A 72,089-nucleotide genomic window follows, 5' to 3' on the forward strand; every position below is an offset into this window, starting at 1 on the left:
AAATGTGACCATGGACCTCAGCTCAGAAGAGCCTTGTGTAAATGAGAAATTCGCTGATTTAAGTATGCAATTAACTTTGTTCATTTTCTGGCCAAAACTCATTGACTGCATTATTATTTTGCTCTACATAAGCCTTTTGCCTGATGAATATAAAGCTCTGTAAATATTTTGTCAGTGGAATACTGCATCTTACTGATTGAGGTATCAATGCTGACCTGTTAAATGGGGAAAAGAACCCAGTATTTGTAAAGCAAAGTGCTTTCTTCATAAAAGTACATTTTTAAAAGCCCAAATTTCTCAACATGCTTGCCTGATGTATATGCAACCTGCCACATGGAACTGCACGTGAGTGGCATCATTAATCAGAAGCAATATCTCAATAGTTACTGAATCTTGCTTGGCTTTTTAAAGTTTGTTTTCTCTAGCTGAGGGGGAGGAGGAGATCATTGAATTCAGTATTGAGCAGGATACATTTTACTAGGACATGTCTCAGATATGCTTCAAGCCACAAAGCCAAGAAACAGATTAATGCCTCTGTAAGACGTGTCTGGGGTGTCTTAATATGTTACAGTATTGAGCTGTTATTTCTCTTTTTTCCCCTTAAAGGGGTAAATTTTCAAAATCTTGGGTGGGTGCAGAAACCAACCTTTCTCCCCGGGGTGCAAGCAGGATCTGCTTTAATACAAGTCACTAACAGTTTTGTGGATGCTCCCAGAGTCTGGGGCTGGCACCGAAGGAGGGGCATGTGAAAACGGGAGAGGCAGAGAGCATGTCGAAGACAGGCAAGCACCACTGCACAGAGCCGGCTTAGACCATCTAAGCCCCCAAAGACTTAAACTGGGAGTCAGCTTGAACTAAACAGGATTACTCACATCCTTAAAATTAAATAAGTGCACAGCCCACTGCGAGAGAGACAAGTTTGGCAGGGACAAGCCAGGAGGCACAAGCAAAGATGATAGCTTCAGTGGTTAATGGGCTTGCCGTGCAGTTCTGGAGGGGCAGCAACAGTGTCAGGAGAGCAGACATACCCATCTTTGCATCAGATGGGTGGCTGGTGCTGTCCTTGCATTAAAATGCCAGTGCCTCAGCCTTCCATCAGGATCGCTAACACATCACCCGGTGCTAAGCCGCGCCCCTTTTCAGGAGCAAAGGCAAAGCCTGAGGGACCATTAGGAGTAAGTAGGAGTTGCATTGATAAGGAGTTGTCCCATTGATAAGAAAATAGCGAATTTCTGTTTCTTTGCAGGGACAGGGCAGATCTGAAGTAGAAGGTACCTCTGGGAAAACCTAGAAGTCATGGCACGTGGGATGCAAACAGGAACATGGGTATAGGACTGAGAAAGCAGGTTCTCCCCACCCCCCACGTACATGTATTAGATTTCCCAAGCCTTCCTCAGGTCCTTAATTCAATTAATTTTTGTTTTTTTGGAAAATAAAAGGAAAATGTACATGCTTCATTTAAATTATTGCTCTGGGCTAGGGCTGGGGAGGAGGGATTCAGTATGTAAGCATCCCGGGGGGGGGGGGGGGGGAGAGAGGACCATTCCTGCTCTTACCGCTGCCACTTGGGGTCAGGGGATAAGTTCCTCTCCGTGGCTGTTGCAACTGCCATGGGCACAGCTGGGGAAGAAATGTACGTCCCCCAGCTGAGGCAGGTCCAGGTTCATCTGCCCCCTGTGCTCCCCAGCCAGTGAGAAATGCAGCAAATTGCACTTACCCCTGGCTTCCTAAGGAAGGGGGACAGCCAGCAACATCCCTGTATGAATCAAGGGTAGGGGTGGGGGAAACTTCATCCCCCCCTTCAATCCCCTCCTTTCCCACCCACCCTAAAAGGCACCTGGGAGGTGGGAGGCTCAGGGCTTGGACAGTTCCAGAGAAGGGTGAGAGCCGCCCCAGCGAGCCCCTTCCACCTGCGAGGTGATTGTCTCTTTTCTATATGGTTTTATGAGAAGTAATCCCATTCCTGGCACACCCAAACTCTGACCTGGCTCTAAGTTAGGGTATGTCTAGACTACACGCTTCTTTCGAAAGAAGCTTTTCGAAATAGAAGCTTTTTCGAAAGAGTATTTCGAAAAGCTTCTTTCGAAAGAGATCTAGACAGCCACCACTTTTTTCGAAAAAACGATCCGCTTTTTTGAAAGAGCACCCAGGCAAACTGGATGCTCTTTCAAAAAAGCTCTGCTTGCGTTCAAGAACGTCTTTTTTCGAAAGCTCTTTCAAAAAAAGGCGTTCTTCCTCATAAAATGAGGTTTACTGCTGTCCAAAAAACCACCACGTTCTTTCGATTTAATTTTGAAAAAATGCAGCTGCAGTCTAGATGCAAGTGAATTTTTTTCGAAAAAGGGGCCTTTTTTTTTTTTTTCGAAAAAACCCTGTAGTCTAGACATAGCCTTAGGCTAAGAGGAACCTGCATATTGAATTTGGTGGGCCTCTTTTACTGTTTAGGAGAATAAACTTACAAAAACCAACAAATAGTCTGGTAGCACTTTAAAGACTAACAAAAAATGTAGATGTGATCATGAGCTTTCGTGGGCATAGCCCACTTCTTCAGATGACAGGAGTGTTGGATGTCCAGGACCAAAATAGATGGGGTGTGTGTGGAAGAAGGAGGAGTTCTTGAACAGACAAACTCTCTCAAATATATAGTAGATTAGTGTTCAGAACTTGTTATCTTAGCACATTAAAAGGGAACATTCAGACAGGCAGTGCCTCCTAATGCTTCAGAGAAGGCAGTCAATTTAAGGGGAACATAAGAGAAGTGGCATCTGGAGTACTACAGAACAATAGGGGTCAGAGACCGAAATGTTTTCAAAGGTCCTCCCATGCATTCTCTCATACCCAGAATTCTATTCTCAATTAATTGCTAACTCTTTTCCGCACTTTAGTAGCAAAAGTGTTCACGGCTTCCTATTTGTGAGATTATTTCTCGAGGGCTGTGTACAATAGGGCTACTGAGAGAAATGAGACAGCTTTGTACCAGTTTCACTTTCTGAAAAGTTCTTTTCTATTAGTATTTGAGGTTGCTATTCTCCTTGACAATGTGCACAGCATGATGGAAATTTCCAATGCAGAGTAGGAAATTTGAATATTCAACAATGCAAACAAAAATTACTATCTAGTAATAGTCTAAAAAGCTTTGATTGAATAGATTTAACTTTTCTAAAATGTGTATTAGAAAATTAAACCCCTTTTAGCAAAGGCTGCTAGCAAGAAAGGTAGAACTGAATTTGAGAATGCAATTGAGTGTGTGTTTTTTGTTTTCAAAGCCTCACGCAGTTAACTAGAGAATAGGTTAAAGAATTCTATTTATACTAAATAGAAAATTGTAAGCTGCACAGTTCATGAAATGCTACAGGCATAAGTGACAGTTTTAACTAAATTTTAAGAGAACCTGTATGTGTGTATTTAGTATGTGAGTGTGGAAGTTACATAGATTAGCCAAAACAAGCAAGATTTCAGACACGTTTCAGAGCTTAGTTTCACAAATGCTCCATTTTAGTTTTATGTGCCAATTGGAAATTTAGCTGTCATGGTGACCAAGCGTATGAACTGTGTCACTTAATGCAGAAAATGCAGTATTTCTGTTTAAAACTCTGTCTTCAGAGTGAAGCTGTTAATACGTGAGCAATGTTAAGTTTGGATAGTTATTAATGAGCAGGCATGAAATGTATCCATTGTTACAATTCTTCTAAATTCCCTCACAGGAATAAACAGACAGGACTAATAAAGCTTAGAACAATGTATGTTTCAACTAAGTGTACTATCAGCTGTAGAAAACTGTTAATACAATAATTGAATTTCCAGACAAAAGCTTGCTCAGCTGCAATTTGAGAAAAACATTACAAATCAAGGGTAAAAATTAGAATCCCTGAAGCTATAAAGTTGGGTTAAATTGAAAAGTAACCCAAAGTTTGGAAGTTATTGTGATGGTAGCAACTTTCTTGAATAATCGATGGAGGAAATGAGTTTTGATCTTTAAAAATAAAGATCCCTAACAAATTACTTAGCAAAGGTTTCTAATTTCTGTCTCCACAAGGAAGAAGGCTAGAGGCTCTTTTATTTTTAAACAAAAGGTTTTTGCTCATTTGACACTATTTAAGTACACTAGAGTCCAAGAGGCCATTATGACATTGAATAGCTAGCTTTCTAATATAGTACTTTCATGTCCTCTAGCTCAGAATTGGTTCTGTGAGGTAGGATCTACTAAAATTTTATTTGAACTTTTTGAACTTTCTAGGGCTTTTGAGGGAAGGTAGGGGTAAGAGGAGAAGGTAACAGACATGTATCAGAAGAAAGTCCAAAACAAACCAGCAGCTACTTCCTCTCACCATTGACAAGAAAGCACTGGCCAAAGAAAACTACTCAGCCACTACACATGCAAAATGTGAAGTTGGAAACTACATTTGTGGATTTTTTTGGGGGGGAAGAGAGGGAGCGGGGAAGTAGCACAAAGCAAGTCTCAACTATAGCTAAGCTAGACCTCTCTATTACAGGTGGACATTATTTAAAATACTCACACAAACAACTTTTAAAAGAGTGGCAGGTAAAATATTTAAAAAAAATAAAATGCTTGATATTTCTGTGTTTTCCCAAACTGACATTGTCCTGTTTTACAATAGCTTTTTCAATAGGGATTGCTAGAAAATAATAATTGTGTTTTGTGAAAAAATTGACATTTTATTTTGTTCCACAGCAGGAGAAAAGACCAACACCTTCCAAAGTTTTGCAAGATAGTAACAGAACGTAGCCCAGATGTTAGGGCATTCACCTGAAATGTAGGCAAGGAAGGATGCATCCAAAGTCAGTGCCTTAATTACTGGCTCTTCTGGGATGAGGGCTTCTCATTTTGACTCAAACTATATTCTGCACCTGAGAAAACTTCCAGGAAAGTTTTGTTGAAACAGTACATTTCGGTGAAAAGCTGCATTTGCCAATACAAATATTTGGTTGAAAAATGCTCATCCAGAAAAACTGCACTGTTACTGACATATATAGTATCATTAGATACCAACCTCTGATAGGTGAGAGAAACATCATTTTATTGTATCATCCAGTTTGAAAGCTGAGTGAAGGTAGAAAAGGGATCAGGCATTTTTACTACACTAGTGGTTAAACTTTAGCAGCTGCCAACTTTATTGGAAAACAAATACAAAACTTTTTTTTGATTGAGGAAGCCTATGAAAATCCACAGGCAACATTGATACAAGATCGAGCAATGCTATTTGCCTGTTGCAACTTTGTACGAACTAATCAACACATCAGTCCCCCTGTTGCTTGCGAGTGGATGGGCAAAGCACATAATGGTGTAATTACTTAGATGGCACAGAATGTATTCTTTCCTGTAAAATATTGAGCATCCTTGATTATGAACAGAACTGCCTAAATTCAGACCGGATCTTGTCCTGTGAAAGACTCAGGTTGGTGTGTCTGTTGGACTAAAAAAAGATAGTTACCTGTTCTGTAACTGGTGTTCTTCGAGATGTGTTGTTCATGTCCATTCAAACATAGGTGTGTGTGCCTGCCACATGCACCGGTGCCAGAAGTTTTTCCCTAAGCAACAAGGGCTGGCGTCCCCAGTGCCCCCTGGAGTGGAACAAGCACACTGCACTACATAGGAAGCCCCGATTCCCCGCTTCCTCCCTACTTCCCTCCATTCCATCACTAACACCACCAGTTACAGAACAGATAACTCTTTTCTTAGAGTGCATGCTAATGTCCATTCAACATAGGGGACTGTGAGCAGAATCAGCAGAGATGGGTGGGAGTTCTGAGAATGCAGACTGCAATACAGCCACATCTTCCTTGGTCTGCTGCGTAATGAGATGTGAACGTGGAACTGCAATGCAAAGGGAGTACTTACCAGAGGCGAAGCTGGAGCATGCTGTTCCAAGCACTAGCACTGGTGGTAAGAAGAAGGAAATGAGGAGGTAAAGGCCAGGAAGCATCCTATATAGTCCAGCATGCGTGTACCACTCCAATGAACACCAGTGCATGTGGCAGGGGCACAAACACCGCAGGGGCACAAACACCTATGTTGAATGAACAACAATGGAGTCCAAATCACAGGTTGAAAACCACTGTGCACATGTCTCAGATAGATTCTAGAGAATTGCCAAGTACTGGCATTTATTTCTAGGTAAAATTTGGTTCAAATCAATTCGAAACTGGCATGTTTTCAAAAATCAAAACACTTTGAAAATATGTTTCTGATTTTATTCAAGTTCTCCCCTCAGGCCCCAGCTCTTTCTAATTGCTTAATAGAGCTCATAGCAAAAATTCCTGATCTTTCAGTCCAATTATCCCTTCCATAAAATAAAAAATTAAATTAAAATTAAAAATTAAAGAAAGAGTTGTATCTAGTACATTTGGTGTATATTCTACCAAAGCTTCAACTTTTCCTTTAACTTGCCCTTCTCTCACCACTTCAGGAATTACCCTAAAACCATAAACCAGTCGCTCTAGTAACCAAGATATGTACAAGTTTGACAAGAACACGAACTCCTCCCCCGCTTTAAAAATTCTGTAAACAGAGATCAAACCATAATGAAGGCAGTTGCTCTTTTCATAAAAACACTAATATTAAATGTTATTGAAATATTTAAGGAAACCTTTTCAAAAGGAATATTCCTAGTTTTCTTCTTCATAAGAGAAAGCTGTTGGTTACTATTTTCAAGTTCTGCTGATGCTTGGTTGTCTAAGACTTAAGCTAGCCAGAGGTGTATCTCAAAAAATTATTAGCTAGAATCTCATTAAATAAGTAGGGCTTATTTCACAGTTCATTTTTGTCAATTTCATGGACACAGGATTTTTTTTTAATGTAAATTTTATTTCAGCTGTTTAAATCTGAAATTTGCAGGTATTGTAATTGTAGGGATCCTGTCCCTAAAAGGAGTTGTGGGTGCAGAGCAAGGGAAGTTGTAAGTTTGTAGGGAAGGGGCAGTTGCAGTACTGCTATCCTTACTTCTGCACTGCTGCTGGTAGTGGTGCCACCTTCAGAGCTGGGCAACTGCAGAGCAGCAGCTGCTGTCTAAGAGGCCAGCCCTCAAACCAAAAGTTGTCACCAGCAGCAGTACAGAAGGGTGGTATAATATATTATTGCCACCCTTACTTTTGTGCTATTGCTGAAAGGAGGTTGCCTTCGGAGTCGGGAACCTGGGTAACAGCAGCATTTCTCCAGCTATCCAGCTCTGAGGGCAGCACAGAAGTGAACGTGGAAATACTGCAACCCCCTCCTTATTACCTTGTGACCATCCTACAACTACCTTTTGGGTCAGGACCTCCATTTTGAGAAATGCTGGTCTCCCCTGTGTAATCTGTACACTATAGGGGGAAAGCACACCAAAAAGACCAGATTTCATAAGCCATATGAATCTGAATTTGGTAGAGTCCTACAGATAAGATTTTATGCATGGCAAACAATTGCTGTAAAATTGCTGGTATTTTATCCATAGTATATTCAGTGATTTATAAAAATACATTATAAAAGACATTGTACATAAGCCAATTTCATTAGTGACGTTCCTTAATATGTGTTAGTCAGCTTACCTCAGAAACCAGATGACAAAAGAATACTCTCTCAAATAAACAATTGTATTTAATTACATTCAGTTTTAAAATCCTACAATGTGGGGAGATTCCTAGAGGGACCTGTATAGTAATGATGAGAAGTTCCTCAAGGAAAACCATTTCTGGAAACTATGCAAGAGTTCTAAAAACATGGGCATTCATTATGTTTGAAAAATGGGACTATATCTAATCCTCACCCTAGGGCCTGATCTTGCATGTGCGCTGGTATGCTCAAATCCTATTGTTCTAGGAAGCATGTAACCAGTTTCTTTAGACGTGCAGAATAGTCTCAAGTAGGGCTGTCAAGCGATTAAAAAAATTAATCGCAACTAATCGCACTGTTAAAGAATAATAAAACTCCAGCTGGCCCCGGGCTCCACGTTGTGCTGCCCCTTTGAAACACCTCTGCTGCATTTTAAAGGGGCACAGGAGCCTGGGATCAGCTGTGCAGGTGCTGCCCCTTTGAAACGCGGAATTTCAAAGGTCAGCACAATGCGGAGCCTGCGGTCAGCTGGAATTCCTAGATGACCCCCAGGCATTGTGCATCGCTGCCACCAAGGCATTTCAAAGGGACAGCACCGTGAGAGCCCAGGATCAGATTAGCTGGAGTCCCCAATTGTCCCCGGGCTCAATGACAGCATTTCAAAGGGACAGCACTGCACTGAGTCTGGGGTCAGCTGGGGACTCCAGCTGATCCCAGCCTCCACTGTGCTGCCCCTTTGAAATGCCCTGGTGGTGTTTTAAAGGGGCAGTGCTGCAGAAATGCCTGCGATTAATGTGCATTAAAAAAATTAACATGTTAATTGTGCTTTGCGTTAATCGCAGGCATTAACATGCGTTAATTGACAGCCCTAATCTCAAATGTTCCAATCAAACTGTCAATGGAATTAAATTTCTAATTCTCACTTCTATAAGGAGCAATACCTATAACACGTCAGTGGCCACAATTACAATAATGAAGATTTTATGGGTCATTATACCTTGTAGGAAATTCAGATTATACTTTTTCAAACATACCTATATAGACATAGACATGTATAAGTACTGGACGCAGCTGATAAATTATGTTTAGAGCAAAACAGGAAAAAAAGCCATTCTGAAAGGGGAATTTTCATGTTTATTCAAATATGGGCAGCAGTATGCAAAATATATCTTTAAAAACGAAAACTAAAGTTAGAGTTAACAAAATGAAGACAGTTAAATGAAAAAACCTTGTTGCTAAAACCATGTTTACTACTATGTAAACAGAAGCATAAAGGTTATGTTATCAATAAACATAAAAGCAGATTTCTGGAGAAGCATAATAAAGCACAGTTACATTGTAACACAATGATTTAGTCTATCAATTTGAATTCAGAATGGGTTTCCTCCATAAGGAAAGAGACTTCATGATTACCAAAAAAAGAAAGTAAAAACTAACTTTCCTTTCAGGAAAACCATTTAAAATGGGTTTTATTTATTGAAGACTGCTAGCTATAAAACACTAGTTTCCAGAGTATTTCAAGCTAGGCAAATCTTGACATGTTATTTTTTCCAGCCATAGACTACAAAACACTATTTTTTTTTGGTAGGAAAACAAGTTTTACACTAACTATGGAAAGAGATCAATAGTTTCAGGCAACAGACCAAGCATTAAGATGGGGTTTGTTTGTTTTTTTAAGAAATCCTAAAGCAATCACTATATGTAAGCAGCTCAATTATTTTGACTAACTAGTCATTCTGAAAAAAAAAAAGTTCTGTTCAACCATACCAAAAAAGGTACAGATTGTGTAGAACCAATCTCTTAACCCAATGTTGCCCCTTATCTTCAATTAAGTGAATGTAATACTCATAAAAATTCTGGATTGATAACTCGTAAGGCTGAAGTCTTCCCTCCAAACTTTCACTCAGAGGGGTAGCCATGTTAGTCTATCTGGAAAAACAATGAGTCCTGTGGTACCTTAAAGACTAACAGACTTATTTGGGCATAAACTTTCATGGGTAAAAACCATTGAAATACATGGAGTGGAAGTCACAGCAGCTTTGAGTAGGCCAAAATGGTAGTTATGTATTTGCCTGTTCCATCTTTTGAGCTCTCTGATGGTATTACCAATAAGACTAATAATTGCCGATGGTAAGAAATAGAAACATGCCCACCAAAGATTGAAGTCAGTTATCCTGTATAAATAAGGTAAAATAATTTTTTAAAAGAGTAACATTGAGTCTGACCAGTGTTGGGTTTTAATTCCCAAGATCCTGACCCATTTAGTTTCTACCTACAACATTATACCTGCTAGCAGGGGCGGCCCTAGACTAGCTGCCAGCAACTGGAACCTTAGGTGAACCATGGAATCAGCGCCCCCACCTCCAAACCCCTCAATGATATTACACTACCATTTGGCACCCTATTTAACTTGGCGCCCGCCTAGTTCACCTATACGGACAGGCCACCCCTTCCTGCTAGCAATGAACTCACAAGCATAGCATGATAGGTTTAAATTTTATGACGGCAAAGCTGGTAGCACCTATTTAGTGTCAAGCAGTTCTCTGTCCGCTTATCCTCCGAGATGTGTGCACTGTGGTACACCCCTCCAGATATAACTAAACATATCGTGGCGCTGCACCATAAAAGTTAGAAAACTAGAAATCTTTTACAGAGGCCTCATATTTATGATAAGCACCAATTTTAAAGCTCAACAGCAGCCCTTAGCTGGCATATTTCTGCAAAAGAGTATGTATGAGCAAGAAGGCAGCGGGTATGAACACCTCAGGAATGGAGATTGTTCTGAAAGATTCATTAACCCTACACTAAACATTATGGCTATTCTTTCAAAAGTTTACAACTGAACAATGACTTTACAGCCTTGAAACTTTACTATGATGAAAAATGCTGCTTTCCCCTTTTTCTAGTAGTTTAACTGCATTTGATTTGGGGGGGACGGGACAGGGGAGGAGAAGGTGGGGGGGGGGGGGGGAAATCTCTGCTGTCTGATTGCAAACTTCCAGTTCCAAATGAGGTATCTGGTTGACTGGACACTGCATTACTCTGATGTTCATAACGGTGAGGTTCTACTGTATTGCTAAGGTTATAATAGCCTGGCTATTTGTGCATTAGTTTCTCATTAGGCACTGGCTCAGGCTCATGTACTCATTCCTGAATCATTTTTTAAAATTTAAGCATATACAGGAGCATAGAGGAAGCCAATATAAAAGTCAACCTTGGATGACTTACTATAGGTCCTTCAACTGAGATTTGACTCTAAGCTGATGTGTCATGACATTCAGAAAATTTATTTAAGAAAACATATAGTAGATATAGAATTATATGTAGATTCACAAAACTTAAATATGGATGTAGGAAAATGTTTTGACTATGGAAGCCCTGATCTTACGGGCAACATCTGAATTTGTAACTTTTAAAAACCAAAACAAAAAACCCATACACATCATTGGTTGAAGTTCAAAGGAATAAATAATGGTCTAGAACAGTGTTTCTCAACCAGCTGTATGAGTACCCTCAGGTGTACATGAGAGAAGTCTGGGGAGTACATCAACAACTGAAATTTGGAGAAAACTGAATTTTTGTTTTAAGTTTTACAGTGCTTTCTTATTTTTTTTACTTTTTACACCCAAAAATTTCATGCTTGGCTACAATTAAGTTGTTTAAACAAATGTGTTGCGATGGAAAAAAATTGTGTGTTTGAAAACTAAGTATTCAGGGTACAAATGTTTTGTTTTTTTTAAAGGGGGTACTTATGATTTTTTTGGGGAAAAGGGGGTACTTTATAAAAAAAAAAGGTTGAGAAACACTGGTCTACAAGATAAATGACAAAGTAATATCACTCCCTTTTTTCCTGAAAACATTTTATTTAAAGTGTTTAAGATCAAGTACAAATACTTATTCCTGTACAAGACAGCATTATAGATGTGTGAAAGTTATCTATTTAGCTTTATTCCTTTAAGGCATTTCATAAGAAACGATCATGATCTGTAAACAATTTTGTTCCTTGAAAAAGATTTACTTATGTACTATGTGATACAGTGATTTACCACATTTAAGCACAAACTTTATCATTCAATAAAAGGACACAAGAACAACTTAAGTAATCAATACCCTGGGACTGCAGTAATTAGCTACATAAAGCATCCTTTAGTAAGTACGTGAGTTTGGGTTTTCAGGCTACCTCCCAAATCTTTTATCTTTTAGTGGATAAGAAACAGGTTTTGGATAGAGAAAGGGGAAGGTGAAGAAGATACATAACAGGCCTGACACTCTGTACATAAAAACATTAGACTTAAAGAATTGAGCCATAATTCATTTCACTTAGTATTCTCCACAACATATTTATTTCTCTCATTAGGAAAAGGAGTTACTCTCAGATTTCTCCCTTTTTTATTTAGTGTTTGTGTTGAAAGGCTGGGCATTGTAATTCACTCGGTGAAGCAACACATACAGCAGGCAGCTGTAATACAAGTCTTCTCACAGTCATACACCAGTGTGGGAGAAAGGGCAATTGAATCCCTATCTACATTCAATCATTAGTGTCTCTGCTAAGAATGCCAACTTTAGGCCTAGATTACAGGAGGGGAAAAATTCATCAGGAATGGGATGAAGTTCACCATTTCACACAGGACAAGTCTTGACAGTAATGATTTTTGGTAATTGCCTACTCCACTTGCATTTGATCTATAAATAAAAGGCTCTGCACTCAATCACCAATTTGCTAAGCCATTCAGTCTTCAAACAGTACGAAAATGAGAGATTAATCAAATATGTATTGGATATGAAGTACAGGGTCATCACTAATACTGCATAATAACTGCTAAATGATTCAAGAGGCTTAAATATGCCAATTCTGGATAGGTAAAACAGATACGTAGAGAACTTAGCTCCTTTGCAATGCAAGTTCTGCCATTTATAAAAAATAGAGTTTATGCTAAAATACAAAAGGGTACCTAAAAAAGCTAGGTCTTGGCAATTACATCCAAAAGAGCATAGGTGTATATAGTCCACAGCAGTGCGAAAAGTTTACCTTTATCAATTACTCTTTAACTGGTGGTTAAAAGTAGTATTAAAAAATTGGAATGGGACAAGGCTAATAATTGATATTCTATAATGTATATGGTGTTTATGGCTGCATGTTCCAAAAGTTAAAGCAAATGTTTTACATCATCCATCTGTAAAAAAAGTATTTCAAGATGTGTACACTTAAATCACATTGTTCAAATTGAGGCAAACTTAGCTGTAATAAAGGCTAATTTTTTACTACAGACATCTTCCATAAGATGTTACACAGCTACATATTTAATACTGATTGAAATCTGGAGCCACGTGTGTTAAAAGAGAATGTAGAGCTCAAGTAACACTAAAATCTATTATATGTATTTACTCCTAAAGTCTGCCTTCAAAACTCTTGTCCCAATGTGACAATGAGGAAGATGTTCCCGTTAGACCTATGCCTGTAAGTTTCATATAGAGTGGGTGGGGGGAAGGAGAAGTGTTGCAAGTTTCTCATAAGACTCCAACCCACCGCAGGGCTCAACTATCATTTTAGGATCACAAGAACAAACTGAAATTTAAAAGTGAATCAATATGCAATGGAATTGGTCACAAAGGGGGTAAAAGTTAAACCCATATCTGTTCTCCATCTAGCTCACAGTATCCACACTGGAAGTTTCCCTAGAATTAAAAATAAGTCCACCAAAGATACAATTGAAGGTAATACTGCAGCTCTATGAAACTGAAGAGATGGGATTAAGAGGTGAGCCCATTTGTGTAAGTACTTTATCCAGCCACTGAAGGGGCCCATGAAGATGAATTTCTATCCAGCATGGCGTGCTTGTGACATCTTGCCGGTGATATTCCGCTCCCCAACCCTATAAAAATGAAGAAATGTTATACCTTTAACATGAGTGTATACTCTCAATCCAATTTTGCCAATAGGAAATACAAAGTTAGACTATTAGACATTTACAGGTATTAAGAGACAACCCTTCCCCCCCCCCCCAATACAAGCAAAAAAGGTTGTAATTTGAGGAAAAAAGGAAAACAAAGAGGAAGGAGGGTGTTGAGGGTAAAGGCACTGAACTATGACTCAGGAACTCTGGGTTCTGATTCTGACTCAAGACTTAAGTAACCGTTGCCAAGGTTAATCCCGGTGTCTAATTTCTCCATTTATAAAATGGGTATAAGAACATAAGAATGGCCATACTGGGTCAGACCAAAGGTCCATCCAGCCCAGTACCCTGTCTGCCAACAGTGGCCAATGCCAGGTGTCCCAGAGGGAGTGAATCAAACAGGTAATGATCAAGTGATCTCTCTTCTGCCATCCATCTCCACCCTCTGACAAACAGAGGCTAGGGACACCATTCCTTACCCATATTGGCTAATAGCCATTAATGGACTTAACTAGATAAATTCATGGAGGTTCTCTTTTAAACCCTGTTATAGTCCTAGCCTTCACAACCTCCTCAGGCAAGGAGTTCCACAGATTGACTATGCTCTGTGTGAAGAACTTCCTTTTAATTGTTTTAAACCTGCTGCCCGTTAGTTTCATTTGATGGCCCCTAGTTCTTATATTATGGGCAAAAGTAAATAGCTTTTCCTTATTTACTCTCTCCACACTACTCATGATTTTATAGACCTCTATCATATCTCCCCCCCCCCCTTGTCTCCTCTTTTCCAAGCTGAAAAGTCCCAGCCTCTTTAATCTCTCATATGGGACCCGTTCCAAACCCCTAATCATTTTAGTTGCCCTTCTCTGAACCTTTTCTAATGCCAGTATATCTTTTTTGAAATAAGGAGACCACGTGTGTACGCAGTATTCAAGATGTGGGCGTACCATGGACTTATATAAGGGCAACAAGATATTCTCCATCTTATTCTCTATCCCGCTTTTTAAGAGATTCCTAACATCCTGTTTGCTTTTTTTGACTGCTGCTGCTCACTGTGTGGATATCTTCAGAGAACTATCCACGATGACTCCAAGATCTCTTTCCTGATTAGTTGTAGCTAAATTAGCCCCCATCATATTATATGTATAGTTGGGGTTATTTTTTCCAATGTGCATTACTTTACATTTATCCACATTAAATTTCATTTGCCATTTTGTTGCCCAATCACTTAGTTTTGTGAGATCTTTTTGAAGTTCTTCACAGTCTGTTCTGGTCTTAACTCCCTTGAGCAGTTTAGTATCCTCCACAAACTTTGCCACTTCACTGTTTACCCCTTTCTCCAGATCATTTATGAATAAATTGAATAGGCTTGGTCCTAGGACTGACCTTGAGGAACACCACTAGTTACACCTCTCCATTCTGAACATTTACTATTTATTTCTACCCTTTGTCTCCTGTCTTAACCAATTGTCAATCCATGAAAGGATCTTCCCTCTTATCCCACGACAACTTAATTTACATATGAGCCTTTGGTGAGGGACCTTGTCAAAGGCTTTCTGGAAATCTAAGTATACTATATCTACTGGATCCCCCTTGTCCACGTTTGTTGACCTCTTCAAAGAACTCTAATAGATTAGCAAGACATAATTTCCCTTTACAGAAACCATGTTGACTTTTGCCCAACAAATTACATTCTTTTACGTGTCTGACAATTTTATTCTTTACTATTGTTTCAACTAATTTGCCCAGTACTGATGTTAGACTTACTGGTCTGTAATTGCCAGGATCGCCTCTAGAGCCCTTTTTAAATATTGGCATTACATTAGCTATCCTCCAGTCATTGGGTACAGAAGCTGATTTCAAGGATAGGTTACAAACTATAGTTAATAGTTCCGCAATTGCACATTTGAGTTTTCAGAACTCTTGGGTGAATGCCATCTGGTCCTGGTGACTTGTTACTGTTAAGTTTATCAATTAATTCCAAAATCTCCTCTAATGACACTTCAATCTGTGACAAGTCCTCAGATTTGTCACCTACAAAGGATGGGTCAGGTTTGGGAATCTCCCTAACATCCTCATCCGTGAAGACTGAAGCAAAGAATTCATTTAGTTTCTCTACAATTACTTTCTCATCTTTAAGTGCTCCTTTTGTATCTCGATCATCCAGGGGCCCCACTGGTTGTTTAGCAAGCTTCCTGCTACTGATGTACTTAAACAATTTGTTATTACCTTTTGAGTTTTTGGCTAGCTGTTCTTTAAACTCCTTTTTGGAGTTGAATACTTCCTCTCTCCTAACTTCTGTTGTTTAAGCTCTTTGGGGAAAAGACTGTCAGCATGAAGTTTGTAAAGTATACAACAGGATATGGTTCCAATCTAATTTTGGGCTCCTAGGGATTACCATGAAACAGGTACATAACAGGATAAAGTACTAACATAACATTGTACAAGATAATTAATAGACTCCAAGTGAGAGAGGCTGTAATTCCACAAGTTATTGGACTTGACGCAGGTATTAACTCAGGGAAGTACTATTGCTTGTGCTATACAGCTTGTCAGACTAGGTGATTAATGGTCCTTTCTGGCCTTTAATCTATGAATTATCTTTAGAAGCCCAGAAGAATTCTTTACTTCTGAGACTTTCTTTATAAATTAGAGCCATGTTTTTCCCCCCTTCAGACCATCAGGACAGATGCTTTTTTACTATGATTAACACCAAGTGAATTATCAAAGTTCTTTGTGAGAACAAGGATATTCCCACACATTCCACAGGATACTGTACAAGAACCACACAGACAGGTTGGAAGAGTGGCCGCCACAAGCAATGAAACTTAAGAGCATCACTGCTCCATGACACTAACACAAATTACTTTACAAATGTGCTAAATCTACTGTGCTGTAGGGATGTTAAAGGTTAATCAGTAAATCTCACCCCTTACAGGTTACAGTTAACTGGTAAGGGCTGTAGCCCCCAACCATAGGTGGTCCAGCCCGTGTGCCCCAGGCAGGGGAGCACCACCACCCCAGCCAGGGCAGCTCTAGCCGATAGGGGTGGGAGAACAAGGGGGGAGGGCAGGTGGGCTGGAGTGCCCCTCACCCAGCTCATTTAATCAGTTAACTGATTTAAATTAATGTTTAACCAGTTAGTTGTGATGTAAAATCCCATTTGTGCGCATTACCCATCAAAACACCCTCTCTTCTTTAAAAAAGAGATCAAGGAGAGGAAGTGGCTACAGGAGAATAAAGAGGCGACATGGGCCAGTCTGCTCAGCTTCTAGGACAAGAAGGAAGATGAGCAGTGGCAGTGTCCCCTGGCTGCTCGTAGCCAGCCCTGGGAGACTGACTCACTTGCGCCACAAGACAGCAAGCTGCGAACCATCCGGTCCACAGGACAGTATGTGCCCCAGATCTGGTTTCCCAGCACCACTGCATGAAAGCGAATCGGGATGAGCGGGGCAGGGAAGATGCCAGTTGGGCTGTTAGGTCAACTTCCCAGCCTTCTTTACGGATACAGGCCCTGGTTCTTCCTTCCCGAGAGGGCCCAGGGGTACTGCGGTGAGGCCGGGGAGGCTCCCTTGCTGTGTTGCACCAGTGGAGTTTTGTTTAGGCTGCAATGGAGGGTGAGAGCGAGGTTGCCTACCCACCACGACAGGAGGTTCGGCAGGCATAGCCTCCTATTCAACTTTAAATACTCAATATTGAGCATATTTTTAAAGACCAGATGCAGAAGAGCTTATTGCAACAAGTCACCTTTTTTACTATATTAAGAGTCAGATCAGTTACTAATACAAAGCCATTTTTTTAAAACTCATGATATTGAAGGATTTCTTTTTTAAGAAAGGCACAATCTGGCTGCATACATTTTAAAAAGTAAGTTTCTCTTCATTCTACTAAAAACGTATATTGAAGGCCCAAGGGATTGATGAAATATATGTGTCTATGATCTGAAGCTTTATTGGGAGAAAGAACCGAGGAAGGCACGAGGAGGAGTTAAACTGTCATTCATATATTTTTTTTTCTTCATTTTTCTCATATCACGGCCAAGTTGGTGGTCCAGCAGGCCACATTATTTTTGCTCCATTAGCGTATGTGCACATTACAAGTTTCCTTAGAAAGTGGAAGTTTACAAGTTATAGCACGTTTCTGATCTGAGAAAGGAACCATTTAATATAACCAGATGGAGCAGGCGGCCTACTGAACTACTATGGCAAAGCATACTCATCTGGCAAGTATAAAGATCAAACAATAATGCTACTCCAACATAAGGAGTCAGACTAAAACGCAGAAGTGTTACATCACAAATAACTTTGTGCAAAATAGTATCAAAGTCAATCTGAATAATTTGCTTGAACCTCTCTCAATCCAGAGAGAATTTAAATGCTTAGATACAAAATCAAAATGTATTTACCTTTACAAAACTCATTCGAATGGTGCACATTTTGGTGAGCTCATACACTGCCTCAAATCCATGGTTGACAGACTGAGCTAAAAGCTGAGCAAATTCCTGATTGTTAAAAATTTTTAGGCTGCAGCCACTGGGAATCTTGCATACAGTTGTAGGGTGAAATCCATGATGGTAGTTGCAGTTCCTGCTCTGTACAAATATGCTGCTATCACTTAAGCACTCAGCATACACTTCCCCACCTACGTAGTAGAGATGAACTCCTTAAAAACAAAAAGGGGAAAGGGGGAAGGAGAAATCAGATAAAAAGTTGTTTTAAGTTAAGCTGTATTAGTGCAAATAACTCTTGAGCTCCAAGACAATTTAGTCAGCCTTCTATTTGAAGAGCTTCCTGAAAAACTAGGTTTCCATATGCAAATAAGCCATATATATGGCTTAATGCACTCATCTCAAACTATTTCATTTTATATCAGTCCACTAGATGGCCTTCTCTCATCAGTTATAAAACAGATTGCACAGTGTCCAACCCAAACCAACACTAGGCATCCCAGAATAGATGCAAAGACTACAGATGTATCTCCGTCACACACAACTTTCAAGATTTCCGTCTCAATACGCAATGTACCTCAGTGCACTAAAATGCCCCAATAGCAATTATGTGAGTGCCACCAGACAATTGTTACACTCTTGAATGAACTCATAAGAAAATGATAAATGACAAAAAACATGGTATCACCTGTAAATGAATATTTTTCACAAAGCAATCACTCTGTATCTGACCCATTACTCCTTTTCCTCAAAGGAAACTTGTATAGTTTCAAAAGATGAACTTGGTAGCTTAAATTAACAGCTTTCTAAACACTAAGGCTGCGTCTAGACCAGCATGATTTTGCACAAAAGCGACTGCTTTTGCGCAAAATCTTGCCGCCTGTCTACACTGGCTGCGAGTATTTGCGCAAGAACACTGACTTTGTAATGTACAAAATCAGTGGTTCTTGCACAAATACTCTGACGCTCCCACTCAGGGATAAGCCTTCTTGCGCAAGAGGGCCAGTGTAAACAGCAACGTTAATTTCTTGCGCAAGAAAGCTCAATGGCTAAAATGGCCATCGGAGCTTTCTTGCGCAAGAGAGCATCTACACAGGCATGGATGCTTTTGTGCAAAAGCAAATCTTTTGCGCAAAGGCACATGCCAGTACAGGCAGTCCCCGGGTTACGTACAAGATAGGGACTGTAGGTTTGTTCTTAAGTTGAATCTGTATGTAAGTCAGAACTGGCGTCCAGATTCAGCCGCTGCTGAAACTGACCAGCGGCTGATTCCAGGAAGCCCGGGGCAGAGCAACTCTGCCTCAGGCTTCCTGTAGTCAGCCGCTGGTCAGTTTCAGCAGCGACTGACTTGGGGACGCCTGGGGCAGAGCAGCTGGGGTGCTGCCGGGTTGGTCCAGTAGCACCAAGAGCGGCGCTGCAGGACCAACCGGCAGCCCCCAGCTGCTCTACCACAGGTGTCCCGAGAAAAGCCTGGTCTGCTGGGGGGGCGCGCACTAGCTGCTCCCCCTCCCCCCCGAGCAGACCAGGGAGATGCGGGCGGCGGGACCGAGACGCGCCGGAGTCCCGCTGCCCCAGTCCTCCACGTCTCCCTGGTCTGCTGGCTCCCCCCCCCCCGCCCAGCAGACCAGGGAGACGTGGAGCAGCTTTTCTCGCCCCGGAGGATGCGGGAGGCGGGACCGTGGCGCGTCTGGGCCGTCCCGCCGCCCGCGTCTCCCTGGTCTGCTGGGGGGGGGGGGCGCGCAGCTAGTCCCCCCCGCCCACCCAGCAGACCAGGCTTTTCTCGCGGACGCCTGTGCTAGAGCAGCTAGGGCGCTGCCAGGTTGGTCCCGCAGCGCCGCTCCTTGGCGCTACTGGACCAACCCGGCAGCACCCCAGCTGCTCTGCCCCAGGCGTCCTGATTCAGCCACTGTTGAAACTGATCAGCGGCTGATTCCAGGAAGCCCGGGGAAGAGAAACTCTGCCTTGGGCTTCCTATAGTCAGCCGCTGGTCAGTTTCAGCAGCGGCTGAATCTGGACGCCAGTTCCAATTTACGTAGAAATTCAACTTAAGAACAAACCTACAGTCCCTAACTTGTACGTAACCTGGGGACTGCCTGTATAACAAAGGAAGACCTGAGCTGCTCTTTCAGGCTGACGGCTATTGGTGAACCTCATCAGGCCCACTGGGAGTCTGGGATAGGATAAAGTTTGGGGCAAGGAACTTGAAAGCACACTCCTCTGTTAGTTAACACGTGGCTTACAGTGGCTTTGAGCACAGGCCTCTCCCCCATGTAAATCTATTCTATTCTGCTTCTTTCCTGCCTCACTACTTAGATGGCCTTCCAGCTAAAAGTAAGGTAGTGGTTGGGTGTCTCAGAGATTTTACTGGAGACTAGAGGTACACAAGCAGGCTACAACAGAAATGTCCGCTTCTCCAGATGAAAATAAAACTCAAAATGAAGAAATCACTTAAAAAAAAAAGAGAGAATTAATTTAAGTCTTATAGCTGAAACAGTAAAAGCAGTAAGATAAGTAGAAAATGTAATTCTATTCCTTTATAAAGTTAACAGAAGTCATCGTACAAAATTCACCTGCATCAAGAAAAAAGTCTGAGGTATAGCTGTATTAGTCTGCATCTGCAAAAACAATAAGGAATCCTGTGACACTTTGAAGACTAACAGATTTGAGCATAAGCTTTTGTGGGTAAAACCCATTTTGTCCAATGCATGGAGTGGAAATCAGTCTGGTTTTGGGACAGTGACAATACTTAAGAGTTAAAATTAAGATTAGAGATTTTAACTTTAAGGTTTTCACTTATGACTAGGTAGAAAGACTTACATTAGCAGAGTGTGTATTAACAAGTATTACACAGCCGATCTTTTGATGGTTCCAGTAGTCCACCTCAGAAGTACCCCAAAAGAAAAATGCTGTATTCCTTGCTATAGTACCTTTGGCTTTCCAAGGCCAAATGTTTCATATTGACCAATGATAATGAGAATAATCTAAACAATTGTAAGTACTAAAATGCTCTTTCTAAAGCATAGCAGTAAGAAAAGAGTTTTCTTTTTAGAGGCATGAAAAAGGCAAGGCACATAAAGGGGCATTTTAAAAATTCACTAACATACTTTAAGAGATTAAGCAGGCTTCATCGGTCTGAAAACTGCATGTCTATATAGTACTTTCAGGTGAAAAGTATGGCAGATCCAGAGAAACTGCAAGATGCTATCAGACCTATCAAATCCGGGAACACCCTATGCCTCCACCATCTTAGATTCACTCTCATAAAACAAATCCTTACAACCTTATTTTACTTTGCTTTCAACTTATCCTGGATATTTAAATATACCATACAACACCTGTGTGAATGGAGAACAAAACTCTAAAATATTAAACAGCAGCAAGAACTTTTTCCTAAGGAACAAATCTAAAATGGTAGCTGTATATATGAAACTTGACAGATACTCAGGACCTACAATTGTGCTGAAGTGCTGGCACTAAACACTGAATACTTACAACAAGCTTGTTCGCTAAAAGTATTCTCCCTACTCTAAAATATGGGTTTTTTTAATATATTGTACATAGTTTAGGTTAGTTACTGGGATTCTGAGAGCAGCATTCTCCAATGTTTATCACATATATACACAATGTGTATGTCACAACTTGTTTTAAATAATATACCTGGAGAAAGGGTTTGTGTGTCTCTGAAATCACCATATATAATTTCATTGTTGCACATTTCAATATGCCTTTTTTCAAATGAAATTTTTGTCAATCTATTGCTATCTTAAAGGAGGCATAAAGAACATTTATGAATTACCTTTTCCAATATGTCGTCTAGTGTTCTCAATAGTTGAGTTGCGATTGACATTGGACAACAAACCTAAGCAGAATCTGTTTTTATTATTAGAAGGATCTGTAAAGCCATCCACTAGGACACTGGTGGAAGATGCATGAAAAGCCTCTCCAACGCGATTGTTTAATTCATAGTACACTATTGAACACCAGTGCTTGGGCTCTTCATAAGCAACAGGCTGAACATCTATAATACAATTAAATGAAATATGTCAATATGTATTTCAATTTAGAAGTATTTAACAATCCTTTTCACATAGCAGTAAAAAATTGATTCCACAATCTCACATTTGTATCTTATGTTCAGACTTGAAAGGCAGTATGATGCAGTTAAAAATGACACTACCAATTTTTAAAAATGGTAATACCACCTTCAGGTCCTAAAGTTTTATTTCACAATCGATCACTTTGTTTTGGTGTCTCTCTCCCTCTTCCTGAGACTTTGGTGAAACTCATGCAAACAAAGTGGGTCAAGAAAAACATTTTCTTTATAAAACCTATTTATAAATTGACTTTTTGAGGCCTGATTTCTAGGGATGTGGAGCAAACAACTCCATGTCCAATCAAAGGTAAGAGACAGGATCTGAACAACTGGGGGCGGAGGGTGGGGAAAAAAAAATAAATCACACCCCTACTTATTGAAAGTGCAATTCAAAAAGAGGATTTTTGTTTTTTTGTTGGCTGATTTAAAAGTAGCCAACCAATAAAATGGTGTAAAAGTGAACTGGCTAGGGTTTGTTTCACTTGCATTCTCTTTCTGGTGGCAGGTGCTTCTGGTACAAACCTGAACTTCTTCCATTGTCATATGCAAGTTATTTCTACTTAACCATGCTTAAATTTACTCCAATTAAGTCACCTCTGAATCTGGCTGTCATCATTAAAGAAACCAACCAAAAATGTATTGTCCACCATATTATCTTACCTCTGCTGGATATATTTGGCATAATTTGAGGAATCATGGTGTTGCTTGTGTCCATAGACTGTGAACTATCCTGTCCCATTTGATCCTCAGGGGGCATATATGCAGGAGGTGGAGTATCAGCTTAAAACAAGGAAAAATGCAGAAGTTAAAACTATAAATGAAGACTGACAAATAGATACCATCAAGCGGAGCATAAGGCCTTGCTTTGCTCACCCAGCTAGAACCACTAATTTTGTCAGGTGGTTGGTCATTAGATGAGTATATACACTCACACATGCTTAGCTAGATGTAGGAATTTATTACAAGTCCCAATTCTTTAGCACAACTCATTACTGCAGTTTGAGGTCTTAAAAAATTACCATTCCATATTACTGGATGATGTTTAATATAAGGTATGCCTCCATGATCTCAGAATGTGTTAACATCAAATTCCTTCTAATTTTAAAAAGGACTGTTACATATTAACTTATTTCTTCTCTGCATTGCACCTCATTTAAAAACACTAAATTCATTCAATAACCCCATGTTTCCATATTCTAGTGATACCTTAGAAGGTTTTTGGCAAAATAAAAACTGCAATAATTCACAAGAGTTCTTTCCAACCCGTATCAAAAGACTAAGGAAAGTAGTAACGATTAACAGAGTACAAGAATCAGTTGATATTAAGCCAATATCAATTGATACCAAGTCAATATCAATTGATACCAGAAACAGAGGCAAAAAGGGAATCACAAAAGCTTTTGGTATTATAAGCATATTTTTAATTTCTCAGCAGAGTTCAGGTACAGACTGTTCTCACCTGGTAGCTGAAATGGACTAGATGGTCCAGAACTAGCAGGGGAACTTGGGTAAGTGCTGCTCACTGGAGACGGCGGGTAGGGACTGTTTGGTGAAATGGAAAATGGAGTGCTGTTGGGTTGCTGGAAAGAATCTGGAAATGTAGCATTGTGTGGCATGTGCGGTTCATTGTGGCTTAGGTTCCTGAACTGAACTAGAAGGCTGTGCTGTGGATTGAATTCACTATGTCTAGGTACTAACACTGGAGGTAGAACTAAAAAACAAAACAAAACAAAAAGTTATGCACAAAATTTAAAAAATTGTTAAATACAGCTATAATGAACAGCATAAAATAATGCACAATCTATTCACTAACCATAATTAACGAGTTCCCATTATCAGCTGAGAAGGAACAAGAAAAAGGTTACAAAAGATTTAACTATTACTTACAATTTGTGGGTTTCTAAAAATCTCTTTTAAAAAACATGGACTCTATTTCTTGCCAGACTTAATTCATACTTCACAGCATGAAAACTAGTCATATTTTGCTAGTTTAGCGAGCTGCTTTAAAAAAAAAAAAAAAAAAAACAGAACATGCATACTAAGTGAAAAGTACTAATAATTTTAAAGGATTAGTGTACTCCTAACACTCCATATTCTCAGAAAAAAGAGATAAGTCTTCAGTTGACTACTTTTGTATTTAGAGCCAAATGCTTGTCACAATAAAGTCAATGAGTAAGCCAGGATTTAGAAAAATCTTCCATAGATCATATGCTACACAGTAAACTGTAGTTGTAAAGTTTTTACCAGGCAACTCCACCCATTCTAACCTGAATGTTATATTCCACTCCACCCGTGCCCCAGGGAATTTAAATTGGCAAAGCAACATTGACTGTGATTAATTTTTTCAGGCTATAGACATCAATGCTCAAACTTACCAGGGCTCTCTACCCTTTTATAGTGGTATGGATTGATACAAACTTCCTTCTGTTTAGATCCAAAAGGAAATTCACAAATATCCAATGGCTTCAACTCATGATGACTCTGTAGATCAGGCCAACGCCACACACGACAGTATATAACATGGGGAAGACCTTTTCTGTGAGAAACTTGAAGTCTCCCATCTAAAGAACGAGGAATGGTAACGCATTTGCTGGGTTGTCCAGGACTGCTCAAAGCTTTTTCCAATTCTTCCATAGCACCCTTTTTCTTTTTCAACTTTTTTACCAAGGCATCAACTGCCTTTTCCGCCCATTTTTCCTCTTCATCTCCTTGTTTCCAGCCCAATAAGCGCTTTACAGCTGGGCTAGTAAAAGAGAACAAACTGGCCATTGACGTCATTTGACACAAGTCTTCAAAAAACCTTTCTATAAATAAACATCAGTGTCTACAAGAAGCAACTGACCAAACTATTTTTTTCTTGGAAGACAACACCTGATCGAATAGTTGTCACTCAAATCAAAAGGGATGATTCTTCTTATTTAATCCTGTTAAAAAAACCAAAAAACATATCAAGTAGTTAGCAACTAGGGGGGTTGTTTGTTTTTTTGATGACAGAAGAAGGCAGAACTAAAAACAATTCATATATTAAAATAGGAAGAATGATTATTTCCACCCTTCATGTTACATTCAATTTTTGGCCTTTAAAACACACCCCACCCACCCATCCACCCACACTGGCTTCCTTCTAATCAAGGGGAAAATTTTAAGTCTCCTTTCAGACTATCAGTGCTACTTTTAGGGAGAAAGAGTGATTTCCAAGAGATGCAAGGTACTCCTCTTCATTACGTAACTTTAGATTTTCTGACATTAGCTTTTTATAGAATGCAGTTGAGTAGCTATAGCCTAGGCAAAAACATGTACAAAACTTACTTGCCTAATGGCTAAAAAGTTTGCTAGACTACAGACAGAAGAACTAATCCTCCTCACCAAGAGGTAGATGAAGATAACTTGGGAGACATGAGTAACCAGCAAGTTCCAAGGACAATACTCTAGAGCAACAGTTCTCAACCAGGTAGGTGTATGCAGAGATTTTTCATAGGGTACCTGAACTCAGCTAGTTGCCTAGTTTTACAACAGACTACATTAAAAGCATTAGCTAAATCAGTACAAACTAAAATTTCATATAAACGAGGTGTTCATACATCTCTATATCCTAAAATGTAAATGCACTATTTGTTGCAATTGATTTATTTTATAGCTATGTGGTCAAAATGAAAACACGTGCAATTTTTCAGTAGCAGTGTGCTGTGACATTGGTCTGATTTTGTAAGCAAGTAGTTTTTTAGTGAAGCAAAACTTGAGGGTATTCAAGAGAAAAATCAGACTCCTGAAAAGAGTACAGTAGTTTGGAAAGTTTGGGAGACACTGTGCTGGAGAAACCTGCCATCACTTTACTGGCATGAAGGATTCTGAAACTTCTACTTGGGTGCTATTCTTGGACTCTTCTTCAGTATTCCATTTTTTTTTTTTTTTTTGTAGCAGACTAATAATGAGGAAATTGGAGGAACAACTGAGAATAGCTTAAAGAATTTAGACATGGTCAATCACCTTGGCCACTTCAGTTATACACCTCCCCAGTCTTCTGGCTGCTGGGACAAGGATTATAAGGAGAGGATTTTCAGGCTTTTGTAATATGTTTTCTTCCTAAAAAGGAGAAGACACACTCTGCAGAATAAGTGCCAGAAATAAGACCTTTACCAAACTGTTTGAGGGAGTTAATTTAAACAATACTGTTCTGTACACAATGTCATAAAGAAACAGTGTTCACACACTGCCCTGTTTTACAATACCTATCAGATTCTGGTGTAAACCTGTGTTTTGTTTTCTTTTAAAGAGAGTAAAGATGACACGAGGAAATGATGTGCTGTGGCAAGTGGCTGATAAGAACTCATGAAGTCCCTTGTGAATATTATACAAGCAAGTACAGACAATGAGCAGCTGGCAGCAAGAGGAGAACTAAGAGAAAGGATGTTAACAACAAAAGATGCTTCCTTTCTTGCTACAGAGACTGCCAAACAATACTGTCTCAGCATTTGATAAACTCTGGTGAATGAGAGCACCTAACATTTTGAAACACTGAATCTACATATAGGAGAGGGAAAAAAATCCGTATAAGCATATCAGTACAATACAAGATAAATTACTTTCAAGATGTCACTACTCACATACCACTGTCTTTAATAATCAGAATTTTAGTTCCTTTTATGGGTTGCAAAAAGTAGAGGTAAATTAGAATATTTAAATAAGTTGGTGGCATTTAACTTCTCCACACTATCAGACAGCTTTAAAAATATACAGGGATAACAAAGGGAATCTTCCTAATATTTAAACACCAGAAGACTTATCCAGCGTTGCTCTGCTCCTTAAACTCAAATTTTGTTTTTCTTCATTTAACTCATTTTTCTGGTGAGGGAGTGGAAGGATTGGGGGAGGGGGGGAGGCTTCAGTATGCAGGCTGCCCTGGAGAGAGAGAAAAATGCCAGCCCCCTCTCACTGCAGCGGGGGGGAGGGGGGGAGAAAGGTGAGAAACACCTGTCAATGGCTGCTGCAGCAGGCAGACACTCTCTGAAATATAAAGTAGATAGCTGTCCCTTTCTCCACCCCTGCTCCCTGCTGGCCCAGTGGAGTTATAGCTGTCCCAATCCCCATCTCTGGCCCCTTGCTGCCGCCCTGTGGTCATTATGCATTTAACTCTCTCCTACCAGACCCCTCCCTTTCCATTTTATGAGAAATAATCCAATTCCATGCACATTGCATTATCATGGCATAACCAAACCCTGACCTTGCTTTTAAGTTCGGTAAGAGGTCCTAGCTCTTACCATTTAGGAGTTCTTGAACAAAAATTCAGACATTTCTAAAATATATAGTATGAATTAACCATCAGAAAAGGCAATTTCTTCTGCCTTTGATATTCACATTTACACATCAAAAGCTATGAATGGGACACATCCAGCCTGACTTACTTAGCATTATTAAAACTGGACCTTTTGCTGTTATATATACTATGGATTCTGTAATTTCCACTCAAACTCATCTGATGGGTTTTACCCATGAAAGCTCATGATAACAATACATTTGTTAGTGTCTAGGGTGTCACAAGACTGCTTATTGTTTTTAAAGTTACAGACTAACACAGCAACCCTCCTGAGACTTGTTTAAATACCAGTTTACTACACTGGTTATTACAATTTCACTGCATTAGTAGCAATTAAAGCATTAACCTAAGCCTACATCAAATAACTATTTTGCATATCAGCCAAGTAATTTGGAACAAAACCATCGATACTATATCCACATGTGGATGATCTTCTACTCTCTTCCCACCCACAAAAATAAAGGAACACATTTTGCCATGATTAAAATAAAATCCGAATGCTACTTTGCACAACCCCTCTATAGCAGTGGTCACCAACCTTTTGGGGCTGCCCAGGCGCCCGGGGCCAGCACTGGCATGTGCTGCAACCCCGGGCAGGGGGCCGCCCAGGCGCCCAAACCGGCACCAGCATGTGCCGCAAACCTAGGGGCAAGGGCCGCCCAGGCGCCCGGGGGCGGGGCCAGCCCAGATTGTTCCGCAGGCGCACATAAAAGGCCCAGCAGGCACCATGCGCCCGCGGGCACCGTACAGGAAGAAAAACTATCCTAGATAGCCTACCTCTCAATTCAGCATTTATTTGTATGAAAGTTCCAGGTCTGTGGTCACCAACCAGTAGATCGTGAGCTACCGGTAGATCTCAGGGGCTCTAAGGGTACGTCTAGACTACATGCCTCTGTCGCCAGAGGCATGTAGATTAGGCTACCTGACATAGTAAAATGAAGCGGCGATTTAAATAATCGCCGCTTCATTTAAATTTACATGGCTGCCGCGCTGAGCCGACAAACAGCTGATCAGCTGTAAATTTAAATGAAGCGGCGATTATTTAAATCACCGCTTCATTTTACTATGTCGGGTAGCCTAATCTACATGTCTCTGGCGACAGAGGCATGTAGTCTAGACGTACCCAAAGAGTAACTCTTGAGCCCTCTCTGAACAGTACATTTACATTAGATTTCCTCATTTGAGGAGCCCCAGAGGAGGCTGAACCGCGCTCCAGCTGATTGGGCGGCTTCCCCTCTGCGCCTGCCCACATGGAGCTTGGTGGCGCCCTGGCTGACCACCATGGCCAGCTGGCCGGGCAGCCACTTTTCTTCGCTCCAGCCCGGCTGCCCTGCGGTCAGTCCGGAGGGAGCGCGGGTCGGAAGCTTCCCTCCATGGCTGGTGTTGGGAACTCCATGCCCCAAACTTGTCCCCCACCCTCCTGTTCCCTCTCCCTTGCCCCCCCCCCCGGCCCTGCTGCAGAAACCTGCCCCCCCCCTGCAGAAACTTGTCCCCCAGCACCCTGCCCCCCCCTGCAGAAACCAGTTCCTTCTGGCACCCTGTCTCCTGCTGCAGAAACCTGTCTTAGCACCCTGCCCCCTCTCCCCTGCCCCCACTGGCACCCTGTTCCCTGCTCCAGAACCCACTAGCACTTCTCCCCAGTACTGTGTCCCCTGCTCCCAAATGACTTTTCTATGGGTCAGTGACACCTGAGTCAAGGCAGGTTCCCTGCCATTCTCATAAATATAGACAATACAGAAACTTTTTGTGTTTAACATAGTATTCTATCTAAAAATGAAGCCTGGCCAACAAACCCCCAATTGGGGCCAAGCCCCCATCTGGCCACAACCACTCCTGCACTCCCCCTTCCCCAGACCCTAGATCTGAGCCTATCAAATACTGGAACCTCATGCCCTCAGCCCCTCACATACCCCAACCCAAATTCCTGCACCCTCACATCCACAAGCCTGTGGCTTCCTTAGTATCCCAACACTGCCTAGCCTGGAGCCCCCTCCCTGAGCCAGTGTCCCCTTCTCCACCTCCTCCTGCATCCAGATTTCCTCCCAGAGCTTGCACCTCTCACCCCTTCCCACACCCAAATCCCTCATTCCCACCCCAGAGCCTACACATCCTGTCTCAACACAGGAAGGGTCCAGCTAGACTGCAGGAGTTTTTCAGGATTCTGGAGATATCCCAGAAAAACTCTTCTGCATCCAGGGTTGCATTTGTTCTTCCGCTTTTTTAGTGGAAGAGCAAATAGGCTCTTTTGGTCACCCCTATATTCCTCTTTCCACAAGGAATAAGGTGGCTTCCAAAAGAAGGGTTTTTTTCCCCCTAACATTTGGTCCAGTGTAGACAGGCCAAATGTTGGAAAAACTTCTTCCTACAGAAGAATAAAAAAAATATAATAAGCAGCAGTATAAGGATAGCAAATGATGGAGAGGAGGAGAATAGAGAGGGTGGGGCTTCAAGGAAGGGGCAGGGCGGTAGATCTTGGCTTGGTCTGCCATTTAAAAAGTGATCTTGGGTGTAAAAAGGTTGGAGACCACTGTTCTAGGTGGTTTGCCTAAGTAATAAGGAATTCAAAACCAAAAACAATGTCAGTAGAAACCCGAGCATGTAAAATGTATCATACTAACAAAAGAGGAAAAAAAAGGATAGGTGTTACTTTGCACTTATTCTGCACTCCATAACCATTTCACATTACAAGTGCTAAATAACAATCAGTCACAACTAGTTTCCAGGTTAAAAAAGAAGAGGGATATGATAAATAGTTTTCATGGTATTTTAGAGAAAGTTTTGTTTCCCTATCTGAATGATCATGCATATAGAAAGCCTTTACACATATACATCCTTACTAGGGATGTGAAGGAATAGTTGACTACCAGATAAGCAGAAGCTTATCAGGTAGCACGATCGACTATTCAATCATCCCTCCCCCTCCTGCCCCTCTGCACTCTTGAGGGGGCAGAGAGGAGCCTGCTAGCAAAGATGCTGGCTCATTCTCCAGACCCCTGCCGGGTCTCAGGATAACCCTCATACTGCCACTCTGCATTTTAAAAAGGGACACAGAAGTAGCAATCGTTCTCCCCTTCCCCCAATCCACCTCACATTGCTCCTCTGCACTTTTAAAGGGACACAGCCGGGGCATTCACAAGCCGACTGCCATGTCCCATTTAAAAGTGCAGAGGGGCAACATGAAGTGGATGGGGGCGCAGTCCGGCTGCCGTGGCTGTGTCCCTTTTAAAAATGCAGAGTGGCAGCCGGGAGTTGTGCTCAGACACAGTCTGAGCTGTAATGAGCACTTAAAGCACCCTTCCTTAACGACTAGTAGATGGAAATTAGATCAACTACTTGACTAGTAAATTAATCAAGACTTCACATCTTTAATCCTTACAAGTGACATGAAACACAGAAAAGGAACAAAGGTTAGCCAAAATTAAGTTATTAAATTTGTATGCTTTTAATTAAAAAGAGCTCAATTGTAAGTAACTTACTTTCAAGATAGGAGCACAAATCATTTGCAACCTTTTATGAATGTCTGCCACTTTTAAATTTCCTTATGAATATTAATTCACTGTGTAAAGTAAATAAGCATCATTCCACACAGAATACCAGGGAAAGGAACAAAAACATTTTTCCCCAAACACATTCTATTTTTGACACGTTTTCACAAGCTTAATGTAACCAACCCTGTTACAAAAAAGAAAAGCAAAAATTATAAAATTTTGCTATTTTAAATTACAGCTATCTTTCTGTCCTGAACACACACACACCACTAAATGCAGAGCACAGCCAGAGGAAACACTTATGAATTTTTATTGCACAGGCATACTTCAGAGATCCTTAAGCATTTAACTGATTTTAGGACATTTCCAGAAGTTTTCTTCTCTACTGTACTGAAAAGGCTGTCCTACGTGTCATGCACTAGAAGTGCAGAACATGTACTAACCAACAGTATTTTATTCTGCATGTGCCATGACAACATGCCATATATATCTGAAATGTTACCAATTTTATTCATATTCCTTGTGCAACGTTTGATTTAGGTACAGTTAGCAAGTGGCATTTAAAACTATAATGGAAGTGAGAAAAAAAGTAATTAAAGGCAAAGAATCCTTTATAACAATCAACCTAAGCTTATTTCCTGTTAAAAGTGCTTTAATGTTCTCAATTCTAGCAAAGAATGCATCAACTGGAAGGAAACAAGTGTCAACAGAATTTTGTTCAGTTTCTCGGTTTCCTAAAATCACATATGTGGAAGACAATGTTGGAGAGTTCAGTGGTTTCAAACTTGTTTTCTCATGACCCAATTGAAGAAAATTGTTGATACCCATGACTCAACATAATTTGACTAAAGCGTGGGCTCTGGAGTGGAGCCGAGTATGAGAGCTTTGGTGTGTAGGAGGGGGCTCCGGCCTGGGGTGCGAGGGAAGACAGGGCCGGGCCAGGAGGGGTTACCTTGAATGACTCCCAGTCAGAGTGCAGCAAGAGTACTAAGGCAGGATTCCTGCCTCTCCCGGGACCACAAACCATCATGCTGCACCCCAGAAGCAGCCAAAACCAGGATCCCAGCAAACTGGAGTGTGGACCTAGTCCTCGGGGCAGGGGCACTATGTGGAGCTCTGTGTGCTCTCCTTTTCCCTCCACCTGACCTAGGAGACAGGCCTACTGCTGGCCACTTCTGGGGTGCAGTTCAATCTGTAGTGCCAGAAGCAGGCAGCCTGCTTTAGCACCCCTCATTGGTCATCTGATCACCCTGCAGCAGTGAGACCCAGTGCCTGATTGCATGATCCAGTACTCAGTTGCGACCCATAGTTTGAAAGCCATTGGGGTAGATATCATCTGCTTTCTTGCTCTGAATGCTCTGTAACCAGACTGCAAAACTATCAGGTCATGTATTCCTGATATCTAACAGCAGCAGGTTGAGACTTTTGGAATTCCTGTGGATCACTGAGAAATGATCATAACCATTCCCATTTTTCAGGAGAATGCCAAAAACTATAATGGATGTCTAGAAAGGTCTAGTTGTTGTGTCTTGTTAAAGGATACCATTGGGAAAGCATTTAATCGTAAGATTCTTTGTGCACACTTCTGGGTTGTTATTTAGAACAGCTGAAGAGAGGAAGAGCAATGGAAAGACAATCTCCTCCCTTCATGTGCCACTACGTGATGCAAAGAGGGACAAAACTCATATTGGAATTAGGGATGTGAATGACTAGTCCACTAGCAAATGTTATTTGGATAGTCAACACACTAGTCAACTAGTTGCTCCCCCCCACTGTTGCCTCTATCATAAAGAGTCAGCAATTGCGGGGGGGGGGGGGGGGAAGATGAGGAAGGGGTACTTCAAAGCAGCAGTACGGTGTGGAACCCGGGATCTACTGCTTTAAAACACCATGTGCAGTCCAGGGTCAGCTGGGGACTCCCCTGTTGACCCAGGGCTCCACATGGCACTGCTGCTTTGAAACATTGCGGAGATCATGGAGCCAGCAGGGGAGTGCTTGAGTCCCTTGCCCTGTGCTCCCTGCAGCACTTTTGCCTTTGAAGTGTATCAACTGTCCAAGGGCTGTTCCTATATTCCAAAGGCGGAAGAGCCCTTAACAAATCAAATATTTGATGCAAATTGCATCAATTATTCGATTCACCAACTAATCTAAATTTAACATCCCTAATTGGAGTCTGAGACTGTGGTGTTCAATAAGCCATTCCAAACTAGTTTTATCTTTTCACCATCTCTCAGTAATGGAATGCACCAAAAAAGTCTGATAAGACAAGTATCAGAGAGGTAGCTGAGTTAGTTTGTAAGGTGCCACAGATTCAGACTAGCAGATTTATTGGAGCATAAGCTTTCGTGGGCAGACCCACTTTGTCAGATGTATGTCTGATAAGACAGTTACTCTGATCCACGTTTTGTGCAACATTTTGCAATGTATAACCCATCTAGAGGGAAAGCTTTAAAATGAGAAAGTCCTCTCAACTATTTGGCTCATTCATGTTGCGTGGCAAGAATCCTTCTACGTGTTCTTCCAAACGGAAGTGAGAAATGGACAGTCCAAAGTGCTGAATAAAAACTCATTTACACAGGAATTTATGACTACACCCAACTATACTCAATCCATGTACTTGACACATAGCCTTATACGAACAATAGCAAAATTGACTCAACCATTGTCAATTCATAGGTGGTTAATTGTACTAGATTGGCTTGTGAGATCCCCTTAACTTCACAGATGAGGATCTAAGAATTTCAACTAGACAAACTAAAAACAAAAATTGTTGTTAACTGAGCAGGGCTGTTGCTACACTTCAAAGGTGAAAATACTGTGGGGAACACGGGGCCAGTGGGGGAATTAAGCAGTAGTAGCGACGCATGGAGTCTGAGGCCAGCTGGGCAGTCCCTAGCTAACCACGGGCTCCAAGTGGCACTGCCACTTTGAAACACCTCCTCTTCCCCACCCCGCTGCCTCTTTCTGATAGAGGCAGCAGAAGGTGGGGGAGGAGTGACTAGTTGTTCACATCCCTAGTAGCCAGAATACAACATTCCCTCTCACCTACATCAACTACTCAGAAATGAACTTTAAGCTTAGATGCTTATTCAGAACAGTACATGTAAGTTTTCCAAGAGCTCATCCCAGACAACAGCAAAGACTATTCTAGTTTCCTTTTCACAAATAAAAATAAAAGCCATCATGAACAGTTTTAACAGACCAAATAAAATCCCTTGAAATCTAAAGACTCCACAGTGAAATGTCTAATTTTCACAAACATTTATCCTACTCAGCAATTCAAGTACTTGGAACATCAGATTTTTGTTTTTATATAGCTTTGGCTATCCAAATTGTGCATATTCATGTGGCAAGTAACACACGTGGCTCTTCTCTGATGGTATAAAATCATAATGCAACTTGCTAGAAGGCATAGTGTGCGCTTAGTTACTGAACACAAGCAAATATTTCTATATGCAAACTAGACTTTGGGGAAGACTTGATTTGTACATCTAGAGTTCTTTCTAACAGTTGCAGCAAGTAAAAGGAAACAATCTGTGCGAACAAGTCCATTGTTTGAACCCCTTCTTGGTACCATATCAGGCCAGCTGAATATAAACAAAGCTGGTTATCAGTAGAAATTGCAGATTAAGTTTCATTTGTCAAGGAACTATTTTATTTATAAGTCTTTCACCTATAGAGCCAAACAACTATGAGATTAGTAGCTGAAACAAACAATTGCCGTTATCAAAAACAAACAACCCACATCTCTGATATTACACATTTTTCTTCACCTCACACTTATTTATATGTGAAAAACCCTACCTACACCTTCTATTACAACACCTCTAGCCCACTATCATAACATCCAAACTTCTAGATTAATAGGCCCTGAATAAGATTTGTGCCAAAACATATCAAAAAAGGTAACGTGATTGGTAGATCATGATACAAAATAAAGCCTTCATTTCTCCATCTAAACTGTTACATAAAGAATGAAATGGACAAGAACGAATAATCCTCATGAGCTTCCTTCCACTTGCAACATTAAAATAGATTACACTGCAGGAGCACAAGTATTATCCTCCTCTTCCTGATGAATTCGTCTATAGGTCTAAACATGCAAGAGACAGAAACATTAGGATTCCTGCATACCATATCCAGTCTGAAACAACGAATGCATTTGTTAGTTAAGTAGCCACCTTGAGGGACTGTTTCCTTACATAAACAGAAAGCTGCCTGCCATTTATCTACACAATTGAAAGTTTGGTTAGAATCATAGCAGTCATGTCTGAAAGGTGTGTACTATGCAAGCCATCTGCAGGTCACAGCAACTTTATTAATTCCATACATTTATTAACATTAAATGTGGCATAAATGGCTCTCTTACCTGAACAAAATACAGATCAGTACACACACACACACACACACACACACACACACACAGAGGAACTTCTCTTTCTATGATGGACACCAAATAATTTGATTAACAATTATCTGAAGCTATGAGGACCCTTTACTGTTCTTCCGCTTCACCTGATGTTTGCCCTAAGTGCAGATATTTTTCTGGTACCACTTTGCCAACTAGTGAGCTTACTCATTTCATATTCACTGCTAGTTTGCAGCCCCTGGTTACGCATCATGCTACAGGATTCATTACAAATGTTCGAGAACAAAAGTTCATTGGTTGTTTCTAGGATATGATGGTTACAACAGAGTTTTCCATGTAAATTCTACCTCATATGTGAAGATCTGAATGGTTACTGAGGGCTTGTCTGCACATGCAATGCTGCAGCTGTAGTGAAGATGTTATTATGCCAACAGGAGAGCTTCTACCATCAGCATAATTAACCCACCTCCCCCAAGAGGTGGTAGTTAGGATGACAGAAAAAGCTTTCACTTCAAAATAATGCTGCCTACATAAATGTTTAGGTCTATATAACTATGTCGCTCACGGGTATGAAAAATCAGCATAACATAGTAATATAGGTCTGTAGAGTCCACTTGGCCTGAGAGAAATTACTTTCCCACACTAAACCAGTTTCATTTCAGATCATGAATGATGACCTTTCATGAGGTGGTTAAAAGGAAGTCTGCATTGCCACTACTTGTGCCACATCAAGTTTCCATTTCAGAGCTAAGAATTCAGATACTTTCACAAACAAAATAACTTTAAAATTAAAAAAAATAATTGTTGGCAACAAGGTCAAGGAAGAATGTTCTGGTTTTAAATTTCAGCCAACTGAATATCCACATAAATTTTAGTGACAATTAATTTCATATTACCATTAAACTTGCTTATGTCTATTCAAAAGGCAATTTTTATGAATATACAGATAGTAGAAATAGAACAATTATTTATTGTGGATGCTAGTGCTCATTTAAGAACAAGCTATTTAACAACAAAAGCTATGAAATGCTTCAAAAAATACTGCTTTCCAAATCAATAATTGCTTTTATTTCCATATCCCTACCTCACTTGAAACAGATTTATTATATGAAGCTTACAAAGGTAAACAAACATGTTATACGGTTTATAATCAGTATTTTTTCTGCTATATATTTGAGAGTTTGTCTGTCAGTCCATTTATTCAAGAACTCCTCCTAAACAATAAGAGCTAGGGTCACCTAGATATGAACCTTCCTCTTATCATAACTTAAAGCAAGGCAAGAGATTGATTGGGCAAGGAAAATGAGATGTGCTGGAATGGGATTGGTTCTGGTAAAACAAAGGGTGGGCTCCACAATATATCATAACCAAATGGGGCCAGCAGGGTATATGGGATGCAAAGCAGAGACAATTATACTGTATAATGATCACAAGGGAGTAGCAAGGGGCCAAAGAGGAGTCCAGGACAGCTATAACCCCATTGGAGCAGCAGGGGACAGAGGTGGAGATAGAGATATCTATGATTTTATATATAGACATATATATATATATATATATATATATATATATATATATATATATATATATAAGTCTGTCACTCAGTCAGTCCCCCAGCCAGAGCAAATGCATCCCTCTCCGGGCTGTGCCTGCTGGAGCTACAGCAGCCATGGAGAGGCACATCTCACCAGAGCCCAAGCTACTGCGGTAAGAGCTGGGGTAGTCCTGTCTCCCCAGGGCAGCCTGCATAATGAAGCCCCTGATCCAGAGACTCGCAAGGAAAAAATTGCGTTAAGGACCCGAGTAATGCTTGGTAATTCTTATGATATTCACACCTGACACTTCACCTAAACTATGGTAGATGTCCAAGTAGCAAACCTGCAATTAACAATTATCCACGTGAGAAATTCTCTAAAACAAGGACAAAAATTGATACCTTTGTGGGCAGTTTCAGCAAACAGGTACCAAGAACTAGATGGTCATTTAAAATGAACTATATTCATCACTAAATGAGAAAATGTACACAACTGTAGCCCACACTATACCTGTTCTGTGGAAAAAAAGGGAAGACATTCTCCAGGTCCATTAAGCCAGCATTTTTCAAATGTCCTGCAACACAATAATAAATATTAATATTAATAATAATAAAGAGGCATTTAAGAAGCTGCAAAACCCTTCCAAAAGTTTAGTTGCCCATATGCAAGAGCCTGAATAGAGTACAAAAGACTACCCATGAGAAAATGAATTGGACACAAAATCAGTTTAATCTGAAAGGAGGGATTTTATAAACTTAAAAAAGGAAAGATACAGAAGAATCCAGTTAAACTGTGCTTAAGCTGTGACAAGCTTACAAAATTCCCAGAATTTAGAAGGTAGATTTACAACAGTAATGCACTAATATAACTTCTCCTCTTGCACTGAGAGTTAATGGCAGTTTGTGACATCCACTGACCCAGAATTCAGAGACACTACCTCATAAATGGTGGATCAATGGCAACTAATCTGACAAAGATTCTCTGTGCAAGGATGACAGCCCTTGGCAGGCTCAACCTTGGTAGTAGGTCAGCAGGGACACAGACTTGGCAGACCCTGCTCTACACCTTGCCAATCTACACTGGACAAGCATGTTGAAGTGCCAGCCAAACTCTTTAGTAGTGTTCCCGAAACCATGCAAAAGAGATTTCTATTCAAGCACAGTTTAAGAAAGCCAGGACTGTGAGAGATAATGTTTTAAATACTAAAATTAAATATGAAAGTAATTTAAAATCAATTATTAAAGTGAACCAAGAAATACATAAATAGTCTGTGTGATAAATACCATTATTTGCATGAGCTTGTTGCCTTATTGCTGGAGCTTTAGTTTGTTAACAATAATTTATATACAATAGAAGAGTTTCTAAAATCTTTCATAATGCTCATTACAACAGCTAACAAACCAGTATAGAATAGATTACCATTGTTAGCATTTTAAATCAGATTGCCAATCCTCCTCCAACCTCATCCCCAACAAAAGAAAAGAGTAAAGATCCCTGGAGAATATTACAATTGTCACAACAAATGTCTTGGAACAATGAAATGATTTAACTATTTTAAAAGTAAAGAATGATTACAAAATAAGGCACTTTCACTAACAACTTCCTAAACACCAAAATCTAAAGAGACAATTACAAAAAACTACTTCTTAATATTAAAGATTTCATTCTCTGTGAAAGACTGTGGAAGCAAGCCTTAAAATGTGAATAGTGCGTTTAATAAACCATTAGTATCATTCTGCATTCTGGGATTTATCATCAATAGGAAGATTATAAAGCAGGTCATCAAGAGAGTATTTAAAGTCTTGACTTCATAACAAAAATAAGGAAAACAAAAAAAATATGGACTGTAGCCTTGAGCTCCATCAGGTCTATGTATGAGTTAACTTCCTGGCCGTCATGAATTTTATCCAATACTGCAGTGTGTAATCTTTTAACATACTTCTCCAACAGTAAGTATCAGAAAGACAATTCATTCCATGTCCCACTGATGACAATATCACTCCTCAGCGTTCTAAAACTGCCCCCAATAAGAGGGAAAGCATGAGTTACATTCTACTTCCCCCATTCATTTTAAATCATCTTTGTCTTGTGACTCCGTTGCTTTTACTGAAAAAGTTCTGTTTCAAAGTTTCCTTCCCTTTTAGAATATACCCTCCATATCTGGGAGTAAAATATGATGGTTTCACTTAGTTAGATATCCCATAAATAAATGCCTTGTGGCGATTAACAGTAATTTCAGGGCTTAGTCAGCAGAAGTTTGATTCAAGTGAGGTAAATCCAGAACTACTATTGTCTTCCTCTAGAGATCAAATTATGAAATCAAACAGCATACTAGATTCAACCATTTGTTTTATTTTAAATCTAAAACCTAGGTTTTAATGTTTTAAAGAATTATACAAACTACAATTTCTTTACTGAAGTTACTAGCTTTTTCCATTACCTTGCATCATCATTCTTTGCTGACTACAAAGAAGTATTGCAGCTATTGAAGAACATAGTAGCAAAATGTAGATGGAAGAAAGGGAGAAAATAAGATTGAACACAATAAAAAATGGGATTCAGAATCTGCCTGAGACAGAATTATGGTACTCATGAACAGCAATGCAACTTAACAAGTGTACACTGACTAGTCCTTAGGGTTTTTTTCTGTTTTTTCAAAGGCTGATCATTGATACTTGAATTTTCAGCTAAGTGGTTCTATTACACTGAGAATGTCAGGCTGCTTTATCTACAACTGATTTTTGCATTGCCAGTTAGTCTATGGATCTGATATCCAAGTTATTCAGTAAGTATAATCTTTAAAATTTCATAGCACCTTCCATTCAAGAATCATAATGCACTGTAAAAACGTTTGTGAATTAAGCCTTTGGAAGCAGAGGTACTATCACCACATTACAGAAGAGAAAAATTAAACACAAAGAGGATAGTTTGCTCAAGTTCACATATGAAGTCACAGAATTGGAAATAAAGGTCACTTGACTTCCAGTCTTGTGTTTTATCCACACATGCTTCCTCTTATGTCCCCTGATAAGATCCATAAGCCATGGAAACACAAGAATTGCCTTACTGGATCACAAAAGTAGTCATCTAATCCAGTGGTCCCCAACCTTTATGGGCTCCCGGGCGCCCGGGGGCGAGGCCACTCACGCGCCAGGCGCCCGGGGGCGGGGCCACGCGTCCTGGGGCACGCCAGGGCTGAGGCCGCCCGAGCCCCTTGTGCCGTGGGCCCGGTGCCGCCGCCCGAGCTGCGTGCCTGGGGCCGGCACCGGCGCCCGCATGTGCCCCGGGGCTGGGGCCGCCCGAGCGCCGCGCACCAGGCGCCGGTGAGTGTCACGCGCCTGGGGCCGGCGCCTCCAGTGCGCCGGGGCCAGCCCGGGTTATCGGCGGGCGCATACAAATGCCCCGGCGGGCGCCATGGTGATCACTGATCTAATCCAATACTCTGCATCATGCTGCGGTCCTTATTGCATGAAGTCACAAGATATCCCATAGTGAAGTGGCTCTCAAACTCCACCCCCCCCCTCCGGTTTTCCAAAGGAGGCATGGACTACTTTGTAAATATATTGTCCATATATACAGTATAATGAAATTCTGTTCATTTTCAGTCTTTTACGGACCTATTATACTAGAGGTCCCCAAACTGTGGGGCATGGAGAAATGTTTGGTGGGGGGACAGGTGACTGAAGGGGGGAACCCTCAGACAGTGGCCACACTCCCAGTCTTGGCACTCTTACCCCTGTCCATATCTCTACCACATGTGACCCACAGTCCTGCTTCCAGACTGGAGGCCAAGTGATTGCAGAAAGAGGTAACAGGTGTGGTGCACAAACTTGAAAAATGTGAAGACCATCACCTTAAACATAGTCCATGAAAACACCACAATGAAAACCACTGCTGTAGCGGACAATTAAGGAAGAACCATGGGCCCACAAATGTCCCATTCAGTGGCTAATGTATGCCATGCTTTGTGCATGAGAGTTTATAATATGGATGTGAAGGACATGATAGTCGACTAGTCACTTCGCCCTCCCCCTTGCTGCCTCTCTCAGGAAGAGGAGGGGATACTTGAAAACAGCAGCTCTGCCTGAAGCCTGGGGTCCCAACTAGGTATTCCCAGGCTACACATGGCGTTTCAAAGTGGCAGCATCACATGTGGCAGGATCAGCTGGGGGACTCCAGGGTTCCATGCGGCGCTGACACGTTGAAACACCATGTGCAGCCTGACGTCAGGTTCCTTGAGGAGTTTCAAAGCAGCAGCACCGCATGGAGCCCAGGGTCAGCGGGGGAGTCCCCAGCTAACCCCGGGCTCTGTGGCACTTTTGCCTTCAAAGGCGGAGGTGCCCTATCAACTAATCGAATAGTCATGCAAAACGCATTGACTACGCATTTAGTCAATTAGTCGATATTTAACACGCTTAGTTTATAAAGCCCTGTTTACATTGTAGACCATAATACTACAACTTATTTTCTCATCTTTTTAAAAAGTTGTTCAACCTTAAGCTTCAACAATAAGGAAAGGAGTTTCACAGCTATGTACATGTAACACAATACCTTTTATCAGAGTTAAGTGAGCTGATCTGCAATTTCACTAAACATCCCATTGCCTTACAGCATCAACAGGTACAACTGATCATACTTTACTCACCTCCTGTCCCATCTTAAGTCTTTTCCCTAAACAAAACAGTCCCAACTCTTTCCATTTTCCTCATACTGAAGTGTCTGTCATCTTTCTTATTTGTCCCTGAACTCCTCTGCTTTCTGCTCAGACACCTAAGTTTGTTAAGTTATTCTGCAGCCACTGAATCATTGTTAAGCCTTGACAAATCCTGCAGAGCAGGGACACTTCCTCCCTACACACATTACTAGGGGGAAAAAAAATACTGGACTTTCACTTAAACTCTCCACGAGGAATCCACAACTTCCCCCAGCTTCATCAGCTTCCAGCTATCCCTGGGCAGTCCACAAGCCCCACCCCCTCCCAACCATCTTCAGCACAACCTAGGCAGAGTCAATCTTCACCTATCTCCAACCCAACCCTCCTCAGCACCCCAAACTTCCAAAGCAGTTCCTCCCCCACAACCCAACCCTCCTCAGCCCCCCACAGCTCTCCAACCCTCCTCAGCTCTCCTCCCCTGCCGCAACCCAACCCTCCTCAGCCCCCCACAGCTCCCCAACCCTCCTCAGCTCTCCTCCCCGCCGCAACCCAACCCTCCTCAGCCCCCCCCCAACCCTCCTCAGCCCCCCAACCCTCCTCAGCTCTCCTCCTTCCCGCCGCAACCCAACCCTTTTCAGCACCCCACAGCTCCCCGACCCTCCTCAGCTCTCCCCCCCACCACAACCTAACCCTCCTCACCCAGTTCCCCTCCGCAACCCAACCCTCCTCAGCCCCCTAACACAGCTCTCCCCCCCCCCAGCACACCAACCCTCAGACCGCCCCTCCCCCCAGGTCTCCCTCCCAACCCTCCTCAGAACAACCCCAGGTAGAGTCAATCCTCATCTACCTCCAACCCAACCCTCCTCAGCGCTGCCAACCTCTAAAGCAGTTCCTTCCCCCGCAACCCAACCCTCCTCAGTCTCTCCCCCCCCGCAGCTGCCCCCCACAACCCAACCCTCCTCAGCCCCGCCACCCAACCCTCCCCTCCTCAGCCCCCCTGCCACTCAGCCCCCCTGCAACCCAACCCTCCTCAGCCCCCCACCGCCACCCAGCCCCCCGCCACCCAACCCTCCTCAGCCCCCCCCCGCCACCCAACCCTCCTCAGCCCCCTGCCACCAGCCCCCCTGCAACCCAACCCTCCTCAGCCCCCCACCGCCACCCAGCCCCCCCGCCACCCTCCCCTCCTCAGCCCCCCCCCGCCACCCAACCCTCCCCTCCTCAGCCCCCCTGCAACCCAACCCTCCTCAGCCCCCCACCGCCACCCAGCCCCCCGCCACCCAACCCTCCTCAGCCCCCCACCGCCACCCAGCCCCCTCGCAACCCAAACCTCCTCAGCCCCGCTCCGCAAAGCAACCCTCAGAACCCTCCCTCCCAGCTCGGCCAAGAAACCAAACTCGCCGTCTCCCCGGGACGGGACGGGACAGGCCAGCTCCGCCCACCCCCGGGAGTTCTCCGAGAGCCCCCCGCGGGCCCGGGCACGCTGCCGAGCCCCGCCCCCGGCGAAGGGCTGCTGCCCGCGCTTACCGGACGCGCGGCGAGCGGCCGTGGAGCGCAAGGCCCCCGCCTCGCTCTCAACCAAACTTTACTCGGGCCCCGCTAACGCGGGACACACGGCGCCTCTGCTGGGGCAGCGCCGGGCGCAGAGCCCCGGATGTGAACCGCGGGGCGGGGCAGGCGAGCGCGCGCAGGCGGCTGCAGGGAGGGCTCGGAGCCAATCCCAGCGAGAGGGGGCGGGGCTGGGAGAGGCGGGGGCGTGAGGAGGGGCTCTGGTCAGGGCGAAGCCAGGGAGGGCGCGTGGCCCGCTGGAGGGGATTAGCTGGGAGGGGGAGGGGCAGTGGCAGGAGGGGGAGATTTGCTGGGAGGGCGGGGGCGGGGAGATTTGCTGGGAGTCTGGAAGCGGCATTGGAGCAGGAGGGGCTGTGGGAAAAGAGGAGAGTTGGGGGAGTGTTGAAAAGGAGCTAGGGCCAGGTGAAGTAAGGGTGAAAAGCAGTGAAGGTGACAGGAGAACTGAAGGGGGATGGGGAAGGGCAAAAATCTTTAGAGCAGGGTGTGTATTTTCCATCCAAAACAAATTAATTTTTTTTGGGGTAGAACATTGCATTTTTGACAAAACATGAAAAAGGAACATTTTAAATGTCAAGGTACTGCCCTGGTGCGCATGGAGGATGTAGTTTAGCTACCTCATTCCTCCTCCTCCCCTCATCGAAAAGTGCTTCCATGGGCTGTTTTTACCACCAGCAAACTGAGTATTGTAAAACCAGTGGATGGGGGACTTCTCTTTAATTTCTGAATGCTCTACCCCAATCAAGAGGTGGACAACCTGTGGACTGTGGGCCGCACCTGGTTCATCAGGGTAAACTAGTGGCAGGCTGCCATGCAGGCTTTTTATCTTATGTTCATAAGTGTGGCTGCCCGCAGCTCCATTGGCTGCGGTTCACCATTCCTGGCCAATGGGAGCTGTGGGAAGTAGCGCAGGCCACAGGGACTTGCTGGCCACTAGTTCCACACAGCTCTCATTGGCTGTGAACAACAAACTGCCATCAGTTGGAGCAGGGCTATGTCTACATTGCTCATTCTTGCACAAGAAGATATGCAAATCTAATGAGCCGCCATTTATGCACAAGGGGCTTTTGCGCAAGAAGGAGCAGTTTACACTGCTCCTTCTTGCGCAAAAAACCCCTCTTGCGCAAGAGCCGTTCTGCCGCTTATTTTCAGTGGGATAGTGTCCTGTAAAATTAAATTGTATCCCATACTTTTCTCACAGATATTTCCTTGAAATGTAAATGGACAGATCCCTTTCTTGAAGTACTATAGCAATTCAACAGCTGCTAGAATATTACAGGAAAACAAAAGAAGATAGTCATAGAACAGAACAACATATTCATTGGAAAATAGAGAAACAGAAAAATATAATGGGGATTATAGTATATATTGGTAAACAAAAGACCCACATATTTGTGTAAATAAGAAATTGAACTAAATGATAAACCCAGCCAAACTCAATTGTGTCATTCTACTGCATTTGCAGTGTGCCAAACTTATACTTCAGATTCAAACACCTGAGCTCTTAAAAAAATTGGATCCAGATCCAAACTCTGTGGCTCAGGCTTATGTATAGTGCAAATAAAAATCTTCAGCAGAATGATTTCCCTTAGCTTGTTGTGACTAGACAGACACAGGCTATGTCTATATTGCAATTAAACACCCACGTCTAGCTTATGTTAGCTGACTTGGGCTTGTGGAGCTTGGCCTTTGGGGCTGTAAAATTGCAATGTTGATGTTTGGTCTCTGGCTGGAGCACAGATTCTGGGTCTCTCTCCATTGTAGGATCCTTATACCTGTACAATACAATTTTACAGCTCTGCAGCACAAGGAGCCCAAGTCAGCAGACACAGGCCAATCTGGGGTGTTCAATTGCTGTGTAGTCACACCCACAAAGGTCAAGTACAGGCTGTCCTCGCTGTAAGTCCAAGATACATTCCAAAAAACTTGGACTTATAGTGAAACAACTTAAAGTGAGGAATCTTTTTCCCATGGCTGACTTCCATTTATGCAAATTGGGGAGAGTGTTTCTTACGACTTATAGCGGAGAATGGGAGAACTTATAACGCATCAGTTTCTACAAACGTCAACAACTTTAATGTGGAACGGATGTATATCGGGGCAACTTATAGTGGGGCCACCCTGTAATTCCCTAGGTATGTTTCTATTGCAATGTAGTAAGTGTGGAGAAAAACTTCCTTGATAAAACATCTCTTCAGCAATGACAGGGTTGAAGAAATAATATTCTAATATTTATTTTGCAGAAATTAAACTATAGTTACAAAATTCTTACTATAGAAGTAGCTTATCAATCTATTGTTAGAAGTATGAATTAAATAATAAAATAGCTATTCCCATAAGTGCTGGAACTACTGGTGTGGGAGGTAATGCAGTACCCCGGCTTGAAGTGGTTTCCATTATATACAGGGTTTGCAGTTTGGTTCAATGGCTCTCACTATCAAAATTGTTCCAGCACCATATTCTGTGAAAATAAAATAACTTTGAACAGACAGAGCTGCATCACCTTCTTTGTAGCCATTAGGATAACAATTGTTCTGGCTTGGCCAACCAGTCTGAAAATGGAACAACAGCAAAAAAGCTGGGCCTTTTCCAACCCTTTTGTTGAGCTTAATTAATGAAGTGAACAACAAATAAGCAGCAGGCATTTTAGGTGTTGTTCATGTGCCAGCCATATCTCCATGAAACAAAATGTACTCATATGGAAGAGTTACTGAATACGGTCTTACACAGCCTGATGAAATATATAATAGAAATACTATGTGTTTCTTAAAACAAAAATGCCAGAGCCCTGTTGCTGATGGACAGGGTTAAATCACTCTAAATTGGGGGGTTGAGAGGGAGAGAAAATATATGAGCTATGCAATTCTTAATTTAAACCTACAGAGGTGGTTGAGTTGGGTATTCTACTTGAACCACATAACATCTGTGAAGTATATTTTGAAGTATAACCTCAATATTTTGGAGCAAGCCAATGAGAAATATAGTCCAGAAAGAGAAAGGAAAGTCTCTCTCCTTGTTTTGCAGTAGAGGCAGAGAATTATTCAATGAGAAAAAATGTTAACAAAATTCAAGTGTCCAAAGACTGAGGCTATGTCTAGACTGCTGTTTTCTATCAGAAAAAAAGGTACTCAAATTGTGCTCCGCAATTTGCGTACCTTTTTCCGATAGTTTTGTCGGAAGAGGCTTTTCTGAAATTTGGCCCATCTACACTGGGCCAAATTTCAGAAAAACCTCCTCTTTTGGAAGAGCCCTTCCGAGGCACAAGGAAGACAGGGCTTCCAAAAGAGTGTGTCTACTCTTCTGCAAAAAATGTCGGAAGAGCAGACACGTTCCCTGGACACGTAGTTTAGACATAGTCTGAGTGCAAAGTGAACTATCCCCTTCCAGTCAATGGAGGAAGAAATGACATTTTATATACATTCATTCAAGTTTTTTACATTGTTAAGGCCCTTACAAAAGCACTGTTAAAAAAACAGTAGACCACCTCAGTCATAATATAAATCCAGATTGGCTGACCTCTGATCTAGTACTTCATAAGTTTTCCTTCCTTCCTATGCCTCAGAACTTCCATCATAAATAATATAAGTTAATATCAAACATGCAACAAGTGGACTCAAGTCACCCTGAATGTACTGTTAACAGAAACCATCTGACTGCCCCAAAAAGTTGATCTACTATTTTTTCATACTGGCCAAACTTTTAGAAATTCAGGCATGCAATTGTAGTTATTTGCATAGATATCACTAGTTGAACATCTAGGCATACAAACATTTAATTGGTAATTGAGAGTTCAGATTCTGCAGAAGCAATAGCAAATGCACATTTATAAAAATCTGGTTCTTGTGCTCCCTAAACTCAGGAAATTGTTTTCTGATGATCCCAGTTCCATTTGCTAATAGAGTCCTGCAATCTTAGTAAAGAGGACTAATCACTGTGATAGCTGTCTCTTAAAACCATCCCTGTCAGAGTTTATAGTCTCTGCCCCTTCACATGAAGTCTAACTCAGGGACTGACTTTTTTGTTCTGTCTTTGTACAAATGGGATTCTGGTCCATGACTAAGGCTACTAGGTGCTACAGTAATAACAATTATTAATTATTATTAATACAATGCCATAGGGTCTGATCCAAAGCCCATTGAAATCAATGGAAAGATCAGGCCTAGAATTATTATACATAACGTACATTTCAAGTCATATTATTTTGATCTTCTCTTCCTAATTTTGATCTGAACCTTTCATTTTGTTTGTTTGGGCACTAAGCAGTTTGATAACTAAATATGATGTTTGTATCACAAGGAAACTGTCTCCAAAAAGGTTACTAATTACAAAAACTTTGCCTTCTTGTGACTCCTAATATGACTTCACTGATTAAATTGAACTTTTAAACTGCTGGTTGTGGGAAACAGTTTAAAAAAAGTCAACATGTTTCCACTACACATTTTCTAAACCATTTTACAACCGTGTTAAGTAACTGGTTGATCCTTGCAAGGCCAGGATGGGGTATTCTTCAAACTAGCTTAGAAGCAGAAGGGAGTGGGAAGAATAGGATAGCATAGGGATGACTGGAATTTCTCATGGAGACTCATCCTCAAATAGGTGAGTTTCCCTTTCCAGTTGAGTCCTACAGGCTTCTTGGCCCTACACTACTAAATATAGCAATGGCTTACAAGAAAACCCCAAATCCTCACTGATAAAATTGGTAGATGACACAAAAATTGGGAGAGTAATGATATAAGGGATAAGGGATCTTTCAGAAAGGCTTTATTTTCCGCAAGATCAGCGTCTAGACTGGCGCATTTTTCCGGCAAAGCTCCGTGCCGAAAAAAAGCGGCAGCCATTTTTATGCTAATGAAGCAGGGGAGATTTAAATCCCCACTTCATTAGCAATTGTGATACGTCTAATTTACATCCCTTTTACGAAAAAGGGATGTAGTCTAGACATAGCCTAAGGGTTCTAATTTGGCTAAGTATAAATATTTACATCTAGGAACAAGAATGTAAGTCATGCTTAGAGGATGAAGGACTCTGTCCTGGTAAGCAGTGGCACTGAAAAAGATTTGTGAGGATCACATTATACATAATTAGCTGAATGTGAGATCCCAATGTGACACAGTAACCAAAAGAGTTAATGCAATCCTAGGCTGCCTAAATGGGAATCTCAAGTAGAGTGGTTATTTTACTTCCATTTTTGGCACTCGTGTGACTATGATCCACAGTTCAAGGAGGATGTTGATAAATTGGAGAGGGTTCAGAGAAGAGCTACAAGAATGACTAAAGGAATAGAAAACATGCCTTGAAATAAAACAAAAGGGAAAAAATTATGTAGCACTTTAAAGACTAACAAGATAATTTATTAGGTGATGAGCTTTAATGGGACAGACCCACTTCAGATTTTCTTTTCCTTTTGATTTACCAAGATCAGACTAACATGGCTACCTCTCTATTACGTTTCATACCTTGTAGTGACAGACTCAAGGATCTCAATCATCTGTTTTGCTTAACTAAGAAAGGTTAAGGGATGATTTGATTACAGGCTACAGATGTCTACACTGGGGACAAATATTTAATAAAAGACTCTTAAACCTAGCAAAAAAAAAAAAAAGGTCCAATATGAACCAATGGCTGGATGTTGAAGCTAATCAAATCATACTGGAAATAAAGCATACATTTTGGCAGTGAGGTAGTTAACCATTGGAACAATTTACCAAGCATCATAGTAGATTCTCCATCACTGATATAATTTTTAAGTCAAGACTAGATGTTTTTCTTAAAAAATGCTCTAGGAATTGCTTTGGCGGAGTTCTCTGGCTTGCCTTACACGGGAGGTCAGACTCAATTATCACAATGCATCCTTCAGGCCATGAAGTCTATAAGCATACGCCCTCTCATTGCTGCTTGTTTGGAGAAGAGGGGAGAAAGAGGGATTAAGAGAAAAAAAAAGGAGTGAGGGGAGAGGAATTTGAAATAATCCATCTCTGTTTTGGCTGAGGGGAATAGTATACCCGGAATAGAAGGGCAAACATATCACTTAAATCCGGAAGTGTTATGGTGAGGAGCAACTGTCACTTATGAGTTGTCTGTGCAGAGGAGTAGCATCAACTTTTGAGGAGAGCCTAAGGAGTAGGGAGGGAGTTGCTGTTCTTTTGTTGTTGTTGTTGTTGTTGTTGTTGTTGTCCTTTTCATCTTTTCAGGTAACTCTACAATTCATTGTATGATGAAAACAAGCACAATGCACAATGAGGAGCTACTGCCCAGCAAGAAAGTAAATACAGAGGGTTGGTACGTCTTAGACTTTCCTTTCTTCCCACATGTTTTACAAGAGTTTTCAAAATATGGAGTAAAATGTTTAACCGCCCATCTGTGGTGGATTATGGGCTACTAAGGGCAATGAGTCCGATTATGTCCCATGAGTTCTATAGTAGCATAGTGTGGATCAAGTGAGCCGACAGATTCATTGGTTGCCTGGACAAAGGAGGGAGACCCAGTTCTGTGCTCCCAGAAGGGGTGGGGTCTCAGGTAGAAAAGTGGGGCCAGGGCAGCTGGCCTTCTGTGCTACCCAGACCACGCTGCCCCACCCCAGCACTGACTGGAGCCCATTCCCTTAGGCTCTGAGTGCTACATGGGGCTCTGGTGGTGATTGAAAGGGCCCAGAACCCAACCACTGCTGCAGTAGCAGCAGCAGGTGCCAGGAGCCCCAGGCCCCTTTGAATCACTGGGCCCCTGGGCAGATGTTCCTCCCCCCACATCAGCAGGCGTGGTATGGACGTTCTGGGAGAACAGAACCACAAAATGTAACAAAATCCATTTAAAGTTAGTTGGAGCAATAGGTACAGTACTGTTATTTCCCTATGACCTATCCCAATGTGAAGAAAAATCCTGGCATTAATAGACAACATTTCCACATTATCGTTGCTATTATTGCCCACTTTCTGGCTATTTAATGATGAATGACAAATGCCCACTGAGCAGTAAGGGGGAGGAGGAGCAACAGCATGTTCTTGTGTGCTGGTACTATTGATGTGTGAAACTAGGTATTAAATGAGGTTGCAGTGCAGTGGAGGAGAAACTAATGTTATATCTATGAATATCATCAAAGCCACAAACATTTTGTTATTAGTTGACTGAAAAAATGACTTGGACCAAGCATGCCGAAGTATTAATGAAGATGTTACAAGTAAGGGACATTATGGCAAGATTAATATGACTATCCTTAATTGCACACCAATGGTCTTCTCTGTAATGAAAAGCACACAGAAGATGTTCATGAGCTATTTATGAGATATCCATGCAGATATATCTGAAAGGCGGTGAAAGTGCAATACTCAGCAGATAAAGTTGGAAAATTAAATTGTGTGTTTTAAGCACAAAAATACTAATCAAAGCCATGGGAAGTGAAGCATAGAGCAGACCAAGGACAGAGTAGGTCGCAGAAGAAGCTACTAACAAGCAGGACCTTTGTTTGAATACTGTTTACAATTTCTGTATTATCACATGATCCAGTTCCTGTTAAAGAAAGATTCTTGCTGCAGCAAAACACTGTTAATTGGATGTGGCCTTAAAGAGAAGAAAACTTCCTGGAAGAGCAGACAAAATGTTCCATTTACTTAACTCAGAATAAAAGAGAGAGGAATTTAGAAGTGGTTGATTCCTCTGTATATCCATCCAATGTTGTTCACTGCATAGCTCATCCTTCATTCTACACCCCTCTTAGCTTTCATTGAGAGAACCACTGTATATTCTCACTTTTATTAACTCTAAATCAACAGTTCTCAACCTTTTCTATACCGTGTTCTCACATGTTCTATACCATATTTCTAGAATTTTAAGACCTTTGTGGCCATAGGGACTAGAAGGATGGTTACACTTACAACTCTACCTGAGCTGTTTGTGTCCACCAGGTTGCAAAGCTATGCTCTAAATCACTGAGAAGAGAAAGGAAGGATCATGAAATGGAAGTTATAGAAAGCTGTAATACACAAGGGAAATTAATTCCACATCATTATAAACTTCCTATCCAATTATTCTACTCAGGTAAGCTCATTGTTCCTTTCCCCCCTTTTATTTAAGGTTTAAGCCCTGTTGCAGATTTTTAAGCCATTGGGAGCAAGACAACAATCGTCACGTGTCTGGTGTTTTTTGTATTTTGTGCAAATTCACTAATATACCAATGTTGGCAACTGGTCATTGGATGTCGCATTACCAACTTCCCTTGAAAGCAGCAACTTGCATACCTTATGGCTCCTCTACATGCATACTCTATTGTGTGTCAGGCACAGAACCCTGTGGGTATAACTTCCAAGGTTATAGACTACAGGGAGGATATAAAGCCTCTTCTCAACTTACAACCCGGTTACGAACCAAGCAATTGGTCATAACTTGGTTTGTTCGTAAGTCGGACCCCATAGAGTTACACGCGACCGTGCTGTTCTTAAGCATGGGTCGTGTTCGTAATTCGGGGTCCGTCATTTACGACAGCTTGGGTCGTAACTGCGAACGGTCGTAATTCGACTGTTCACAACTCGGGGACTGGCTGTAGTCTCTTCTGAAAGGTTGTCACTCCGAAATGTCAATATGCTTTCCCGAGTATGCTCAGTTTTGAAAGTTTCTGACATCTGTGTGGGACACATTCCATATATGGGATGGTGGGGAGGTCTAACATGCCACATTATAGTTATTACAGAAATTTGTTGGAAAAACTCTGAGTTGGATGTCCACTTTTCCACTTTCAGCACTGAGAGTTATCCTTGTAGCTGTGCAGCCAAAGCCACAGGAAAACTATTTTGAGCCCTAAATAGTGGAAACATTGGAAATACACACACAGCTGACACAATAGGCCAAATTCTCTGGGTTACATCCACTCTTCTGGAGATTCTTGGATATCACAGAGCAGATTTACAGAGAAAAAGAAGTTTTCCTAATGCGTGAAACCAACTTATTTCATTCTTTAAAACCAAGGTATACTTCTCACAAAAATATACAGTTTGTAGCTATATTTATGGTTCTTTCTCATGTCTGTTACAATAAAGTTAATGTATCCACATATATGCATACAAGATGCTTACTGCTAAACTCTCATTCCATTTATTTATTAGATTTTTTGGGCTCTCAGGGATTGCAACTGGCAAAACTATCTACGGTTTATGGTAGGTTCTTATGATTAAACAAAGAATCTGGAGCAAGTAGAAAGCACATTGATATATCTTTATCTTAAGAGCAAATGAGTAATGTTAAAGATAAACAATACTAAAAAGAACCAAATCAGTCTTCCATACATATACATGCATACACAATTCTTTTTAGTTATCAACCCAAATGATTCAGCAAGACAAAATATTCCAATTACATTACTATCCCATGCTGTTCATCAGGACAGTGGCATAATGTCAATCCCAGGAATCAAAAATAGTCTACATATGAGCCTACCTAGACCTAAGTCTCCTCTCATGTGGATTTAAACAATGTAGAGTATCTTCTCTGATGTCCCTAGAGTTACACAGGTGCAAAACCTGGGTAAGGATCAAGAATTAGGCCCCACTCCTTTGAGTTTAAACGTATCTTTGCACAAAGTAACACAACTGTATTTTTTCTAACTCTTCAGCAAAGATTGTGTTTTTCTTTAATACTTTTTTCTTCCATATCAAAATCTGCAAATTTAAGTACACTACTGTCTATCTTGGGAAATAAATCTGCTGAAAAGAGCAAAAATGTTATCAGCCTTTTCTGTTTATACAAATACAAGCAAATGCTTTTAGAACAAATAAAATATGATGTTTCTATTAGGAAGCAAATTTTGTGTAATAGTGAAAGTAAAAGTGAAGCATAACTTTTGCAACTTTTAGGTACAAATTTTACAAATTACTTTCATTTGCACTGAAGCTATTTTCAGCAGCAAAAAATAGCTTTTTATGTAGCCCAATACAGAAGTGGGGCATTTACTGAGATGAAAATTAGATGCTGCCTGATAAACAGCCATAAATGGGACTTCTTATAATTTCCGGTGATTCCGTTTCCCCCACTTTTGAAACAGCTCTATCAAATAAGTATTTAAAAAGACATTCAGCATGAAAAAATTTTTTTAAATTGAAATCACTTTTTTCAATTCTGAAAGAAATTGGATGAAAATATTTTTCTCTCTCTTTAGAAATACTGATGTTTAAACTCCTATGCATTTGGCATTGCAGAAGGAAAGCTAAAAAGTTCATAAACTTTTTTGTTCCAGATTCTTAGATGGGCCCCATGTAAGGCCATGTCACCAAAATAGTTCACAACCCTAATTACAGTGCACACATCTTCAACGAAATGATATTTTGGGTTCTTGAGGCACTTTTAGATCATATTTAGAATACACAAATTACTTCATTTGTTGTAAGCAGGCATTATTCCAAAATATATTTTCTATATTAATTGCTTCTCAATGTAGTCACTACAGAATGGTGTGTTTGGATGGGCTAAAGATGTTGAAGGATAAATTATACAATTTGCTTAGGGAATCGATCTACTAAAATCATTAAAACAAAATCTTTTTTAGTCAATAATCACTTTGTATCTGTTTTTGAAAGCTACATTTCAGCAGGGGACTCCTGCTTCTTTATATTTAGATTCTACATTATTCCAAACCAATCTGGATATGAGGAATTTTTATATGAGTACAGTATTATTATTCAATAAATCTTTTATCGCTTCATTTTTTAACTGGAATCCCAGAAGCTAATAATAATGACCTTGCTAACATATGCTAACTGTGGGATTCCACTTTCACAGACACATATTTAGACCTCAGCTGCATTGTTGAGATATCTAAAAAGAATACAAATCACAGTTTAAACAGTAAAATCTGTAAACTTTTAGAAACTTACGCCATGTCAAAAGATCTCCTTCCCCTTTCCCCAAAATACATTTCACTAACAAATTAAGGAATTAAAGTATTGTTGTAGAAAAAATAACCAAATGTACAAAAATCAGTTTTACCTTGGAGAATGTTATTGCCGTTCCATTTTCTCTGCACTTACTTTTTCTCTCTGTTCCTTTCCAAGTGATTTCTATTTCTCTCTCTTCTCTCTTACTGGCGACAGAGAGGCTAGGGGTGGAGCCCCAACTGAAGTATCCCCTGCCTGCTGGGAGAACTGTGGTATCAAATAACACATACTACACAGCAAAAGAGCAGAGGCAGTCAAGCTGGGAAATCTGTATATATGTGGATATGAAAAAGAGAGCTCAATTTTCCACTTTAGAATCTTTATGGGAAAGTTATTCCTCAATTTTATTTTTGTGGCCTTCTATCATCTGGAAATAATGCCTTAAATTCCAGTACAATGTAGCCATATTTCATATAGCATCTTTTATTCAAGCCACATAATAATGCTATCCAGGTATTAAATCACACTGTTAATAGAAACTATTAATTTTTCCCAATTAATAACTTGTTCAGAGCAGTTTTTCTGTTTTCCAACTATGAGCTAACATAGTTACATAACAGTGATATTCAAATGTATTGACAATTTCATATTTCCTTATAAATATATATTTCCAGTCTGAATGATCCCTATTTTAGATTAAAAGAACAACAGAACAAAGAAGAACAAGAGGTAAACCTTTAGGAGAGAGCAAAGTATGCATGCTGTCTTGGTAAATTTATTGAAGTGAACACAAAATGGCTGCTTAGCTTGCTTACAGATTTCAAAGTGCATATAACAAGGTGCCTATAGCTAAGCCTATATGTATGCTTTGGACATATCCAGGGTCATCCCATGGCATATGCAAAAATACATGGCTGAGGAGGGTACCCAAAAATTTGGGGCACCAAATTTTCAGGTGCCCCTATTCAGCCATGTGTAGTTGTATGCCTTGGGCGTAGCCCTGTCACCACCTGCCTGGTTCCTCTTCAGCCCCTTTCCCTCAGCTGCTTTCTCCTGCCGGTGCAGTAGGGCTTCTCCTTGACCCCTCACCATGTATTCTTTGGGTCCAGCAACTGCTAGTGTGGACTGAGGCTCCCTGTTGCCAGACTAGATTAGAAAGAAGCTGACCTCAGTGGCTCCACTCCAGCTACAGTAGAAGCTGCACGGGCCATGAGGCAGGGGAATCTCTGTGTGGGGTGGGGTGGGGCGGGAGGGAGTAGGAAGCCCCAGATCCCTGGCAGAAGCCACGGGGGCAGGACTGAATTGCATCGGGCCCCATAAAGTGTAAGGATGGCTCTGGATGCATCTACATTGCAGCCAAATGTGTGATGGCAGCACACCTGGACACATCAGAACTAGCTATAGTCTAATAAGCGAGTGTACCAATAGCAGTGTGGCAGCATGAACTTCAGCACTGGCTAGCCACCACAGTATGTACCTGGACCCCAGCCATTTGTACAACTGCAAGCACACCTGCCACTAAAATTATTCACAGGACTAAATGAATAGAGGATGAGACTTTATTAATTACAATAAGACCCTCTGAATCCAGTGTTTTGAGCACTTAACAAGTTATTGCAGTGTTTTTTAAACTATGTTCCGCGGTACACCGGTGTGCCGCGAGGCAGTCGGAGGTGTGCCGCGGAGAACAACAGAGTTAAAAATGGCCACCCTTAAAAGGGCAGGTGACTTTTTGTTTTGGTTTTTGCTCAATAATTTTCTCCCCGACCCTGCTCAACTTTTCCCTGGCCTCTTTTATTTGTTTTTCCTCAACAAAAAATCCTTGGTGTTTCTCATAAAAAAAAATATTGTTTGGTGTTCCACGGTCTTAAAAAGTTTAAGAAACACTGCGCTATTGGTACTCTGTGCTCACTGTCTCATTAGGGCTGCTATGACTACAGCTTATTTGCTACTATTTTGCTGTATTTATATTGAATTTTATAGTATCTTGTATGTTTTTAACTGGACAGGTAGTCCCCGACTTACGAATAGGGCTTTTCTCTACAAATAGGTCGCCACCCGTGTCCTCCGGGACGAGAAAAGCTTCTCCCGGTCTCCCTGGTCTGCTGGGGGGGGGGTCCAGCAAAGCCGCTGGACCCCCCCAGCAGACCAGGGACACCCGAGCAAAGCCGCCGCCTGGGCGCTAGGGCGCCCCCCCCAGCAGACCAGGCTTTTGTTGCGGGACGCCTCGGGTAGAGCAGCTGGGGTGCTGCTGGGTTGGTCCTGTGGGAACCTACTGGGCAGCGCCCCAGCTGTTCTGTCCCAGGCTCCAGATTCAGCAGCTGTTGAAACTGATCAGGCTGATTCCAGGAAGCTGGGGGCAGAGCAACTCTGCCTCCGGCTTCCTGTAGTCAGCCCCTGGTCAGTTTCAGTGGCAGAAGCTGAATCTGGAGCCAGTTCCGACTTACATACAAATTCAACTTAAGAACAAACCTATAGTCCCTATCTTGTACGTAACCCGGGGACTGCCTGTACCTTGTTTAAATTGTTAGTGCCACAACCTGAGATCTTCTGAGGCCTCTTCCAGCTCTATGGGTCTATGATTCTATGATCTCTGTTGCTCTTCAAAATCAGTCTAAACTTGTAAATTACACAATTAACAAACAAACCGATTAACAGGGATGAGCCTATTCAGAGCCAGGAGAACATGAAATGGTTTTTGTTTACATCAGCAGGGCTTTCACTGTCAGATAAGAACAATGAGCTTCAGGTGCAAGAGATCCCACAAGTATATAATGAGTTTATACTGTGTTATACAAATATGCATTCATTACTAGAATCTACACTAAGAAGGTATTACTAATAGTGGTACAGTAAAGATGATTTGAATAGAAGCTTCAGTTAATTAATGTTCATTATGTTAACACAGCCACGTTGTGTAATGTTTCTGTGCAAACACTATTAATACAGCTAAGCATACTAGATTTTCTTTCCTCGGCACTTCAATTTTCATTTTATGCCATGGAGCATAGTAGGCTTTGAAATGGGCACTTTCAGCACATCTTTCCTCCAAGGATATTAAACCTCTTCACAAACATTTACTAATTAATTCTTCCACTGAGAAAGATATTATCATCTGCATTTTAAAGATAGGGAAATTGAAACACAGATGGAGGTGACCTGCCTGTGAGTCATGCAGCAAGCCTGTGGCAGAATGGGAGATAGAAACTATAATCTTGTCTCATACTCTTAGGTCTGAACTCTAACCACTGGATTGTACTGCTTCTCTAACAATGTACCTTTATGGATGCATAAAGCAGATGACTTTCCATTGAAGTGTTCCAGTCCCACCATTAAAACTGTCCTTTTTTCTATTTCTAGACTAAGTAGAAGGAACTAGATATTACAGCCTTGGTAACTGGAGTGATATGACTTAAAGGGCCTCAACAGAACAGTCCTTTCTTACCTGTCTGCAGCCCAGGTTTGATTGTGCATTTATTAACAGGCACAAAATGATATGCAAGATACATAGTTAGACTTATATTCAATTGCCATGCACAAAGATTTTAAATTAGCAGTGGGTAACCTAGGCTAGTGAGTGGGCCATATGAGTGGCCCCCCCTTCATCTCAGAAGGCCGCAAGATTGGCATAACCAAGATGGTCTCTTGGGACAAGGTAGTTTTGGTAACTGCGCCTACGTACTCTTGTCTGCAAACAATGCAGATCATTTAAATTAATTAATTTAACCAATTTTTGGGATTTAAACACTTTGGGCCAAATGCTGACTGTAGATACGCTAATATAATGACTTCACTCTCCCTGTAAACAAGACACATGAATTTTGCAAAACCAGTGTTAAATTGGACTTTCCCCCTCCCAAATCCTTCCTGTAGATTAACTCTGGAGGAGAGGGTTTAATTTGCAAAGGATGGAGGAAAACAAATCAGTATCAGCTTGCATGTGTGCTAAAAGTTGACGACTTCTATGCTCCATCCTAAGGATGTTAAATATCGATTCATTTATTAGTTGAGGAGTCGACAGGCACTTCCACATTGCTCCTTTGAAATGCATAAGAGCCCTCTCTTGTGCATTTCAAAACAGAAGCGCCCGCTGGCCCTGGGCTCCACGTGAAGTGCCAGCTTTGAAATGCACAAGAGTCTCCAGTGGGGGCTCTTCTGCATTTCAAAGCGGCAGCACCCACTTGGAGGCTGGGGTCAGCAAAGGACTCAGAGTTCCCTGCTGATCCCAGCTCCATAAGGTGCTGCCGCTTTGTAATGCCACATGGAGCCGGGGTCAGCTGGGGACTCCCCAAATGACTCTGGATTCTATGGAAATACCACAGCCTGGGGCCAGCTGGGGAGTTCCCTGCTGTCCCCGAGCTCCACCTTGGCAGTGTTTCAAAGGGGAAGCGCCACGTGGAGCCCAGGATCAGTTGTGCGGTGCTGCTCTTTTGAAATGCCGCCACGGCATTTCAAAGCAGCAGCGCTGCACAGAGCCCATACCCCGGGCTCCGTGCGGTGCTGACGTTTGAAATACCCTCTCTTTCCCCCTTTTGCTGTCTCTATCTGATAGAGGCAGCAAGGGAGGGTGAAGCAACTTGTTGACTCCTCATTTCCCTAGGATCTGGGGAATTTTTGGTCCCTGCTCAGGCCTAAATTTGTTCCATTATTTGTAAGAATAAGGGGCCAGATTGTCCAGTGCATTACAGCTCCTTTGCAGCACTCAAGCATTCTAAATAGAATGAAATCTCATTATAGATTCCAAGCAGAGACTACCCCTGAACTGGAGAAACTCTCTCTTCGGGAAAACCGGGTTGAAGTCAGGGCCATGCATTTGTGCCCTGCTCATTCTCCTAACACCTACTGTGTAAAAGGCATGTTGTGGAAGAGGTGGCTGTGTAGCAGGGCTTTGCGATGTCATTCCTCTGCTAGTGCAGGATTAAGAAAGCAGAATTTACTGGATGGCTGAAGGGACATGGAGGTGTTTACCTACAAGTCCCTTGTAGAGATCCAGTGTGGGTATTACAGCCACAAAAGTCTCAGAGGGGTAGCCATGTGAGTCTGTGTCTGCAAAATGAGGAGTCTTGTGGCACCTTAGAGGTTTATTTGGGTGCCTCATTGTTTTCGCAACCCCAAGAAAGTCGTCTCACAATCTATTCCATGTGAAATGCATTGGAGGTCTACATCTAGGTTCTCGTCACAGAAGCTATCACTAAGACAGGCACTGATCTGTTACCAATCTCAGCAGTGTGGTCTGGGATCAGCAACCATTGGGACTGAACCGTGTTCTTGGTCCTGCGAAGTCTGAGCTAAAGCTCATTGTAGGAACAGTTCAGGGAGGCTGTGTGTCAGCCACTCATGTAACATTTGGCTGGTGCATAAATAGGTTTAGGTTGCCGGGTGTTGAGAGCATGTTGTTAAAGTTAAAAGTGGTACTAACAGCAACTGTAATGCAATAAGCCTGGCAAATGTGTTTCTTAAAGCACAGCACATCACATCCGGACTTTAATATTAGTAGTGTTTTTCTTATTCCAACAGATCTCCTTAAGCATAAGCTATACATGGACCTCTATCCTTTGTCAGGCGAATTTAACCAGAAAAACCCAATGTTCATTAATGTGATAATCTCCTTTTCAGAGCTGTTAGGTATTGTAAATCCTAATTCAACAAAATATTTAAACATGTATCTATATAAAATCAGGACTGATGTGGAAAAGTTGAATAAGGAAAAGTTATTTACTAATTCCCACAATATAATAACTAGGGGTCTCCAAATGAAATTAATAGGCAGCAGGTTTAAAATAAACAAAAGGAAATTTTTCTTCACTCAGTGCATAGTCAACTTGTGGAACTAGTGGTGAAGACTAGGATTTTAATAGGGCTCAAAAATATAGATAGATTCATGGAGATTAGGTCCATCAATGGCTATTAGCCAGGATGGATAGGAATGGTGCCCCTAGACTCTGTGGCTACGTCTACACTGGCCCCTTCTCCGGAAGAGGCATGCTAATTTCAAACTTTGGAATAGGGAAATCCGTGGGGGATTTAAATATCCCCCGCGGGATTTAAATAAACATGTCCACCGCTTTTTTTCCGGCTTGGGGAAAAGCTGTAAAAAAAGTGTCTAGACTGGCGCGATCCTCCGGAATAAAGCCCTTTTCCGGAGGATCTCTTATTCTTACCTGAAAGTAGGAATAAGAGATCCTTCGGAAAAGGGCTTTATTCCAGAGGATTGCGCCAGTCTAGACGCTTTTTTCCGGCTTTTCCCCAAGCCGGAAAAAAAGCGGCGGACATGTTTATTTAAATCCCGTGGGGGATATTTAAATCCCCCGCGGATTTCCCTATTCCAAAGTTTGAAATTAGCATGCCTCTTCCGGAGAAGGGGCCAGTGTAGACGTAGCCTGTCTGTCTGGAAATGGATTACAGGGGAGGGATCACATGATGATTATCTGTTGTATTCCCTCCCTCTGGGACATCTGGTATTGGCCACTGTTGGCAGACAGGATACTGGGCTAGATGGACCTTTGGTCTGACTCAGTATGGCCGTTCTTATGTTCTTATGTTCTTATGTGCTTAGATGTGAATAATGTCATATCTATTCAGAAAAGTGCTTCTGTCCAAGCTTTACTTTATGTACATACTTAAGTCCCATTGACCTCAAGTTAAGCACGTTTGATAGTATCATGGAATCATAGGACTGGAAGAGCCCTTAGGAGGTCATCGAGTCCAGCCCCCTGCCCAAAGCAGGACCAACCCCAATTAAATCATACCAGTCAAGGCTTTGTCAAGCCGAGACTTAAAAACCTCTAGGGATGGAGAGTCCACCACCTCCCTAGGTAACCCATCCCAGTGCTTCATCACCCTCCTAGCAAAATAGTTTTTCCTAATATGCAACCTAGACATCCCCCACTGTAGCTTGAGACCATTGCTCCTCGTTCTGCCATCCGTCACTACTGAGAACAGCCTCTCTCCATCCTTTTTGGAACCTCCCTTCAGGAAGTTGAAGGCTGCTATCAAATCCCCCCCCCCCCACTCTTTGCTTGTGCAGACTAAATAAGCCCAAATCCCTCATCTTCAGCCCCCTAATCATTTTGGTTCCCTTCCATGGGACTCTCTCCAATGTGTTCACATCCTTTCTGTAGTAGGGTGCCCAGAACTGGCCCTCACTAATGCCAAAAAAAAGAGGAATAATCACTTCTCTAGATCTGCTGGAAATGCTCCTCCTAATGCACCCTAATATGCCATTAGCCTTCTTGGCTACAAGGGCACACTATTGACTCATATCCAGCTTCTCATCCACTGTAATCCCCAGGTCCTTTTCTGCTGAACTGCTTCCTAGCCAGTCGGTCCCAAGCATGTAACAATGATTTGGATTCTGCACTTGTCCTTGTTGAACCTCATCAGATTTCTTTTGGCCCAATCCTCTATCTAGGTCACTCTGGACCCTATCCCTACCCTCCAACGTATCTACCTCTCCCCCTATCTTATAGTGTCATCCACAAACTTGCTGAGGGTGCAAACCATCCTCTCATCCAGGTCATTAATTAAGGTGTTTAATAAAACCAGCCCTAGAACCGATCCTTGGGGCACTCCACTTGATACTGACCACCAACCAGACATCGAGCCACTGATCATTACCCGTTGGGCCTGACAATCTAGCCAGCTTTCTATCCACATTACAGGCCATTTATCCAATCCATATTTCCTTAATTTGCTGGCAAGAATACTGTGGGTATCAAAAGCTTTGCTAAAGTCAAGATATATCACACTCACTCACTTCCCCATGCCCGCAGAGCCAGTTACCTCATCAGATTGGTCAAGGTAATGTTTAACTTAAATACTTAGCCTTAGAAGTCTAATACATCAGATGGCTAGAGCCCTGCACAGGTACAAAGTTGGTAATTGCATCCACATCTGTAAAAATGATCTACAGATATCTACAACCACATCAGCAGATGCAGGCACCCGTGGATATAAAATGGACATCCACAAATTTGCAGGGCCCTAGATACAAAATTTAAAGCTGCATCCATATCTGCAAAAATGAGCTGAGGATACTCCCATCCATTTCTGTGTATGCAGATACCTGAGGATATAAAGCAAATATTTGATGATTTGCAGGGTTCTACAGATGGCCTTACATTTGTCTCCATTAGCTTGTTTTGCCAAAAATGTCTTTTACTTTTAATACCAAGAAACTGACAAGCAAGCAAATAAGAACTGTGTTTTTGTCTGTCTGAAGAAAATGTTAAACCAAATAATCATGTAATCCCTTTGAGAAAACAATATCATCAGACTGTGTTGTGCATTTCCCTGATGCTGTCTCACTGTTATTATCTGGCAGTGAGAGACTGGCGTATAAGCAGTGAATGAATGAACAACCAAATAAGTGTGTACCTCTATCTTTTCTCTAGTTATGTACACTCATCTTGGTGGTCATCATTTTTTATTGAACTGGAGCATGTACTGGTTTTTTATGGTCATTTGCTCTTACTTGGAACATAGACAAAAGCTTATGCAGTTAAGAGACTTTGGGTGAGAGGTCCAGCTGACTTAAGAGTCCTGCCTCTCACTTCAATGGAGTTACAGTAATTTAACCCGGCCGAGGCCCAGTCTTTATGAATTCCAATGTCATGTGTGAAATCAAATTAACTGGGTCTACATCAAGGGGTGAGATCATTAGATGAATCTGTTTCATGTTCTGACATAAAACACTGATATCTGGGAATGTTTGGTTGCACCTCTTTTTATAAATACAATTGGATCAGGTAATTTAGTGGGGCGCAAGAAGAATTAATCAAGTCTCTAGGTTAGCCAATGCAAATTCCAGGCACCCTTAGGTTTTAATTAAAAACAAAACAAAAAGGAAAGAAATAAATTAAACATTGTTATAAAATGTTGTGTGCAAGATTGGATTACTTAGATAAATGACCTGCAAGCCATTATTTTTTCATTAAAATGATACATTTAAAATCATTAATACACTTAGACTGATGAGCCAATGCAGTGATCAGAACTAACACAGTTATCAGAAGCCTCAAATACAAGTTCCTTTTTAGAGCTGGTAAAAAGAACTTTGATGGACAATGCAATTCTGTTGAAACTGAAACATTTTGCAATATCATCTCACTTTTGACAACATTTTACTTTGAAATAAAAAAGAACATTTTGACATTTGCAATTATTTTAAAAAAAAATTCCTTTTGAAATGGCTTTTTATTTCAATTGTTTTTCTGAGACCTAAAGAAAAATTTTCAATTATGCCAAAATGAAATATTGTTTAGCTCTGAAACAAAAATAATTTGAATTCAATTTTTCCTTTGGAAAATTTCAAAATGTAAGAAACTGCAACACAGAGACATTTGGAAATCCTCTGCAAAGGAATGGAATGTCCATTCTGTGCACAATTTTGATGTATACTGACATTACTGAAAACTGAATGTGAAAATTGTCTCTAATGTGAGTGAGGGGTTTTCCTTTTTATTTTATCAACATTAACAATCATTTTTAAAATACAGAAAAAATCATTATTAGAGCAAGAACAAAAGAGACACAAGGAACTTGTAATGAACATGCAGACTTTCATCATAAACACAAAGTATTCATGCAATAATAAGCTATTTCTGCCTCAAAATCTATTGGATTTTCCTACCGATCTTGCAGGAAAAAGCAGTTTTTGCGCAGAAAGAAAATGTCCACACTGCTTGTTTTTGCACAAAAACCCTAGTGAAAAACCAGATCAGCAGAAAATATGCAAATGAGATCATGACTCATGCAAATGAGTCCCTCATTAGCATATTTTTTGCCAAGAAAACTCGTAGTATCGATGTAGCCACCGTGTGCAAAGATAGAGTCCTGTTTTTCCTGTATGCCTTGTATTAAGAGGAACATAAGGCTTTGAGTAAGCACTGCATTATTTGGCCGTTTATTATGAAGCAAAAGATAGCTTGAAGCCAGGGTACATTCCACATAGATAAGTCATCTTCAAACTCCCTGGGATGATACAGCGTTTGAAATGGTGAGTCTAAGCCAAAGATGCCAACTTCACATTCAGAATCACTGTAAACTATAAGTATTTTAAGAGTCCTGTGCCACCTGAAAAACTAACCCAGATGCCTCTGGGGTTTTGCCCAAGAAACCTTATGCCTAAATAAATCTGTTAGTTTTTCAGGTAGTATAAAAGAGGTCTTCATTATTTTTGTGGATACAGACTAACATGACTACTCCTTTGAGACTTGTAACTCTTCTTGCACTTCTATGCATGCCACTTCAGCAGTTCCAGAACAGAAGTGGAGTTTGACTGTTTCTGAAATGCAGTGCTGCGCACACTGGTGATCTTCTTTTTACCTGAATCCCTCATGAGCTGTCTGCTGATCATTTAGATTTAGGTTAGAACTTTGAAAATAAGGAGCTTGATTCGTCTTCTACTTGGACCAGTTTTGCAACTGAATCATTACATTTCCTCCAGCTGAATTGTTCTTATTGTACACGGTTATAAAGTGAGAGAAAAGTCAGGCCCATACTGCATATTAAGCATTGAGCACTGTTGTTTTTTTCAGTTGTTTTTCAAAGGAGTATCCCCCCAGCTTCTGAGTACTCAGGAAGAATTTGGACTTCTTCAACAGGCTATTTCCTTGTTGAAGGTGGCGATAGACTCCGGATACTCCTTCTTAGTTTATTTATTTTTTATTTACACTATGAACTTAGGGCCAGTTGGTCAGCATGGCCTTCTGCTCCCTCACACAGATTGGGGGGAAAAGCCGATAAAGATGGTGGCTGGATTCCATTGATAAATTTGCTCCGAAGAAATATGATGAATATTTACTGCCAATTGTGTCATAAATTTAAGTTGGGCAACCACTCTGAGTCCGTAAAATTAAATGAGTTCAATAGGGTTACATGGTATAATTAAGAGTTATATATTATAGGCCAAGTCATACAACTTTTATGCAGGCAAAGGTCCTGTTGGCTTCTTCCTTGACTAAGGATTGATTAATGACTGCAGGATTTAGCCTTATGCTATTACGGCGTTTTAATGCACATTTGTACACCACAGTACTAAATCCGTGTTTATTTAACCCTATTAGAATCAGAAGTGAAGAAGTATGTTGAAATGCTGCACAGAATTGGGTTTAGATTTGGTGGAGTGGATTAAAGGGCGTTCACTGTATTCCAAACAGGACATAGCTTTGGCATGTGTTTTCATGCTCACCATGTGGTCTGATGACATGTTCCAAAATGCTAGAGTGCTAAAATTTGTGGTCAAGAGGTTCTTTTGTAGCAAAAGGAAAGCTTCAGAATAGCAAACTTTGCTGTGCCATCATGGCAGAATGGTGGTTGACTCGAAGCCCCGTGCACTCAAGGGCAGGGAGCAAGAGGCTTTGCGCTTCCCCTGCCCCGAGGCCAATCAGGGATTGGGGGCAGGAGATCAGGGGGAGTGCACAAAGTCTCCTCCCACCTTGCTCCTGTCCTGATTTGCCTGAGGGTGGTGGAGCACACGAAATCTCCTCCCACTCTGCAAGGGGCACGGTGCTTCTAAGTGCCATATGCTCTTTGCAAGATGGGGGCAGGGCATGAGGAGACTTTACATGTTCCCTCCACCCCCAAGACCTGATTGGCCAGGGGGCGGAGGGGAGTGTACGAAATTTCCTCCTACCATCAGGGGCACGGGCACCTAGAGGGAACCACCAGCTGTTCAGAACAGTTGGTGGTACTGTCTGGGGGAGGAGTGGCGGGGGCAAAGACTTCACGTGCTCTCCCATCCTAAACCAGTCAGGGTCTGTGGGCAGGGAAGCATGGACGTATCTTGGCCTCGCCCCTTTCGCCTGAGGCCCCACTCCTTCCCGGGCAGCCCGGAGCCACTTCAAAAATTGTGGAAGTGGCTGCTGGTCAAACATTATTGCCCCGATCTAGGAATTGTTAATAAATATGCGGGCTGTGGATTTAGAGTCACACATCCTGGCTGAAGGATGCATGGAGATGTGGAGAATTACCAGAGATCTCTGCTGTATGCTGTCCTTGTTTCTTCATCCACAGATGCCTCTTTGCATGCACTTTATTGGGACTTTTATCTATGTTCAGGAGAGAGATGGCCATTTTTTGCATCATTATCCCCCCTCTCACCCTCTCAGATTTGTGCATGATCATATTGACACAAGACACAATTCTGCCTGTGGATGTAGGTATCAATTTCAGAGGGAGATCAGAATCTGGCTCCAAGTCAGCATTATCCTCCACTTCCCTCCTCTATGCAAAAAGGGCAATAACATGACTCAAAGTAGTTTCACCAGTGATTGGTTTCAAAATCTATAGCTGTTCCTGACAAGAAATCATTAGTCTCTTTGTAAATCCCACCTTTAATATCTTTTTGTGTAGCAGGAAGAAATAAACTCCTCTGTGCTGATGCGTTATTTGCAGATTATCTTCCATTCTAAAGGGCACAATGTTATTTCATTGACAGTGGTGTGTCTGCGGGAGAATCTTCAATTTTTATCTCTTCTTTTCATTAATGTCTTTCCTCCCCCCTTCACAAATATTTCCCATGGCGCCTTTGTTTTCTATTGGCCTCCTTAGTCATCCAAGTTAATAGTTAGGGGCACACTGGACATTTTGTTATGCTCCTTTATGTCCTGGCAGGCATGAAAACACACAGTAGGGATTCCATTATGTTTTAGCTCTTGTGTTCAAGGATGAAATAGCTTCGTAGCCCATCAAAGCCATGATGCAGCATGAATAGCTCTCTTTTTTAATCTACATATCTTCATTTACTGGAAGTTGTTAACATTCTACAATAAACTGTTTTCATTGTACAACACTGATTAAAAAAGGAAGATGTTTTTATCTGCAAATGGCCATGAACGATTGCAGGGAAAAACTCATATTAAGTTATCAAAACCTGATTAACACTCCTGTTTTTTCAGCCTCATTATGCACATAATGGCCTCAACTCAAATGGGAAATATAAGCAGAGAACAGCATCTGCCTTCAGTTAGTGCATAGCTGCTCCTATCTTAAGAAGCTGGCATTGTTGTTAACATGATGTTGATATCTACTTGACACTGCACAATCTGAGTCCATGCTAGCTATGGCTAAACACATATCTGATATGGGTTTCAGAGGTGGAGTAGGTGCCCCTCACTGTCAAAAGGTGCATTGTTTTTCCTTCAGACAACACAAATTGTTCAGAAGAGAAATATCTCGTTATTCCACACACCATCAGATCTCGTTGTTTCAGTAATATACAATTGTGTGTTCATTCCTTTGTTTACTGCACAACATGCCTCATTACTACATTCAGATAAATAACAGTACCACGTGATACGTCTGAGAGATTCATTTACAAAAATGTTTGCTCCCAAGTTGTCTTTTAAGCAAGGAAAGAAAGGTCATTTCATGCTGTTAAGTGGAGCTGGGTTGTAGACATCAGGGATTGAAATCAACGTAGAACTAAGGGTGTGTCTACACAGCAGGGTTTAACTCAAAATAAGCTACACAAATTGAGCTACGTCAACTGTGTAGCTTATTTCGATATAGCTTATTTCGAAATTGGGAACGTCTACATAGCACTTATTTCAAAATAGAGCACTCTTCCTCTGACTTCCCTTACTTCTCATACAATGAGGTTTACAGGAGTTGGAGTAAGAAGTCCTCCAAGTTGACAGCATTTTGATATTATTTTGAACTATCTGCCTGCTATGTAGAGGTTGACTAAGTTATTTCAAAATAATGCTAGTTATTTCCAAATAATGTTGCTGTATAGACATACCCTAGGAGGGGACAACATTTTTCTAGTCTAGGGATGCCAACTGCAATTTCAGCACGAATGTATTTTTCATTCTGGCTACCTCCTCAACATTTTAATATTACTGCATCACTGACTGAAGGCTTCTTTGTATCCACAGTGCAAAGCCAATAGACACCATGAATGCTAGCGCGGCTTCATTACATTTCTTCTCCACTATTCCTCAGATCTGCTTCAAAGAGCAGAATCATCCTGACACCTTTCCATTCTAATCGAGGGATTGAGTTTCCCTCCCACCTTAGGTGTATATTGTGGCTTTGCCTCAGACCCTGTGAGCTTCTGAGAGACCAACATGCTGACTAGGAATCACATTGGCTATGTCTACACAGTAGCGTTATTTTGGAATAACTGACGTTATTCCAAAGTAACAAAAAGCATGTCTACACTATTGTCAGTCCCCGTAATACACGAGGTTCGAAGGGATGCCGGAAAGGATGAGACCACAACTGGGGGTTTCAAAAAGTACAAACTGATTTTATTTTGATGGCGCCAGACAATCATCAGAACAAAAATTAAACAGATTGCCAGACAACACAAAACAATTCCCTGAGGCTTTTCTAAATCACAATAATTCCCAATAACTGCCCAGGGGTTAGGAACAGTTGAATTAACACTGGTATTATCCATAGGGCTGACTATTTACACAACTTTATACAAGGAAACAGTAAAAAACCTAAACCACAACTATTTATAAACTAACTTAGTAACTTTTTAGCCACTGTCACTTGGTAAGCAATAAGGACAACTAAAAAATCAATTAGGATAGGGATGATGGTGGGGGGGGGGAGGTGTTATACCAGTTCTGGAGACAGCAGGAACACAAGTACCGGTCACACGCTCATAAACTGTCTCCACTCGGGTCGACCAACTCGGAGTACGCTCAGTAAGACTCAAGAGCGGGGGGTGCAAGGCGTCTGGGTGATCAGGCCAGGCGTTCACTCAATGCGAATCCCCAGTGAGAGAGGGGCTGCCTGTCTGTTTTATTGCCTGTGAACTTATCACCCCATAGGTTGGTTTTTGCTGCAGTGGGTGGAGTAGCAGGCCTGAGCACCAGTCAGCCCACTGGCTGATCTGTTACTGCAATGGGTGGAGCGAGCAGGGGAAGATTATTAATTTACATGCCCTTATATGGAAAACACTCCACCTCACAGACAGAGCCCCCTATACCAGCCTCAGAGGTATTACAGGCTATGGCTCCCTGCGACGGGCAGCCATTTCTGATGTTCTGCCTCGGACAACTATAAGCTTTTATTTTGAAATAAAGTTGAGCTGGAGGACTTCTTACTCTGACTCAGAGTAACCCTCATTTCATGATGAGTAAGGGAAGTGGAAGGAAGAGCATTCTTTCTTCAACTTCCTGCTGTGTAGACAGCACTAAAAGCCGAATTAAGCTATTTTGACTTCAGCTGCACAATTGGCGTAGCTGAAGTTGTGTAGCTTAATTTGACGTTAGCCCTGCTGTGTAGATGTGCCCGTTGTGACCCAGCCTGAGTCATTGTCTTCCTCTTGGTTTTCTCCTGCACAGGGTGGTGAGGGCCCTGATCCTGTACCAGACCTATGACTAGAACACTGTATGGCTCCACCATCCCAACTGAAGCAAGTTGTACAGGAACAAAATCCAGGCTCCCCCCAGTTCCTGGCACTCTCTGCCTACCTAGACCCAGGGAGAGGATGTAGTGATCCTGCCAAAGGTGCTCTTTTCTCAATGCTACTATCTCCGGTACAGGCAGCTTGCACAGGGGAGTAAGGGAGAGCCTGTGAAGGATAATTGTATAGACCTCAATTTTCTTTTCAGTAACTTACTACTTAAAAGGTCAGATCTAAGTTGGGGGAAGGACTTTTAAAAACACAGACTTTGGACAGGGCCAATCGGGAGCACAAGAGGGCCATTTGGCCTGGGCCTCAAGCTTAAAGGGTCCTCACATTTTGACACTTGTTAATTTTTAGCATTTGATAAGTTTCGCAACTTGTTTTTATGCGCATCCCTATGGGGCCAAAATGGGGGACACACTCTGGCTAAGTCTAGACTAGCATGATTTTCCGCAAATGCTTTTAACGGAAAAGTTTTTCCGTTAAAAGCATTTGGGGAAAAGAACGTCTAGATTGGCATGGATGCTTTTCCGCAAAAGCACTTTTTGCAGAAAAGCATCCGTGCCAATCTAGATGTGGTTTTGCGCAAGAAAGCCCCGATCACCATTTTCGCGATCGTGGCTTTTTTGTGCAAAACAATACCGCGTTGTCTTCACTGACCTTGTTGCACAAAAGCATTTGCGCAAGAGGGCTTTTGCCCAAACAGGAGTAGCATAGCATTTCCACAAGAACACTGACAATCTTACATGAGATCGTCGGTGTTCTTGCGGAAATTCAAGCGGCCAGTGTAGACAGCTGGCAAGTTTTTCCGCAAAAGCAGGTGCTTTTGCGGAAAAACTTACCAGTCTAACCACAGCCTCTCAGCTTAGAGCTGCCAAGTTAAGCAAATAAGAGATGTGATTTGGTAAAAGATTTTTTTGTTGTTGTTAACTGATATAGATTTTATTATAGCAAAGAGTTAAAAATGTCCATAAATATTAATAATAATATATCAGTTCTGTCGGCACAAGAGTAGACCATGATGAAGATATCCCCTCAGATCAGCTGCTGATATAAACAAACTGCTACTAGTGGCTGGTGCTGGATCAGTGCTGTCATTTTTTATGTTATGGCTAGGGGCCTCAAAAAGTTGGAAGTGGCTGGGGCATCTCTGGACCTCTGAGGGGACCTGACTTTGGATCTAAAAGAGCAGGCATTGAGAAACATGATCAGGCCATATTTCAAAATTATTCCCAGGCACAAACCTAGCCTCAGTGTTCAAACTATAGTCCACTAGTGTAAGACCGATTATGAACATCAGGATTAGCTCTGCCCAAATGAAAAGATGTGGAACTAGGAGCTAAAAGTGCGGATACAATCCTTGCTGAAGAGTTTAAAAAACAAGTCACCTTTTAAAAAGTACAAAATGATTCACTGAATGAATCCCAGGTGGACCAAAACATCAGCAATAACCCATCTTTTTCCACATTTTTCCTCCAACATATCTTGCAAACGATTAGATTTTGCGTTCAAGAGGCCAGGAAACCAATCAAAGTCAAAGATGATGTAAGTATTTGCTTTAAATCTTCCCTCTATTTGAAAGGTAAAAGCAGAGAAAATTCACATTGAAATCAAGCTGTAAAGAGGAAGGCAATGACATTGAGTTTGTTTAGACCTCACAATAATAGGGAACCTGAGGGTATTTTGCCATAAAACTTTTATTCCTCTTTGATATGAATGAATTACAACTTAGTATCTGTGAGTTTGAAGTCACAGCTTCTTAACAGTCTGACTTGGCCAGGGTTTGACAATCTCATTGCTCTTGTCACATTGGCTGTGTCTACACTGGCATCCCTTCCGGAAAAGGGATGCTAATGTAGCACTTTGGAATAGGCAAATCCGCGGGGGATTTAAATATCCCCCGCGGTATTTGCATTAACATGGCTGCCGCTTTTTTCTGGCTTGGAGATAAGCCGGAGAAAAGCGCCAGTCTAGACGTGATTCTCCGGAAAATAAAGCCTTTTATTTAAGATATTAAGAGATCCTCTGGAAAAGGCTTTATTTTCTGGAGAATCACATCTAGACTGGCGCTTTTCTCCGGCTTATCTCCAAGCCGGAAAAAAGCGGCAGCCATGTTAATGCAAATACCGCGGGGGATATTTAAATCCCCTGCGTATTTGCCTATTCCAAAGTGCTACATTAGCATCCCTTTTCCGGAAGGGATGCCAGTGTAGACACAGCTCATGTGTTATAGAAAGTGCTGCTTTAAATTTATTCAACAAAAATAAGCCCAAGTGATGAGAGGCTATTTTTGTCTGAGAAACCCAGGACTTTCCACAGATCTGTATCTGTGGAATCACAGATTCTCCGGTCTTTATGTTTAACTTCATTTTCCTCACTTTCTTTGATTCTATTCCATATGACTTCCTCAGTCTCTGTAATGTTGAAGCTGCCTCTCCTTCAGGCATTGTAATGGATTTACAGGACTTCAGACATTTTCTTGGTGATTTTCTTGCATGATTCTAAATAATTATTTCAAATTGTCTCTTTAGACAATGACTTTTCCAGCCTCGAAAGTGAGGATTTAAATGAAGTATTTGATGATCTGTTTGGCAAGTTTTAGTAGTGGCCACACATAACACTTTGCTTTTATATAGCAGTTCTCACCCAGAGAGCTCCAAGAGCTGTACAAAGGAGGCAAATATCTCCATGTTACAGAGAAGGGAAGAGACACAAAGAGATCACCTTCCCCCAGGTCACTCAGCAGTCTAGTTCTAAATTAAGAAACAGAATCCATGTATCCTCAGTCAATTCAACAGCTTATTAACTTGGACCCAAAACTTCTTCACCTTCTGACTAAGATGTCAATTTAGGTAAGCATTGCCATCAAGAAAGCACTTAGACCACATTTGCCTTTAGGCATGGGCTTAAGTACTTTCCTGAATCATGGCTTATGGGCATAGAGATTTTTCTCTTGTGTCCAA

General features: G+C 41.5%; 1 protein-coding gene across 6 annotated transcripts; it reads right to left on the reverse strand.

Moving 5' to 3' along the window:
* Window positions 1–13,155: 13,155 nt before the first annotated feature.
* SMAD5 (SMAD family member 5) lies at window positions 13,156–53,983 on the reverse strand. 6 transcript variants are annotated; one of them, XM_075900440.2, is made up of 9 exons: window positions 42,862–43,017; window positions 37,194–37,257; window positions 24,823–24,904; window positions 24,356–24,723; window positions 23,440–23,691; window positions 22,641–22,760; window positions 21,684–21,905; window positions 17,846–18,102; window positions 13,156–13,422 (listed from the first exon to the last, which is right to left on the reverse strand). In XM_075900440.2, the coding sequence occupies exons 4-9, from the start codon at window positions 24,612–24,614 to the stop codon at window positions 13,279–13,281; spliced, it is 1,254 nt and encodes a 417-aa protein (XP_075756555.1). In that variant the 5' UTR covers window positions 24,615–24,723; window positions 24,823–24,904; window positions 37,194–37,257; window positions 42,862–43,017; the 3' UTR covers window positions 13,156–13,278. The 6 variants fall into 6 exon arrangements, with proteins under 6 accessions (XP_075756555.1, XP_006116083.1, XP_075756553.1 ...); XM_006116021.5 differs by lacking the exon at window positions 42,862–43,017 and adding an exon at window positions 53,869–53,983 and having other exon boundaries at window positions 24,356–24,904; XM_075900438.2 differs by having other exon boundaries at window positions 24,356–24,904.
* Between the last annotated feature and the right edge of the window lie 18,106 nt (window positions 53,984–72,089).

Source organism: Pelodiscus sinensis, chromosome 16, assembly GCF_052426305.1.
Source record: "Pelodiscus sinensis isolate ZL-2025 chromosome 16, ASM5242630v1, whole genome shotgun sequence".
NCBI classification, from domain to species: domain Eukaryota; kingdom Metazoa; phylum Chordata; order Testudines; family Trionychidae; genus Pelodiscus; species Pelodiscus sinensis.

Coding starts and splice junctions, on each gene's coding strand:
- SMAD5 (XM_006116021.5), bottom strand. CDS start 24,758: ATGACGTCAATGGCCAGTTTGTTCTCTTTTACTAGCCCAGCTGTAAAG. Junction 23,692..24,355: donor TAAAAGGGTAGAGAGCCCTG/GTAAGTTTGAGC, acceptor TTTGTTTTTTAG/TTCTACCTCCAGTGTTAGTA. Junction 21,906..22,640: donor GCCAAATATATCCAGCAGAG/GTAAGATAATAT, acceptor ATTGTATTATAG/ATGTTCAGCCTGTTGCTTAT.